Genomic DNA, 72,089 nt, shown 5'->3' with positions numbered 1-72,089 from the left:
GCTCCAGTTAACATCCCAGCCCTGACGGAGGCCCTCTACAATAAAAATGACCGCAGCTTCGTAAACTATTTAATCAATGGCCTACAATTCAGCTTTTCTACTGGACTCACCCAACTTCCATCAAAGTCCTTTGAGTGCAAGACCTGCATACTGCAACATCTGACCCACAGGTTGTCAATTCACAAATTCAAAGTGAAGTGGATAAAGGACTGTGGCAAAGTGCCCCGCCCCTGTGTGCATTTGTGTGATTTGTGTTGTATGTTGGATGCGTGCGTGTGTTAATGTTGGTGTATAGTCATTGGTACACGGGATATAAACGGGTCTGTGTTTCACGTGTATTTAGAAAGTGTAGATTTGTATTTAGGCACGAGGAGAGCACAAATCACTTCACGTGCTGGTTAAATGTAATATGTGAGCACGGGGTTGCACAGAATTAATTCACGTGCTGGGATTCAAGTGAATAATTAATTAGTAATTGAATCCCAGCACAATAGTATATATAGACACACATTTCTTGCACTCAGGGTTGGTGTTCGGTGAGTGGAGAACGGGTTAGGAGACGGAGGGTATTAAAGTAAAAGTAAAGTAAAATCGTAAAGATAAGTGTTTTCACTCACCGTGTTTGTTCGTCTGTCCTGCACCGTCTGTTTAGTGGTTAGTCGTTTTGTATGTCTGTTTATTTTGGCGCAAGTGCCGTGTCCTGTGTTTTTGTGTTTCAAACCTTTTATTTTCTGTTTATTAAATGCTGAGCGCGATCACGCGCCCAGCTTATACCAAACCACATCTCTCTGTTTATTGTGTTCCTGTTTCTGGTCTGACGCCACCCACTCCGGCCGTCTTTGTGACACGTGGTGTCCTGCGTGGGATCGACAGCGCCTCCAGGACTCAGGCCAGAGCAGGAACCGCAGTTTGGATTTAAAAAAAAAAAAAAAAAAAAAAAAAAAAAATGGCGGAAGACGCCATCAAAGTGCGGGACTGGATGCTGGAGAATGCTGGGCTGGAGGCCCAGTCTCTGCCCATAGTCGTCCAGGCCCTGTGGATGATGGACAGTGAGAGATGGGAGGCCTATCAGGAGGAACACACCCCAAACACCTTGGAGGAAGGTGTGGAGTTTGTCCTCAGCTACCTGGAGGCAACCATAAATGGAACAGCAGCCCAGGTAGCAGGACCACCAGCAGAGGAGTACCTGCTGTCCCCATCTCCACCAGCAGAGGGTGAGTACCTGCTGTCCCCATCTCCACCAGCAGAGGGTGAGTACCTGCTGTCCCCATCTCCACCAGCAGAGGGTGAATGCCTGCTGGTTTTGCCTCCACAGCCCAAATGGGAGGAGCCTGAGCATCCACAGACCAAATGGGAGGAGCCCAAGCGGAAGGAGCCCGAATGTCCTACGCCTGAGTGGGAGGAGCCCGAATGTCCTACGCCTGAGTGGGAGGAGCCCGAATGTCCTACGCCTGAGTGGGAGGAGCCCGAATGTCCTACGCCTGAGTGGGAGGAGCCCGAACGTCCTACGCCTGAGTGGGAGGAGCCCGAACGTCCACAGCCCAACAGGGAGGAGTCGGGGCGTCCACAGCCCAACAGGGAGGAGTCGGGGCGTCCACAGCCCAACAGGGAGGAGTCGGGGCGTCCACAGCCCAACAGGGAGGAGTCGGGGCGTCCACAGCCCAACAGGGAGGAGTCGGGGCGTCCACAGCCCAAAAGGGAGGAGTCGGTGCGTCCACAGCCCAAAGGGAGGCAAGTCGGGGCTTCCACAGCCCTGGGACCCAAGCCACCAGCAGAGGGAAAATGCCTGCTGGTTCAGCCCCAAGAGCCAGAAGGGGAGGAGTTACAGGCTCAACCCCCTGAAAATTTTTGGGGGGGAGAAGGGCAGGATGCTGGTGTCCCCCAGCAGCCTCTCGCTATGCTGCTGAAGGCAGCACGGCGTGCACATGCCCAGCCGCCACAGCAGAGGGAGCTAGCACCGCCAGGAGCAGAGGAGCAGGAGCTGCCTCTGCCTCCACCACCTCCAAGAGCAGAGGAGCAGGAGCTGCCTCTGCCTCCACCACCTCCAGGAGCAGAGGAGCAGGAGCTGCCTCTGCCTCCGCCACCACCACCGCAAGGAGCAGAGGAGCAGGAGCTGCCTCTGCCTCCGCCACCACCACCGCAAGGAGCAGAGGAGCAGGAGCTGCCTCTGCCTCCACCACCTCCAGGAGCAGAGGAGCAGGAGCTGCCTCTGCCTCCGCCACCACCACCGCAAGGAGCAGAGGAGCAGGAGCTGCCTCTGCCTCCGCCACCACCACCGCAAGGAGCAGAGGAGCTGGAGCTGCCTCTGCCTCCACCACCGCCAGGAGCAGAGGAGCTGGAGCTGCCTCTGCCTCCACCACCGCCAGGAGCAGAGGAGCTGGAGCTGCCTCTGCCTCCACCACCGCCCGGAGCAGAGGAGCAGGAGCTGCCTCTGCTGCCCGTACCTCCGCAGGGAGTACGGTGGCCGGAGCCCCAGAAAGGGGAGCTGCCGGCCACGAAGAAGGGGGAGGAGGTCTGGAGACCACTTTCCCCAGCAGCAGTTTCGCTGCAGGAGTTCTTGTGGCCGGAGCCCCACAGGAGGGAGCTGCCGGCTACGAAGAAGGGGGAGGTTGGGGGACCACCTGCCCCCGCAGCTTTTTCGCTGCAGGACGGGACCAACAGGCTGTCAGCCGTGCCACTACCGGCAGGGGTGCTGACAGCATTGCCAGCCAAGGGCCCACTGAAGCCTCCCTTCCCAGCCCAAGACTTTGTTCTGGACTGCTGGGTTTTTAAGGGGGGAGGTGGCCGTTGAGGCCATGTGTGCTGCGCACAAGGGGGGGTATATGTGGCAAAGTGCCCCGCCCCTGTGTGCATTTGTGTGATTTGTGTTGTATGTTGGATGCGTGCGTGTGTTAATGTTGGTGTATAGTCATTGGTACACGGGATATAAACGGGTCTGTGTTTCACGTGTATTTAGAAAGTGTAGATTTGTATTTAGGCACGAGGAGAGCACAAATCACTTCACGTGCTGGTTAAATGTAATATGTGAGCACGGGGTTGCACAGAATTAATTCACGTGCTGGGATTCAAGTGAATAATTAATTAGTAATTGAATCCCAGCACAATAGTATATATAGACACACATTTCTTGCACTCAGGGTTGGTGTTCGGTGAGTGGAGAACGGGTTAGGAGACGGAGGGTATTAAAGTAAAAGTAAAGTAAAATCGTAAAGATAAGTGTTTTCACTCACCGTGTTTGTTCGTCTGTCCTGCACCGTCTGTTTAGTGGTTAGTCGTTTTGTATGTCTGTTTATTTTGGCGCAAGTGCCGTGTCCTGTGTTTTTGTGTTTCAAACCTTTTATTTTCTGTTTATTAAATGCTGAGCACGATCACGCGCCCAGCTTATACCAAACCACATCTCTCTGTTTATTGTGTTCCTGTTTCTGGTCTGACGCCACCCACTCCGGCCGTCTTTGTGACAAGGACTCATGGTCGGCCCGTTCTCTATGCCGTTCTCTTTCTCAAACTACAGGATTAATTCAATAGGGGTAGCTACACATAGCTATTCAAGGAAGAAAATACTAATCATTGATTTATCCACCCCTTGGGGTAGCCCTATCAGTAGTATAAATTCCACACGATCAATTTTCCCTGCATTACATTACCCTAACTGACAGCATCAAAGCTATGAAGACGGCAGGACGTGGGGCATGGCTAGCAAAGGCGGATATTTCAGATGCTTTTAAAGTCATGTCCATTCACCCATCCCTCCGTCACCTGTATGGCATGCAATGGAACGGAGTATACTATTTTGCCACGCAATTGACATTTGGCTGCCGCAGCAGCCCCAAAATATTTGACAGCCTAAGTTTATGCTGGATACTCCTCAACACCAACAGAGCACCGTTTCTGCTTCACTTGTTGGACGGCTTCCTCATCTCCCCTCCCTCTCACCCTCTGGGTCAAGCTATATCAGCCCTCTGTTTTCTCTTCAAAACAGTAGGGGTTCCGCTATCAGAAGAGAAAACTATTGGGCCAGTCACTACTATTGAATTCTTAGGAATAACTCTGGATTCAGTGAAGTTCGAGGCCCGTCTTCCACAAGTCAAATTGGAAAGAATACGCCACCTCATAAGCAACTTTCAACTATCGCAGTTCATAACAAAAAGAAAACTTCTGTGTCTTCTGGGTCATATTTCAATTACGCTTTAAGAATCAGGGCAGGACCTTCACTTCTCGTCTGCTGGCCCTGGCATCCACCACCAGCAGCTTCAATGTGAACATATCCATTTCTATGGAAGCAAGGAAGGACATGAAAATGTGGACAACTCTACTGCAGCACTGGAATGGGCTATCTATGGTCCACGAGGATTGCATAGCGGCTGCAGATCTCGTTCTGTTCACGGACACTTCTCACCTAGGATACGGGGCAATCCTGGCCAATCAATGGTTTTTCAGCCAAAGGCCCCCAGAAATAGCAACTCTACCACCGGAACAGAAATCCACTGCATTGTTGGAATTGTAACCAATAGTTGCTGCTGCTTTCATCTGGGGCAAATCATGGTCTAGAAAATCAATTCTGTTCTATAGCTACACTGTCAGTTGTGGCTATAGTCAAAAGCCTTTCCCTGATTTCATCATTTGCAGTTACAAAACACACTACAATCGAGATGTTTTCACAACCAGTTTTTACTATATACCACGACTCCCCGATTTCTCGTACTATCTCTTCCTTCACAGTTTCACACATTATTTCGATTATTTCATTTAGTATTTAACATTGCCTGGTATAGTTTGGTAAACTTTGCCAGTTCTGGATCTTTTCTTAAAGTGTATTTGAATAAACCCAGGAAAACTCTACTAGATCTATCCGCAGTGTCAACAGATTCATCACTGCCCCTGAACGGCAGTTCATGTACTGCAAGGAATTCAATCTTTCAATAACTGCAGCCATAGAGTACCGATTCCTCTCAAGCTGACCGGTATTCACAAGGGTGGATACAGCCTTTCCCAGAGCGCCTCGTACTTTTCTTTCATTCCAAGCCACCATACAGTGTAGAAGTCCCTTACTTAATGCATGTTTATTTAAACTTTTATTGGATTCAATTGCATGCTTCCAATCACAATATCCACTAACAGTAAAGGCAAGGTCGGCATTTCCTGTTAAAGATCCACATTTTCTACATGGAAAACAAAAAACTGAATCTGACTTAATGGAGTACTCCCTATTGTTCCCTATTGTTATACCAAGCCAGGTTAAATTATATTTTTTTGTCTCCAAAACTGCGCAATGAAAACTTCTTAAGGTCTGATTCAGCTGGGTTTTCCATACCTAAATCATCCGGGGCTGTTGCTGCTGCCGGGGCCTGCAAGTTGTTTGAGCTGGGTGAAGGATTTTCATCGGGGCTGTTAACTTCCTCACTGCTTGTCTCTGATACAGATTTATGACGAGCATCAGACTTGTTTTTATTTATCCACTTTCTAACATCCGTAACTCTAGATGGTAGAGGTTAAATTTACACTCACAGAATATTTACTTTGTTTTCTGTGAAACGTTCACTTCGCGCCACATAACATCCGCCCCCCTGCTCTACTTTTTCAGTGTGCGTGTTGTACAGCGATTACATAAATGCATAGGGATCTGGAAGGGGGTAACTCAGGGGTGGGCACTGTGGGCTTTGTTGTAGATAACATACAATAAATACAAACTTGACTAAAAAACACTAAATGTTCTACAAATTATATAGTACAGTGCCGTGATTTGCCCCCTGTCTGATTTTCTGCATTTTTGCATATTTTTGACACTGAATGTTATCAGATCTTCAACCAAAACCTAATAATAGATAAAAGGGACCCTGTGGCAATGTGCCCCGCCCCTGTGTGCATATTATGTGTTGTATGTTGCGTGTGTTAATGTTGGTGTATAGTCATTGGTACACAGGATTTAAACGGGTCTGTGTTTCACGTGTATTTAAAAATGTAGATTTGTATTTAGGCACAAGGAGGGCACAAATCACTTCACGTGCTGGTTAAATGTAATATGTGAGCACGGGGTTGCACAGAATTAATTCACGTGCTGGGATTCAAGTGAATAATTAATTAGTAATTGAATCCCAGCACAACAGTATATATAGATGCACGTTTCTTTCAGTCGGGGTTAGGTGTTCGGTGAGTGGAGAACGGGATTGGAGCGGAGGTAAATGTTAGGAAAAAGAATAATAAGAAGTAGTATTAAAATCTGCTCACCGTGTTGTGTTCGTCTGTCTGTGCACTGTTTAGTTCGTTTTGTTTGTCTATTTATTTTGGCCTCAAGTGCCGTGTCCTGTGTTTTTGTTGTTTCAAACCTTTTATTTTCTGTTCTGTTTATTAAATGCTGAGCGAAAGCATTCGCTCAGCTTCACCAAACCACACCTCTCTATCTGTTTATTTCCTGCTTCTGGTCTGACGCCACCCACTCCGGCTGTCTTTGTGACAGACCCTGAGTGAACAAATAACACAAAAATTTGATACATATTTCATTTATTTATTGAAGAAAGTTATGCAACCCCCAATGCCCCCGTGTGAAAAAGTAATCGCCCCCTTAGACTCAATATTATTATTATGTGTTTATTTAGCAGACACCTTTATCCAAGGCGATTTACAGAGACAAGGGTGTGTGAACTATGCATCAGCTGCAGAGTCACTTACAATTACGTCTCACCCGAAAGACGGAGCACAAGGAGGTTCGACTCAATATTATTATTATGTGTTTATTTAGCAGACACCTTTATCCAAGGCGACTTAGAGAGACTAGGGTGTGTGAACTATGCATCAGCTGCAGAGTCACTTACAATTACGTCTCACCCGTTACGCCACCTTTAGCAGCAATAACTACAACCAAACGCTTCCTGTAGTTATTGATTAGTCTCTCACAGCGCCGTGGAGGAATTTTGGCCCACTCCTCCATGCAGAACTGCTTCAACTCAGTGACATTTGTGGGTTTTCGAGCATGAACTGCTTGTTTCATGTCCTGCCACAACATCTCAATTGGGTTTAGGTCTGGACTTTGACTAGGCCATTCCAAAACTTTAAATTTCTTGTTCTTCAACCATTCTCATGTAGACTTGCTTGTGTGTTTCGGATCATTCTCTTGCTGCATGACCCAGCTGCGCTTCAGCTTCAGCTCACCGACGGATGGCCTGACATTCTCCTGTAGCATTCTCTGATAAAGACCAGAATTCATGGTTCCTTCAATGATGGTAAGGCGTCCAGGTCCTGATGCAGCACAGCATCCCCAAACCATGACACTACCACCACCATGACTGTTGGTATGAGGTTCTTACTGTGGAATGCAGTGTTTGGTTTTCGCCAGACATAACGGGGCCCATGTCGGCCAAAAAGTTCCACTTTTGACTCATCTGTCCATAGAACATTGTTCCAGAACTCTTGAGGATCATCCAGGTGTTTTTTGGCAAACTTGAGATGAGCATTCATGTTCTTCTTAGTGAGCAATGGTTTCCGACTTGCTACTCTGCCATGAATCCCATTTTTGCCCAGTGTCTTTCTGATAGAGGAGTCATGAACACTGACCTTAGCCGAGGCGAGAGAGGCCTGCAGATCCCTGGATGTTGTTCTAAGGTTCTTCGAGCCCCAGAGCCTTAGAAATGGCTTTGTAACCCTGTCCAGACTGATAGGAATCAGCAACTTTTTTCCGGAGGTCTTCAGGAATTTCTTTTGTTCGTGGCATGATGTGCCTCTAGAATCTGTGTGCTGACAAATTCACTCTGATGGTAAGGGCCAAAGTTAGTCAGATTTATATTGGGCAGGGCTGGCCCAAATCAGGCCTGGTTGTTAACCAAAGTACTCAAACAGCTGACCCTAATTATCCCTTTAATTGGGTTGAGTTAACTAGGGGGAGGGGCAATAACTTTTTCACACCTGAAGATTGCATGTTTGATTACCTAGCACACCAAACAAATGAAAGAAGCACCAAACTTTGGTGTCATTTTTTCTCTCAGACTCTCTCTATATACTACTACAACCCACAAAAAAATCTGATCAAATACAATGTGAAAAATGTGCAAAAATGCAGAAAATCAGACAGGGGGCAAATACTTTTTCACGGCACTGTGTGTATGTGTATATATATATATATATATATATATATATATATATATATATATATATATATATATATATATATATATATATAAGAACATAACAACGTTTACAAACGAGAGGAGGCCATTCAGCCCATCTTGCTCGTTTGGTTGTTAGTAGCTTATTGATCCCAGAATCTCATCAAGCAGCTTCCTGAAGGATCCCATGGTGTCAGCTTCAACAACATTACTGGGGAGTTGGTTCCAGACCCTCACAATTCTCTGTGTAAAAAAGTGCCTCCTATTTTCTGTTCTGAATGCCCCTTTATCTAATCTCCATCTGTGACCCCTGGTCCTTGTTTCTTTTTTCAGGTCAAAAAAGTCCCCTGGGTCGACACTTTCAATGCCTTTTAGAATTTTGAATGCTTGAATCAGATCACCGTGTAGTCTTCTTTGTTCAAGACTGAATAGATTCAATTCTTTGAGCCTGTCTGCATACGACATGCCTTTTAAACCCGGGATAATTCTGGTCGCTCTTCTTTGCACTCTTTCTAGAGCAGCAATATCCTTTTTGTAACAAGGTGACCACAACTGAACACAATATTCTAGATGTGGTCTTACTAATGCATTGTAAAGTTTCAACATTACTTCCCTTGATTTAAATTCAACACTTCTCACACTATAACCGAGCATCTTGTTGGCCTTTTTTATAGCTTCCCCACGTTGTCTAGATGAAGACATTTCTGAGTCAACATAAACTCCTAGGTCTTTTTCATAGTTCCCTTCTTCAATTTCACTATCTCCCATATGATATTTATAATGCACATTTTTATTGCCCGCATGCAATACTTTACACTTTTCTCTATTAAATTTAATTTGCCATGTGTCTGCCCAATTTTGAATGCTGTCTAGATCATTTTGAATGACCTTTGCTGCTTCAACAGTGTTTGCCACTCCTCCTATTTTTGTGTCGTCTGCAAATTTAACGAGTTTGCTTACTATACCAGAGTCTAAATCATTAATGTAGATTAGGAATAGCAGAGGACCTAATACTGATCCCTGTGGTACACCACTGGTTACCTCACTCCATTTCGAGGTTTCTCCTCTAATCAGTACTTTCTGTTTTCTACATGTTAACCACTCGCTAATCCATGTGCATGCATTTCCTTGAATCCCTACTGTGTTCAGTTTGAGAATTAATCTTTTGTGCGGGACTTTGTCAAATGCTTTGAGATCTAAATAAACCATGTAACTAAAAGGAAAAAAGCTGTGTCAAGGAAATAAAGAATATTGAAGAAAGAGAAATCTCGTTTGGACCTTGTTTATAGACTTCATGAACCCGGCTGGATCCTCTGAGAGCACATAAACTTTACCGGCCTAAATTATTATTATTATTATTATTTTATTATTATTATTATTATTATTATTATCATCCAGATGGTCCTGTTCAGGGGCCAGACCTACAGTTGGAGTCTGCCCGATTCTGGGTGCCAGAGGGTGCCTTTCGCCTGGCTGAGGAGATCCATGCGCAGCGAGATCTCCGAGGGCTGACCCTGCAGCAGCTGGCAGAGGTTTGAAAACCAGGTTCTCCTGGGCCATCTGGGGGCCACCAGGAAAACTGTCGCTTCCTCTCTCCTGACCTTCTCAAGGAAGGTAGGGAGCAGCAGTATAGGTGAGAAAGTGCATAAAGGTGCTTTGGGCCATTCGTGCACTAGGGCGTCGACGCCTAGTGGACCTCCGCAGCTGCGGAGGGAGAACCATAGGGGGCAATGGGTCGTCTCTGCCATGGCAAAGAGGTTGACCTGGGCTTCCCCAAATGCACTGCACCACCTGAAGGTGCAGTTGCCATTCTGACGTGTGAGAGCTCTCCCTGGAGAGGGGGTCTGTCGTCCAGTTCACCACTCCCCGGAGATGTACAGCCCGGAGGGACAGGCGGTGCCTCTGTGCCACGATCAGCAGCCAAAAGGCTATGCGGTGTAACCCCGGGGACTGAAGCCCTCCCTGGTGGTTCACGTACGCAACCACTGACATGTTGTCAGTGCGGACAAGGACATGTTTGTTGCGGAGCACAGGGAGAAAATGTTCAGCACGAGGTGGATTGCTCTCAGCTCTAGCGCATTTATGTGCAGGGACGTCCAGCGGCCTGACCAGGATCCGCAGACTCCTCTGCCTGCCCAGACCGCCCCCCAACTGGAGATGGATGTGTCTGTCGTCACCACGTGACGGTTGTAAATGACTCCCATCCTTACGCCTTAGCTCAGGTGAGGGGCTTCCCTCCACCAGCATAGCACTTTCCAGCACAGATGAGACACTGTCAGCCGACGGTGTCTGTTGTGCTTAGTGTGTAGCCGAAAGGCTTTGAGCCACGCATGAAGGTGCATGTGAAGTAACCCCAGTTGAATGGCTGAGGATGCTGTGGCCATCAGACCCAGTAGTTTCTGGCACAATACTAATTGAACTGTGGACCCTGGTTGAACAGGGCCAGGCAGTTGCGAATAGCAGCTACCCTGTCATCGGACAGGCAGGCTCGCATTGTAAGGGAATCCAGCCGGAGACCCAAATAGACCATACTCTGCACCGGTGTTAATTGGCTTTTAGCATTGTTGAGGGTGAGACCCAGCCTCGACAGATGCTGTGTCACAATCACTGTGTGGGCCTGTGACAAAGAGAGAATGAATTCTTGTTTTAGATCTCTCTTCCGACCGGTGAGGGCTGTGGAGAGGAGGAACAGGCAGAGCCACGGTGCGCAACGTCATCAACCCAGACGGGGAGCGCTGTGGCAATCGCGCATTGGTCAACGGCGATTGCCCACGCTGCCCAATGGGAGCGGGACGGAGCGTACAAAAGGGGGCGTGGCCCGGGGCTCTGTTCCTTCTGGCAAGGTACAGTGCGTGAGAGAGAGAGAGAGAGAGAGAGAGAGAGAGAGAGAGAGAGAGAGAGAGAGAAACCGAGCAGAGAAACAAAGGAAGGGATTTGGATAGCAGGTTCTTTGCTATTTTGGATTTGTGTGCTAACCCTTCTGCACTTTGTATTTTTAGAGCACTAACGGGACGCTCCGGGAGTACGCCGCAGGAGCGACAACCCGGAAGTGCTGGGTTATTACCCCCCCCCCCCCCCCCCCCCGTGTTTTGGATCACAAGAGGAAGACGGATTGGTTTTTGTTGTTTGTTTATTTTTGGGACTGCAACCCCTTTTTCCCTTTGTTTAGTCGGGTTACACATCGCTGTGTATCCCGGCATATTATAATTATTAGTTTAGCAGGTTACACATTGCTGTGTATCCTGGCGTCATTATTGTTGGTTTTCTTTGTGTGGCAAAATAAAACCAAGGCACTTAACGGCATAACGGACTGGAGTCTCTTGATTTACACCACATTACGCCTGTCCTAACATACCCACTCAGCTACCTGTCACAGGGCCACTGCTCCTTCCTGGGACTGGGAACAAATCAGTCCAGGTAATTCATCCCCCCGATTCCTTGCAGCCACAAGGGAGCTAGGATAGCATCCATGCACTTTGAAAATGTGTGGGGGACTAAAGAGAGGCCAAATGGCAGCACGAAGAACCCGAGAGGTGTGTTCTACGAGACGGATGGCTTGTTTTTGTTTTTGAAGTAGTGTTTCTACCTCTTGTTGAGGGCCAAGACCTGGAGAGGGTCGTTCATGGATGTTACCGTGATCCCTTGAAAGGGAGGAGGTCCTGAGTGGAATTGCAGTGCGTAGCCAGTGTGTACGGTGGCGTGCACCCAGGAGTCTGAGGTGCAATTACGCCAGTAGAGCAGATGGTGTTGTGCGAACGGGTGGGTCTGAGGCTGCAGCCTTCAGGGCCCCTGCTGGGGCTGCTGAGGGTGGGGCGGAGGCTGCCTGGGGCGGGTCTGCTGGAACTGTCTCCCTGGACGCTGGTGCGCTGGGGCCCCACATCCGGCGTTCCCCCGTATTTGTTGCTGGCTCCTTGCCACGGAGGCCTGGAGGCGGTGTCTCAGGTCGCCCCGTGGTGCCATAGGGACCAGGATAGTCTGGGTTACCTTGGTAACTGCTGGACGCCATCACCTCCCCCTTCCCCATGCCGAGGCATGGGAGGGGAGCATCACAGCCACCTGCCGGGATCCCTCTCGCTCTCTGTGAGAGTGTCGCAAGGCCAGGGGAGGTGGTGCATCTAGTAATGCGACTTGTCTGCATCCAGGACCCTTGCTTCAGACAGCCAGAGCTGTCTGCATGCCACCACCAAGCCCACCAGGCTTGTGCCTAGGGCATGCCCTTGGAACCCCGAGATCTGTAACAGAGTGCCAGACACCGTGTGCAGCTCTGAAGCTAGCGGCTCGGGGAGGGTTACGGAGCGCAGCATTCCATCTGTGTTCACCAGACACGTTACCTGCGCTTCGGACGGGCTTACCGCCTCTGCTCCCTCCGGTAAGTGCAGTTGTGCTCTTAGACATGCTGGGCGCTGAGGCCGGGTGTTGCCAAGAGGATTTGACCTCCTCCAGGAAGTCCGGGAACATCGGAAAAGGCTGGGGGGTCGAAGTCTGCCTTCGGAACTTGCCTTCCAGGATACCTGGAGGAAGTTGGTGACCCTCTCCATCAGTGCCCAAACCGAGTTTGAGGGCGCTGGAATCTCAGGCGAGCTTGGAGCTGGGGATCGTTACCTGAGTAAGGTCTGGGTCCTGAGTCTCCGTCTGCAAGAAGGACTCCTCATCCCAGGAAGCCGCTAGGGAGAGCGCATCCTGTTCCTCCTCGATCATCACCATGTCCTTCTGATCAACATCTGTAGCAACCACTGGCGAAGCCGGGGTATGCTCTGGGTAAGGCGCTGGTGGAAAATTAATTAGACCTGGCGTGCCTGACGCGCAATTAATAAATTAATAAAGGGTTAAAAACCTTGAAGCGTCGAAGTGCTGAGGCGTATAGTTCTCGAGACACCGAGGGTGTCGAGAACGTTGATGTGTAGAGCTCACCAGCCTTGAAGGTGTCGAAGCGGCGAGGCGTTAAGGTCTTGAGGTACTGAGGGACTCAAGGTACCAAGGCTATGATGCGCAGGGGCACCGGGGCCACCGAGTGCACAATGCACATAGCTCAAAGCCTCGAGGGCGTCAAAGCGCCGAGGCGTGGAGACCTCAAAGCACAGAGGGCGTTGAAGCACCGGGGTACCAAGGCTCTAGGACAGCGTGGCACCAAAGGCGCCGCTGCACAGGCTCCGAAACACCTTGAGGCGTCGAAGCACTGAGGCGTGTAGCTCTCGAAGCACAGAGGATGCTGAAGCACCAAGGCACCGAGGCTATAGAGCACGGAGGCATGAAGCCACCAATGTCGGGATGAGGTATGCGATGTAGGCTGTTGAAGAAAGTTTTATTTTCTTTTAACAAAACGCAGTTGTATAGCGTTAGCTCAGCCTTTAGTGGCAAGCCTTTCCAGGCAAGTGGCAAGCCTACTTCCACCAATTAATTGCAAGGGAACTCTAGAAAAAAAAACTTGGGGCTCTAAAAGAGTCAATCACAGCTGGAAAAAAGGTTAGAGTTATACTCACCTTACCTACCTGTCTGTGAAAGGCAAAAGAGACTGACGTCTCCGTGTAGTGACTATTTATTACTTCTGTGAGGCGGGACTGAGGACGTCACTCTGCGGAGGGGCATATCGGCAGCTTAGATATAAAATGCTCAACGAATACCTGACAAGCAGGCATATCCCAAAAGTATCATTGGCGGTCATCTTCAAATTGCAAGGGAACTACTAGAGCGTATTTTGAGAAGTGAAAGCATGTTAAGCTCACAGGTGGTACAGCAGACTAGATGCACTTTTGTGACACTAGAACTCAGTTTGACAGTAGATACAAGTAAACCTCTTATCCAATGAACCAACAGAAAGTTTTTAAAAAATAAACGTCCCATTCACAAGTCTTTCAGTTTGAGTGCTTTGCTACATAATGCGGTTCCGTGACTAATTTTATATTCAAACGATGACTCATTCAGTCCTGGCATGCACTAAAATGGTGCAGCAGGAAATGAATTACGGTATGCTAAGAGGGACAAAACAAGAGATGAATGCGTTAATCGCAGAAGTTAAGAGCCATTAATTGACAGCCCTAGTTGAGTTTAGGAAAACACCCCCGGCCAGTAATTGTAAACATCCTAAAACATGAAGGGAACAGTAAGAAAATAAACACATAAGGAAACAAATATATGTATTTATAATTATGTAAATATAATTAGTTTTTAACATTCATCCCTTAGACAGTGCAGCTTTAAAAGGTGTAGCAAACAAGTCTCTAAAAACATTGATGTCCCTTTTATGCATACCGGTAACAAGATTTTCACAAGTCCCTAATATCATTTGAAATGTTCCACTTAAAATAGTTTTACTGAGGTTTAAACCGGAAAACTAATCTAAAAAGACTGCATTATAGGCTCTATTAGAAACACCAATTAATACCACAAGGTCAAAAGCATATTTAAACTTTAACCAGTGCTTAAAGTGAGACGGTATGTGTGTTGGAAATAGTACCAGTCAAATCCTACTAATATGTTTTGTGTTGAATTTCATCTGTTTTAGTTTTGTGTAATAGTTTTATGACTTTAGAATGAATAGAGCAGTCTAGGGCAGCCAGAGCAATCTAAAGCGCCGTTCACACTGGACGCGGCTCGGCAGTGACGCGCGGAAAAGCCATTGTTTTCAATGAAGGCGGTCACGCGGTCACGCGTAGCGGGACTCAAAGCACTCAAAGCGTGCGTAGGAGATAAAGTATTTTCAACTTTCGACAAGCCGTGACGTAAACTAACCGCAGCCAATCAGGGGAAAGTAGGAGGCTCCTTTGAGAGGAAGAAATCAAAAGAAATTTAAAAAATAAAACGGAGGAAAAGCTTGTGGTTCTGGTTTCAGATTTTCTAGAGCTGTATAATACAACTTTAAGTAGGTTTGAAATCTGCCTTCATCAAACCGGAGTTCCTGTATCAGCCGATGATATTCACAGTACCCTTTTCTTTTCTTGAGTCTGTCATGGACCCACAGCGATCTTACATTTTTTTCTTTCTCCGGTAGAGCAGACTGATCGCAAAATTATCTTTTCTTGTTTGCTGTTCATTGTTCCAGGTATTGTGTTGTCAGATGCACAGTACCACTGATTGTTGCCACTTTTACAGTTTCCCCCCCAAAAGTTTGATATGATGGGATGGCAGTAGTTGCATTTTTTAATCATGTGTATACGATAATACTCAATAATATTAATGTATAATGATGCCTTTAACACGCGCTCTCTTTGCCTATACCAAGCAAACCAGACAAAACTCACAAAGAAAGAAAGAAAATATTTCAATTTTTAAAAGTAACATGTTTTTATTTGATTTGAAACAACACAGCCTGATATTTTGGGTAATTGTGGGGGATTATGTCATTATGATGGTGTGGGGGGATTATGATGGTGTGTGTGGGGGAGGGGTGTAAAATTAGGTTTTATAAAAAAAAATGATGTTTCACTCCTCATTACTTTAAATATTTTTTTGTACTAAGCTTTGTGTGTCCTGTCTAAAAAGAGTTTTCCCTTCCCGCTGGCATTTACTGTTTGTTGTACGTGCAGGGCCGCCTAGAGCCGTCACGGGCCCCGGGGAAGGATTGGTATGTCCCGCTGCCTGGTGGGAACGCAAAGGGTCTTGTGCAGGGCTAGTTGTTTTGAAATATTTTATATATATTTAAAAAAAAAAAAGTTTGCCCTTCATCAGGGCCCCCCCTTTGGGGCGTTGGGACCCGGGGAAATTCCGACACTTTGGACAACACAAAAACATCAGACCTAAAAAGAAGTCGGCACCAATCCCAGCCAGGACCTTCAATCTGGACAAGAGCAAAGAAACGTCCCGTGTAAGTATTAATTCTGTTGATTAGCCTGATTGATGAAGTAAACAACAATATCTGGAACACAAAGAGAAATATAATTGCATTCGAGTGAATTATTCTGTTGTTACATTGCTGTATTAAGCTGTTTAGACTACCTGATCTATTAAACTGTCGATTGTCTTTTAAAATATTTTATTATTTTAAACTCATTCATTGCTATTTTAATTGCCCTGAATTTTTAGCTAGCATAATAAAGTTTTGAATAGATTTTAATAAGTCCCCTTGATATTACGGTCTTAAATTATTATATTTACTGACAGTTCTGTTTTTATCATCCTTAATTCATATAGTTGTTTTTTTTAACCAATATTAAAGTTAGGTTTTTAGTGTGAGCCTCTATAGTGTTATATATTGATGTGTTTTTTTTTTTTTTTTTAAGAAACTAATTGCTTTTTGATTAAGCTCATTAACTGCCATATTGTACCTAGTCTCAATTGAGGCTAAATATTGGTCATACAGTGTCGGATATATTATACTGTATGTTTTTCTTGTGTTTTGTATTTGTTGTAGTTATTCCTATGCCCTAAAGGACCTATACAATGACTGAGCCAATATTCCTCTGTCATACACACCTTCCCCCATTTTGGAATAAAATTACGACCAAGGACTGGTTCGAACTGGACTATCGGTTGAAATCCTATGGGGATGTTGTGATGTTATTGCGATCATAACGACCTTGAAGTTCTAGATAAATATTGGAACTGTTGCTGACATTCATTGTTTTGTTAAATGTTGGGTGTATTGTTGTATTTCTAGAAGAGCTGAGAGGCTTTTGTTGAATTGCAGCTCCTGTGTGTGGGTCGTAATTGGCTGTGTTACAACCATCGAGCTTGTTGTGGGATGTCTAGTGGTTTGGCTGCCTCTGCCTCACAGATGGTAAGGTAATATAACTTTATGGTAAACCAAATATATACATGCTATGATTTCTAGTCCTGTTAGTCTGTAAAACAAACATATCTGTAAATATCATTGTTGTTGAAAGAGGAATGTGATAATAAAAATGTGATATATATATATATATATATATTACTTGTGGTCTGTGGTCCGTCTTGGCGGGTGTTGGGTCATAAGAGGTATGGCTCCCTTACAGAAGTCAAAAGAAGGAAATTATTGGAATCTCTTTTTTTTAAATCTGTGCTGGCGTAGTCGTTCTACAACTGATATACTGCAGCACAGAACATGATCAGGCTCACACACTATTGGCAACGACAAAGGGCCTGTGTGTGGGTTGTGACACATGCACATTAACAGAATGGTGAAGCAACTCACCAGAACGGGAAACACCAAATTGCTCTGCAACTTGTGTCTGATTCAGGTTTTTTTTTTTACTAGAGCTCGTACAATTTCCAGCTTTGTAGCAAGAGAAACAGCAGCACATTTTGCAGTTTGTTTACATGCCATTTTGTACCGATGAGGTGCACTCGTGGAAATCAGAATACAAAACAATTCAATGATATGATGGCGGTTCTAGAAAGATTTAATAAACCAATCGGTGTGCCTCAAGACACTCTCATGATGACAAGTCGCTTTTAAACAAAACAGTACTGTATCCATGTGACAGAGAGCGAATGAATCCTTGTCAACAATCTCCCTCCTGACCTGTGAGGGCGCTGTATAACAGGAACAGTGTGCCCCGGACTGGATGGTTTGGCAGTTCATTCCAGGGTCAGTCGGAAGTCGGCCATCAGGAATGGGGCGGAGTCCTTTTCTTGTGTGTTTATAGGGTTTTTTTTCAGTACAGGCCTATTTTGTATGTCCAAACACCAAGCTTTTCAAATTAACCTGAACAATGTAATCTGTTATTAAATTTTATTTGGAATAAAATAAAAAAAATAAATAAAAAAAAAACATTTTAATTTTTAGGTATCAAATTTAAAATTGTACAATTTGCATTCAATGAACATTGTATATGTTAATGATGAAATTCAACATAATGCACATTTACAAGCATGTTTTTTTTATTATTATTTTGGTGGTTTGTATTTTTTATTGAACTTACATTGATTTGAATAAAAAAAAAAAAAATAGCAAACAAAATAAAGTTAGATGCCAATGCATGATAGGATGTTGACACATACAGAGTATATGTTTTACAGAAGGAACAATAGACAGACTACAGGAGTACCAGGGTGTGTAGGAGTTTGTTCCTGGTATCTACGGCTCCTTCAATAGTCTCATGCAAGTTTACTGATGAACACATTTGCTTAGAATACAGTGCAACATAACTCTAAGCCATTTAAGCCAAGTTTATTTATATACATTGTTAAAGGCTGAAACAGATTATTTTTTGTATTTCTTTAAAAGGAAGTCACAAGTATCAGGACAATCCTTAATTTGCAATAATATATGTTCTGTGACGGGCTGACGACCAGTAAAATTGGCATTGAACCAGCAAGTTCTTTCACAGCAGTTTGACAATCACTTATAAATATATATCAAATATAAAACATTACAAGGAAAAACATATTTTATTGACATTTCAGGAAAACACTTACACCAATGGCAATGTATGTCTTCATATAGAGCTGGTTTAAAAACAGTTCTAAAATAAAGTAGTAAGTGGGTCTCATTTTATCAGGTTTTTAGCCTGTTGAGCCATCCTCAATTATTACGAAGATAATGGTCTAAGTTTTGGGTATGACTGAAGTGCTGGGTTACCATCCACATTCACTTCCTGTGTTACATGCTATAGGGTACTGCACACTGTACTACTATTCAATGTGCAGCACAGAATACAAGTGTAGGTAAGGTCCTATTAACTGTAACCCAGAAAAATAATAGTTGCATGAGTCAAAGAAATACAAGTCTAGAGAAAAAAATATATAACAGCAAAACAATAAGGGAATTGTTAGACTTGGGGACCTAATGCTAATTTAACATCTCCACTCAAAACAGGAGACAGGTAAACCAGTCTTAGTTTTGGCCATATATAACATTAGACGTATACTACTTTTTTTGCAGCATTGTGGGATGAAATAATGATAAATATGAGTAACAGCCCCAATATGTGCAACATACAGACTTATGTATTGGGGTTAACAATAATAAATCAGCAACACTTTCAGTCTTGTGCATCACATCTGCTATTTACAATTCCCTCCAACTATATTGGATTTGGCCAAACACAAGGCATACAGGTGTCTATCAGAGATAAGGGGAAGGATTTATTAAACTGGCATTTAAGTGAATAAAAAAAACAAAAAAAACCCACACAACAACAACAACAACAACAACATGATGATCCAAATCAGCATGACATGTACGGAGCCTGTTGTACCAATTTGAAAGATTGTATATAACATGCCACTAAATATAAAAATTGAGAACACATTTAATATATTTCTGGAGTTTTTTTAGAAAAAAAAAAACAACAGAACACCTCTGTGATTAAAATCCATCCTTCTTATAAAATACAACTGTTCCTATAAACACTATTTGATATGATCTTCATATACATTTTAAAACAAGGCACATATAAAATTACTTGCCTTGCTTACCAAAAGAAAAAAAAAAAATTGTCTGGTTTGCTCTGCATGTTACTTGTTGCGCAAGTGTCTCTGGCTGTTCTGTAAGATAGCTTGCTTTTCCATGAGTTTTTTGAACAGTCCTTGTGGGTTTTCTAACAACTGCTTGTGTTTTCCGCATTCCACCACTCGGCCCTGGTCCAAGACGGCTACAGCATCAGCATTCTGAATGGTGGAGAAGCGGTGGGCAATGATCAGAACAGTGCGTCCATCCATTAACCGATCCAGGGCCTCCTGCACCACGTGTTCATTCTCTGCATCCAGAGCGCTGCACAGCAACAACAGAATAGGACATTTAAATGGAAGAAAACACAACAAATACAGTATATATCAGCATTTAACAATAAGGGTATGCTAAATCTTGACGGTGATGTCTACAGTTATTTTTGGTTGTTCAATAAATCCATTAAGTCTTTATAAAAAGTCTTGCTACTTTTATTTTTCTAGTACGATTGTAATGTGTCACAACTGAACATCTATTGAAGCATTCTTAAACTGGAAAAGTTGATCCAGTTCTGTTAATGCAGAAAAACCCAGCTGTTTGAAAGCTCTTTTCAAAATGACCGCTCTAGTGCACTGGGGTTTGAGATCACGGCTGCGTTCAATATGCAGAGTGCTCTGCCGTGGCGCTACGTAACATAGAGCTCTTATTGAACTTGTGTTACGAAGACAGAACTTTCAAGATGGTGTAAAACGCAGCACTAGCGTTGTTTTTGGATGAATTTATGGAAGGATTGTGCAGGAAATCTGCAGTTTAATGCCTCTATTGCACTTGCATCGAGAGTCAACACCATGGCTTTAGCGGCAGTGAATTCAAACACATGCACGAGTCCTGTACGGATTGAAAACTACATTGAGAGCATTGTTCCTCAGTACTGTGATTTGTTGCATATTGCATGTTTTATTTACAGGTGGCTACAGTGCAGTTTACGCTTGCAATTAAGATGTTTCTATTGTATGCAAGTACTGTTATACAGCAATTAAGATATGTTGGTCAAAAAGTCCAATACGTGGGGAAATTACACCACAGTCGCCACACTGCCATTTTGAAATGCCCACCAGGTAAGCTCCTCTGAATGTTAGCTAACGTTACGAAGCGCTCTTGGCGTGCAGGCCATTCATTAGAAAGCGCCACGTAATGCTCTGTCATTGAACGCACCCCTGTCCTCTGATTAAAAAAAAAAACACCAACCCCCCCCCCCCCCCCCCAAAAAAAAATGTAACATCATAGCAAGTGCTCAGGCTTTTCTGTTCCGTACTACATTATGGATAATTATTGCTGTGTTACCTGTTTGACAATGTGGGCAATAATCCTTATACTATCAGTGCACAAGAGCGGACATTTTGAAAAGAGCTTTGAAACCGACTTAAACGTTATAAAAGTGTAAAAAGTTATCAGGATGTTAATTAAAAGAAATGACAGGTACGTAATTTAAACAGTTGTAGCAACACGCGGGGATGTGTAACACTGTATTTTTTGGAACCCAGCTGCTTACTCTTAATGCCTTTTTTCTCAGTGTCAAATATATTGGAAGTTGGCAGCAAAGGATTAAGATGAGAAATGTCTCCATCTATACTCAGAATGTAATACTATCACAAGTTATGATACAGAATGTCTCTACCAAGTTTTACCAAAATCAGATAAGCAGATTTATGTAAAAATGTACAGAAATTAACACAGTGTAACGAATGTAAGTATATTCAAACATACAGTACAATCACAATATATCCCCATTGCCGGGGGTTTTGCATTCCACATGGGGATTATATATTTCTATAAAATTACTTTTGGTAAAACATTTGCACAGCTAAATTTGACCCAACATGTTAAGTTGAAATAGTTAACATTTTCAATTAAAATACTCTTATAGAGAATTAAAGATGTTACGGAGGGAAACATTTGGAAAGTAAAATAGAATCTGTAAAAAGCATGAATCAGTAACAATAAATCTTGTAGAAATGTACCTGGTGGCTTCATCTAGCAAGAGAATTTTGGGATTCTGAAAAAAAAAAATGAAACTGTAAGTTTGTCTTGTTTAAGTATATTTATATTGTCAACCAAATAAAGTCAAAGGTTATTTTTGCAAAATCATTTCATACAAAATAAACTCATTATAATCTGTATTGCGATGGACGGTATAAACGCCCACACAATAAACTGACATTCAAAATGTCCCCCATTAACCAGTACAATAAACAAAACACACACGCGTCATGCATTACACTAAAAATGTATTAAAACCTATGAATGTAAAAAAAGTAAGTGCAAAAAAGTAATGCAAGTGCAGAAATGTACAGTACAGGTAGGCTATACTACTGCAAATTGTTTCCAGTGAAGAACTGTGATACACATCTGGACGGCCCTTTTTTGCAAGTATCACAATTTGGCTCTACATCCAGATGCTGCTCCATAGTACACCACAGTGTTAAAAGCGCAGCACGCACATACGTAGCTATTCAGAAAACATTCCCCCGGTTCTGTTTGCACGGTAAACCACAAGCAGGTGAACTCTTGTAACACAACATGGGGGTTTCGATTTGCCAATCACTAGCGGGTCACATTTTTCACTGCCATCCATGGGATTAAATAGCCAAGGTACAGTACAGGGGTAAATCGCTCAGTAACAAGGTGCAAACAGCTGACTGATCGATCTCTCAAGCTTTTTTTTTTTTTTTTTAGCTCAGCTCACCGCTGCCACCCCTGCGCTGACTTGGGAGTGGCAAAGACAAACACATGCTGTCCTCCGAAGTGTATGCCGTTAGCCACTCACTTTTTTACACACTGCACTCACCATGCAGCCACCCAGAGCTACAGCATCAGAGGACAACGCAGCCCTGGGCAGCTTACAGGCAAGCCCGCAGCCGCCCGGCCAGACCACAGGGGTCGCTGGTACACGGTGAGCTGAAGACACCCTGGCCGACCTAGCCCTCCCTTCCTGCGGGCAGCGCTCGGCCAATTGTGCGCCGCCCCCTGGGAGCTCCCGTCCTGGGTTGGCAAAGGATTAAAAAAAAAAAATTTTAACGTCATATTTAAAATTAATATAGGTCTAGGAGTTGGAGGACGACTGAAATTACATTTTTATAAAGCTTTTTCAGATGTACATGCTGCTGAAGTAAGTAACCATTATACAATATTACATTTTTTACACCTTCGTCTATGCTATAGAGAGAACACTAATAACAGGTATCTAGATACAACTGCGTATAGTTATATGGCCTACTTAGTTGAAATTTATAAGGGAATGCACAGGTTTTTTTTTTTCCCCCTCACTATCGACTACAAGTTTCCCGTCCCAGACTTGTCCACGCCCAGAATAGCCTACCCAATTTACATAGACACAGTATCATGTATTACAGTACAGTAAATAAACTTTACAGCTATAAATGTTAACGTAAAAGTTTTTATCCTTCAAAGTCATTAATGCTTTTACAGCCAGTGCAGAAACAGCTAGTTAGCTAGGACAAGGGTGTGGTTTCAACTGGGGACTGCAATGATTGAATACATTTTCTCATATTTTCAAATTTTCACAGCAGTCCCTTGGTTGAAACCACACCCTGGTCACTGCCCTGGGTCATTTCCTCTTATGGGAACTAGACTTAACCATGCAGAAAACGGCAATGTCACGTCAGTCTTTTACAATGTTACCTAATTGCGTATGTCTGTCCATCCATCTCTGGCTGTCTATCATACTCAACATGATGAACACTTTTATTATACATGCCTAGCCTTGTATAGACATTTTAAATTGGATTTGGCTTTCATGTTCTTACCCTCTGAATAGTTACAAACAGCACTGGTCACAAGTTGCTTTAATCGTTAAGGACAGCAGCAACTTACAGGATAACTTAGGCCTGTCCACACTATGCCTTTGAGCCATATTAGTTGCCTTAACACTACGCAGCACTTAATACCATACTCGAGAACCGTACTCGAGACTACTTCAGGGGGTATGGTTCTAAATTAGATTGCATCAAATAGTGCTGTTTATCAGAAGTGTGGACGCTGTAATACCAAATTACATTTTTTGTGTATTCTCCAATATCCCCAAATGCTCTTCGATATATTTTGCGAAATAACAGGCGCCTGAAGGACTTGCTATCAGTGTAGACTCCGTACTGGGTATTCATTTTAAGCTTAAAAAAATATATCTGTCAGGACATCTCTGTTAAACTAGTTGGGGAAAATAACAAAAAGCATAGTATTATAGTAGGCCAGCAACAATGAAATGCAAGTTAAAAGTAGGATCAGGGATGAACAATTTATGTAATTTATCAGCTCTGTTTGAAATAAAATGAAGTAGACCAGAATTAGGCTCAGGCAAGATATGAAGGTACAAAACAAAGATTGTTTTGTAATTAACCGCTTTTTTAAATAGAGTTTAATTATGAAACAGAATCAGCACAATTTGTTTAAAGGTCACCCGATTAAAAAAAAAAAAAAAAAACTGAAAACTTCAAGCCCTACTCGTCTGTGTGTGTGCTGTGTGTGTTCGCATTTACTTTTTCCAAAATAATTTTTTTTATTTCTTTTTAGCAATATGGACCTCTATTAATATGAGGCATAACACATTATTTTAAAATAAAATACAGTGCGTAGTGGGATACCATTGTATTAATTTCCACTGTTCATTACACTGCTAGGAACTGTAACTGAGCTCCTTTAATAATGCTTGTATGCCTTAAGCCTGACTAAACATGAAATGGTACTTCAGTGTGGACGCTTTGAGCTGGACTAATTAGAACGGTTTCGAGTACGGTTCTCCAGATTGGTTATGTAGTGTAGATAGGGCCTTAATCATCATACCACTAATAAGGTTGATTAAGTTAGTCTGGTAGTTGACAAAGATGCCTGCTGGGTGTCTGAAATGCAATACAGGTGTGTCATTTTATTGTAACCTTAAGCAAAAATAATAACAATAAATTAAAAAAAAAAAAAAAAAAAAAACTAGATTCTTCAATTTTTTTTCCAGTTGCCAATATACAGAAAAATATCAGTACCTTACTACAGATAGTTAATAACAAAATGTGCTAGGGAGTTACAGAATTATTTTAATGTTAGAATGGCCAAAAAAGGGACTTAATATAGCCAAAAAAAATTGAAACAAAAAAAGGCAACATTTCAACTTTTACTTCAAGCATTTTTGAAAGCTTCACCGACACTGATGAGAATCCAAAGGAAAACTAAATACCTTGAGTAAAGCTCGGGCAATTGCAATCCTCTGTTTCTGACCACCTATTGAAAGACATTTTTAAACATATTTCAGTTACATCAAATAAAAGTGAAGTTTTACACTTTAATGACTTTGGCATGGATATGCAGCATAAAATGTCACATTAATTAAATTAAATGATACAATTTATAAAATAAATTGAAAAAATCATGCATTGTTTCTATCAAGCAAAGCTTCAGTGGAGTATAACACCTTTCAATCTGCTATTTTTTAAAAATGTTTGAGCCTCATTTGGCATTAGAATGAAATACAGTTCACCGGTAGAAACAAAACATAATTTGAAATTTGATCCTCATTTACCCAGATAACTAAGAGAAATTCTTCTGACATCTTGAATAAACAGTTCATTTAGTGGCTGGTTAATTATCATTTTTGTTATTCTGGTAGGTTTATTATTAGTTTATGATATTTTCTAATGAAATAAAAATTGAAAACTAGTTGTCTGACATGCATTTCATAAAGTGTTCCTTTCCTTTTTCGCCAAGCAGACTTCTTTGCTATGCTAATAAAACCATCATTTAGAATCCAACCTACCTTAATGGTAATGTGCCTAATAAAATAGAAATGCACCCATTACCTCATGGGTATTTAACCTAATGACCCTGTAACATGAATAAGATATATCAAAGCTGCATGTCAGAGCCTGTGATGCAGTCGTACCCGCCCCTCCGAGGACATAACTGGATGGCAGACACGGACATCGTCATAATTATTCCTTCAAGACTGCTGCAATTATGGACAGTGACCCTGAAGGTTAATGGTTACATTTCTATTTCAGGGAACCAGGGTTAACGTTCCCTATCAAGTACGAAATGTGACCATTACCTCATGGGTAGAAATACCAAAGCTGTCGCAAGGCAAACCCCTGCATCTTGCTCACCCGCTTTGCAAAGGTGATAGAAAGCACACAGTCACTGGAGCGCTAACATTTGAGCCAGGCTGAATGGATGGGCTCAAAAGGAGGCTTCGAGAGTGCATTGAGCACCATGTTTAACCTCCAGCGAGGCACAATGTCCTTCATAGGTGGCTGAAGTTTTACATGGCAAGCTAAATGGCTGCCAGATAGACCTTTAATGTTGAGGGAATTCCTCTCATCAACAGATCCTGCGAAACTGCAGTATTACTGCCATGGGACTGTAAGCGTTTGTGGTGATGGAATCCCTTTTTGTGACAATGCCCAACGCTGTGCCGAGGCGCAGATGGACAGGCTGTTTGCACCAAGAGAGCGCCTTTAGACAGTGATGAAACACCGTCAATAGGCAGTCGCGTGTCAATGCTGACTGAAAAAGTCCTGCTGTTGAACCAGGCTTGCACAGGGCGCATGCCTGGTTCAACAGCAGGACTGAATAGCTCTAAACAGGTAGCTAATCTTTGCACTCTGCCGTCCGACAGAGTGAACTGTATGGACCCGGAGTCCAATCACACTCCTACATAGGAGGCTGTCTGAGAAGGTGTGAGCTGGCTCTTTACATTATTCACCATAAGCCCCAACTGTAGAAGGTGGACAACAAACAGTTACATGTGAGCGTATGCCTGAGCTGGAGACTGGGCACAATGTCATCCAAATAACAGAGTACTCTCATACTTTTGAGTCTCAAATGGGGCCAGTATAGCTTCCCTGCGCTTCGAAAAGGCATGGGGAGCTAGAGAGAGGCCAAACGGCAAAACTTGAACTTGTACTCTGTTCCCTGAAAAGCAAACCGCAGATACTTAAGTGTGCCGGTTTTTATGGGGATATGGAAATAGGCATCTTTGAAGTCCACCATGGTGAACCAGTCGCCTGGCCTGACTGACTGCAACAGCTGTTACATTGTCAACATTTTTAACCTTCTTTGACTCAGAAACAGGTACACCTGCCTGAGGTCGAGGATTGGTCTGAGGCCACCATCCCGCTTGGGCATGGAGTAGAACCCGTCCTCCAATTGGAGGGGGTGTACCGCATGAATAGCCCATTTTGGTAGCAGAGCTGCTACCTCCTGAGACGCCACAGCGGTGTCCTGTGGGTCCGTGACTGATGATGTAGTGACATCCTGAAAGGGAGGGGGACCGTGCTTGAACTACAGTGAGTAGCCGGTCTGAACGGCAGTACGCACCCGGATGTCTGTGGTGCACCAACGTCAATATAAGCAATATATAGGGGTGCCCACCAATGTTCCCTCTAAGCTGCGCAGCAATCTGGCGGGTGCCGCGCAGCAGAAACATCAGACCACGCAGCACCACACACGGAGGTATCAATCACCTACTTTGTGTATATCAGTTTGGACATTGAGGAAATCCTACTGGCTAAGAGAAACAAAGAGCTACCTAGCAATAACCAATCGAGTGTGTTTTATGCAGTGCCCACCCACTGACCTCTCGACATAGTGTAAAACTTAACACTAATGAGAAGACGGCGCTTGCAAATCATGTTTTTATTATTATTATTATTATTATTATTATTATTATTATTATTATTATTAAAAAATGGGAATTGTATATTTTTTTTTTAGTACGCAGAAACATAAATCCCTACAATACAAGTGACCTTACTATCTTAAAACTCGAAGAGATGACAACATCTTTACAACACCATTTAAAATAAAAATAATACAAATGCAGAAAAGTTACGTTATAGTAGTACGTGGACTTTTTGATAACTGCATTGGTGTGTGCTTCCTGCATTGCTCTTTGATTGTAGATAATACTGAGTGTGAGTGTGATATGTTATTTCTTTGGTTTGGTAATTAATAGGAAGGCGCTGAAAGGATGGAAAGTGTGGTCAGATGATGTTAAAACCTTAGTTTACTTAAAATCTTGAACATTTATAGTGCCTTGTTCTTGCTGATATTTTTTAGTTTATTTGTTGAGTGTGTTGCATTTACTGACAATCACGTTTGCTGGTGATAATTGTTTCGTAGGGCAGTTTATATTAACTAGGACGTCATTTATTTAGTACTCAACTAAGCTGCCCATTGACAGAAAAGTAGTGCTCAGAGAAGTTTGTAGTCTGCTCAGTAGAAAAAAAAAAAAAATAGAGGGAACATTGGTGCCCACCTATATAGCTTCAAGCAAACCAACACAGCTCTAAGACTCGGGGAAGCCTACTGTCAGAGCCCTGACAGCCTTCGCAATGGTACTGCAAGCAGGGACCAAAGCGGCAACGAAACACTGCGGGATAGACTGCAAGCAATCAGACCCGAAGCAGAACTGAGCCCAGCGACTGCTAGTGAATCGGAAAGGTAACCTTGTTCGTTGTACAGTACTTGTACTGATGGGAACGATGTAGGCCTGGACCAACAGTTACCACATAAGCAGACTATAGGGGTGCCCACCTATATCACTTCTGGCAAACCGACAAAGTCCTAAGACTGGGGAAAGCGTGCTCTCAGAGCCCTAACAGCATTCACAATAATTCTGTAAGCAGTAATGTAAAGGAAACGAGACACTGCAAGCAGTGTAGACCGAAGCCCAGCAGCTGCGTTCGTATTTCTGTGAAAAAAAACAGAAAAATACACAGAAAAACAAATCAGTAACATTTGATTACTGTTAACTTTTAAATACCCATGCAGTAATGGGTACATGTTGTATTTGTTAGGGAACAAACCCTTTATTTATTTGTTTTCATTTTTTTGCTTCCCCAAACTTCAGCTGGTCTGCAGTAGGAAGTACCAGGGGCATTCATGTTTACTGTACCTCACAGAGTACATGAAATCTGTGTGACTGCAGTGAAACTACCTTTAGGTAATGTAAAGGAACAGGAGAAGTCTGGTTTCTGATTAAGAGAGACACAGAAGGCTAAACTGTTAAATAATTGTATTAAACAGTCACTCAGGAAAAACAAGATTTCAGCATTACAGCAGTAACATTAGCTTTCTAGTTATGGTATATCAACCAAAAAATAAAAAAGTATACAAACAGATCTTACCTGACAGCAGAATGCCTTTCTCTCCAACAACAGTGTCAAATCCCTTTGGAAAGTTCTGGATAAAACTGTTGGCATTGGCAAACTCAGCAGCCCTGTAGATCTCCTCTGCAGTGACCTGAGAAGGATCCAGTGCTCCGTAGGCAATGTTTTCAGCAATAGAGCATGAGAACAGAACTGGCTCCTGATGGGACAATATATACAATACAACAGCCCATTAGTGTTTCATGCCTCAAAAAGGAACATTCTATTATGTGAGATGGGGGACAAATGGGATAATTGTAAACATATATTGATATTTTTAACCACTGGCTTTTTCAATATGGAACACAAAATGTTGAATAATGTGTACATTTTTTTTTTGTTGTTGATTGTGACGAGGTACTCTGCCCCTGTGTGTATTTTGTTTATTTTGAGTGGTCTATTGTTGTTCTATGATTTAAATGTATGTATGTATGTATGTATTGGTGCACGGGGTGTGGTTTTATTAGTGTTTAAAATGTATGTATTTGTGCACGGGTGTTTAAGGTTGGTAGGGAAGGTTTAATCACCTTCCCTGCCAAAGCAGTTCATGAGCAGACTGTGCCTGGGCTCGGCTGAATGATTAACAAGCAGTTGAGCCCAGGCATAGCTGCATAAAAGAGGTAGAAATCTCACACTCGTGGTTGTTGGGTGTACAGAGTATAATGCACAAATATAATCTAAAGTAACATTTAAACTTGTCAGTAGTCAAAAGCAATGATCTTTGTATTACTGTTTTTGGTGTACTTGCCTAACCATCGTCAGGACGGGTAAGCCGCTTCCCTGACACAGGAGAATCTTCCGCACAGGTTAACACACAGTTTACTGATCTTTAAAACCTCTACTTCTCTCCTTCACAATTCTCTTACACACCCACCCGTTATAACAAAGAAGCCTATTTATACATATTGTTAATTGTTTAATAATCATACAATCAACCAATTATCCCATTACCTTACACTGATACTGGTTACACTATGTAACACAATTTTTGTTCCTGGGTAGTAAGTGTTATTTCCCAATTGCTTATGCCTCAAAAGTACAGAAAATGGCTATTATTCCCCACAAACTTTGCTTTAGTGACCAGGACAGTGATATTTTGAAATGTACCTATTTCCAATGGGAAAATGGGCGAATTTGTGTCTTTTCATTCACATAAAGTCAGATAAAAAGGAGGCTGTGTGGTCCAGTGGTTAAAGAAAAGGGCTTGTAACCAGGAGGTCCCCGGTTCAAATCCCACCTCAGCCACTGACTCATTGTGTGACCCTGAGCAAGTCACTTAACCTCCTTGTGCTCCGTCTTTCGGGTGAGACGTAATTGTAAGTGACTCTGCAGCGGATGCATAGTTCACACACCCTAGTCTCTGTAAGTCGCCTTGGATAAAGGCGTCTGCTAAATAAACAAATAATAATAATAATAATTTATAGTTCTCTACTGCTGTACACCACGATACACAATGTTCTTATGTACTGTACACTGTTTAGTATTACTGGTTTCCTGACGCGTCACTGGCACTGAAGGGACTGTGGCCCAGTATTTATACCAAAATAAATAAAAAAGAAAGAAAATAGGAAATATTTTAGTAACCAGTTCTTTATGGTCCTAACAGAATATACCCAATCCTGATGTCCAGAAATGGGAATGGGCTTTGGATTCAGATGAAATGACGTAACAAAGGAGGTCTGAGAAGTGATCTTACCTGACTCACAGTCCCAATGTTGGTCCGCAGCCAGTATGGGTTCAGTTCACGCACATCTCGACCATCAATCGTAATAACACCTAGAAAATACAAAACGGAAGTTATTATCTCAGGAGAACTGCACTGGGAGGCTGGACATCACTTGCAAAACATGCACTTGTAATACTTAATAGTATACAATAGCTTTACTTTTTTGATAAACAGGAAGTAAATAGAGTTTTATCAACCTTGAACAAGCTTTTGTGAATGTAAATAAACAAAAAATAACAAATGAGAGCAAAATATCACAGTTCTCTCAAATATATATGTTTTTTCTATTTTAGAATATAATTTTTTGCTTCAATAATCACATCCTGGTGACTTTAAAACTTTAAAGCATTCCTGTGGCCACAAAAGTTCAGCTGGTAAGTAATAACTGTCCAAAAAGAAATACACCAGGAAGCAATAATACAAAGAACAAATATGGTATGTCTTACATGCACTGTGTGTTGCAGGTGTACCAGCTGAAAACCAAGTTGCTAGTCTCCTAGAGTGGCTTCTTCCTCAAAAGTTATTTTTAACACTAATGAAGTCTCCTACTTACCAGAGTCCGGGTCATACAATCTTAACAGCAGAGATACCAGTGTTGATTTTCCTGAGCCACTGGGACCAACTACAGCCATCACAGAGCCCGCTGGAACAGACAAGCTGAGACCTTGAAAAATCGATGCATCCTTACGGGTTGGGTAAGAGAAAGTCACATCTTGGAACTCCAGAGCACCTTTCAGTTGATCTGGTCTCAAAGTAAAGCCTTCTGAAATGAGTGAAAAAACAGGACAGATAAATTGCAAGATTACAACATTACTGAGATTCTGTAGTCACCATGGAAACCAGTAGGACCAATGACCACTTTCTGCGGTCTCCAGTTACATTGTCAAATGGTTCTTTTATGCGTAACGGCTTTTTAATTTTGTATTTCATTTGTTATGTACAGTCGCAGACAAAAGTATTGGCACCCTACACTTAATATCAGAGAATTGAAGAAAACATGTTAAATACAAGCATTTAGTGAACATTAGCCACTAATTCATATGACAAAGACCAAAACACACACTTTCTGGTAGTTTAACAAACAATCTTTATAAAAAAAAACAAAAGCACTGAAGCAATTTCAAATATTTGTTAATCACAAAAGTATTGGCACCTTTACATTAAAAGTCTGTCAAAATAACAGAACTAAATTAAAACTATAATCATTGATTGAAAACCATTACACAGTAGCTTAGCTGCACAGCCAATAGCCACAAAAGGCGTAATCTGTTGAAGAAGTATGTTTTTGCAACAGAGCAATGATGGTCAAGACAAAGGAGTTGGATTCATGTTTGAGAAAAGCTCTCATAGCAAACTAGAACAACGGAAATGGCTACGAACAGTATCGAAGAAATATGGAATAGCAAAATCCACAATCAGAGCAATAAATCAAGAAGTACCACAGAACAAATTCAACTGCAACGCTTGAAAGAAGTGGACGTCCAAACTAAATTATGGGTAAAGCAGGTAGGACAATTGTCCGAGCAGCTATAAAAAAATCCAAGATTAACAGCCTAGGATTTAAAGAGAGATTTAGAAGCATCAGGAATAATAGTGCATAAAAGAACTGTACAAAGGCACCTGAACAGAGAAGAGTTGTATTCACGTAGATCTCACTGCAAACCACTTGAAGAAAATTAATAAAACAAACCGGCAAAAATTTGCCAAAAATCCAGTTAAAGTCATACAGCTTGGATGGCGCCAGTTCACATCCGGGCTGTGCAAAGAAGCTGAACTTTGCTGGGGACTCCAAAGGGGACATCACATTGGCTCTGACGCTCCCGGGATGGGGGATGGAAAACCGGCAGGGATTCTTTCTCCTCATCGCGCAACAGCAAACCCTACTGGCCAGACACCGAGCACATTCAGAGTGGATAAAAAGCAGGGCTGATCTCTTTTCTCCGGGATTGGTAGCCCGCCCACCTCTGCTCTGGATTGCTTGACATAAAAGCGATTCTGGCTTTAGGCTTGTGAGATCAGAGGATGCTCACACGCCCTCAGAATGTCTGTACTGTGTGGGGACTCGCTGCGGTGAGGAGAAAAAAAAACATAATTGGATATTCCAAATTGGGGGAAAATAAATAAATAAAATAATAATTTGTCATTCTAAATTTATATATATAAAAAAAATATATGATCAGGAATCTGAAGCACTCTTCAACAAAATTCTCTGGTCCAATGAGACTAAAATATAACTTTTCCCCAGAAATGGACCACAGTATATTTGGAGAAAAAAAGGGAAAGCCATCAATGAAGAAAACCTTGTACCTACAGTTAAACATGGAGGTGGTTCAATCATGATATGGGGGTGTTTTAGCAGTTCAGGGACTGGAGATATTCATGTGATTGAAAATCGAATGAGTGCAGCCATGTATCAAAACATTCTCCAGAGGACATTGATACCATCTGCTCATAGGCTGATTGGCAGACAGTTTATCTTCCAACACGACTACAACCCAAAGTATACGGCTAAGTCAACTCTAGCATTCTTGAAAAAAACAAAGATGAAAGTTTTGTAATGGCCATCAGATCTAAATCCAATAGAAATGCTTTGGACTAATCTGAAAAAAGCTGCAGCTAAGCATTGTGGAACTAATCTGTCTGAACTGAAGGAAATATGCAAGACAGAATGGGCCCAGATTTCACTAACAAGATGTAACATACTGGTTAAGAACTATCATAAACGTCTGAAAGCCATAATAAAATAAATTGTGTATTTTGCCTTTTGTTTTGTTAAAAAGTGGTTAAAGTTTACTAAATGCTTGTCCTTAATCAGTTACCTTGAATTATGGTATAATAAGTGTAAGTGCCAATACTTTTGTCTGTGACTATCATAAAAAAAAAAAAAAATTATAATAATAATCTTTCTGGAGTTCACATGCGATTTCTACTTCTCGCTGAGAAAGAGCTTTTAGCTGATGCTGGTTATATTGTATGGTACAGCGTCACAAATGAACTGCGCTTTTAAAAAATCCAAGTCAAATGAACAGTTCTCAATGGATGTGTACATTAAAAAATGAAGAGTCACGTCAAAGACTTCACATTTTTTCTGAGATTTGTACATTTATTAACAGATTGACGACATACAGGATAAATACGGTAAGCGCTCAGTGCAAATGTTTGTTTGTTTTGCACCTTATGCACTTTATCCTGTACATCATGAGTCTGTTAATAAATGTGCACATTTCTTCATTTCATGTATTATTGTACGTTGTATTGTAGCAATGTTTTTTTTGTTTACTGTATTTAATGTATTATGCATTGTTCATCAATATCTTGTAAAGCGCTTTGTGATGGTGGTCCACTATGAAAGGCGCTATATAAAATAGACTGATTGATTGATTGACTGATTGATTAATCTCTGCATAAACAAATCAAATTAATCAATCTCTTTTAGTCTAGAAAACCAAGTTTCAGAAACAAATAAATAAAATGAATAAAAAGGGGAAGCACTCTGCATTTAGACTTACAATATGACACCGCTATAACTTACCATTCAGTGGAAATTCAGGTTGTCTGTCTAGCAGCTCCCATAATCGTGTCCCTGCTCCAAAGCCTTTCATTAACTCAGAATAAAAAGAGCTCATACCTGCAACAGAGCACAAAGGACATGTTTGCCAATAACATACAGTCCCAGCCATGGCTGCATATTCAAAATTAGAGCCAACAGTATGATAATAAAGTTGATGACTATGACATATATCAACAGTATGTACAGAATAGTATAGAATTAGCATTAGCACTTTGAATGACAATTACCCATACATATGCAAAAAAAGTAAATATGACATACAGACAGATGGATTTTAAGTGGTTTGTGGCAGGACAGAGCCCTGCACGTAAATAGGGGTCAGGGCAAAGCCCTGCTAAAAATGTCTTGTTTTGGTTTTAGAACAGGTGAATTTATGGGTGTATTTATATGTATTGTGGGTATATTTAATGCATGGTTTGTGGATATCTATTGTACAACTTAAAAAGTATTGTTTGGGGTTAAAAACACAAGTGAATGTATTGTAGTTTAAATGTATTATTGTACAATTAAATGTGGTCTGGCAGAGGCGATTGTTAGCAGCTCGTTTCTGCCAGACATTGTGAAAATGCGGTCGACAGCTGTTGATTAGTGATAAATTGGCAGAGTAAAAACTCTCGTGTAGAATATGACCATCTCTGGATTAGCAATAAATTAATCAATCCAGAGATGTATAAAAACCTGCAGCTTTTGCTGGTCGCGGTGGGTGTTTGAGAGGAGGAACGAGAGCAAGAGAGAGCGAGAGCGAGAGCAAGGTAAAATGAAAGTAAAACGAAAAAGAATATATTACAAATGCTACGCGTGCTGGAAAGACCAGCACGATACTTGCTGGTGTCAGTTATTTGTATTTCGAGACTGTTTTGTTTAAGCCTTTTATTTTGGCTCCGTAAGCTTTGTGTTTTTGTACAACCTTTTGATTTATTGTTTGAATAAAATACGTGCACCAGCGCTTTTCACCCGTAGTACCTGTGTGTGTCAGCTTCCTGGTCTGGGGAGGTCACTACCACATGGTTCTTATTACAATGACTATAATATTGTGTAAAGTTGCCTTCACCTGAGTTCAGGATTTGTCAGTGTGAGAGCCAGCGCAATCCTTTTGTTTTGTTATTAATACAGCAGTGTATGGCTCTTATTAATTTAAACATACTAGATGATCTAGACTATCTTGCATATGTATGTGACAGGCAACTAAAATGTCGGTGGACAGTAAAAAATAAATAAATACATCAAATGTAAGATAACATCAAAAGGAGATACATCTACATATCCTAATATTTCACTTCCTTAAAGAGGAAGTAGCTTCAACTATCATTATTTTTTATATTTCCCTTCCAATTTATTTATTTATTTATTTATTTTTTTAAATATTTCCCTTCCTATTCAATAGTTTTTTTTTAGATTTCCCTTCCTATTTTATGTTTGCAATCATCCCGAGGGGTTCTGTTGCTCCAATTTCGTTATTACCGTTTCTCTAAGTCTGCTTGACCTTGTGTTGAGTCCCTGTACATGGAGATAATGTGTGGTTGAATTTTGTTTGTTTTATCTGACACATCTCCAAGCTGATGAGCCAGGGAATAACAATCCATGTGACCAAGAGCCTTTATTGTGAGTAGATCAGAAGACGGGCCTCCATGTGTATAACCTGGGTTGCTCTTTCAAACAAACCTTTGACCACTGTGTGGGGAACTGGGGCAGGGTTTCAGAATCCCACTGTGTGTGGAACTGGGGCAGGGTTTCAGAATCCCACTGTGTGTGGAACTGGGGCAGGGTTTCAGAATCCCACTGTGTGTGGAACTGGGGCAGGGTTTCAGAATCCCACTGTGTGTGGAACTGGGGCAGGGTTTCAGGATCCCACTGTGTGTGGAACGTGCAGGGTTTCAGAATCCCACTGTGTGTGGAACTGGGGCAGGGTTTCAGAATCCCACTGTGTGGAACTGGGGCAGGGTTTCAGGATCCCACTGTGTGTGGAACGTGCAGGGTTTCAGAATCCCACTGTGTGTGGAACTGGGGTAGGGTTTCAGAATCCCACTGTGTGTGGAACTGGGGCAGGGTTTCAGAATCCTACTAAAAATAATTGTGCTTAGTTTGATGGGATTGTTAAATCTCGCAAAAGTATATGGAGGGTGTGTGAGCGTAGGTTCCTTCAGCCGGACATCCCTTTTTAGTGGGAGCAGCACTTAGTCGATCACAGGCAACTATTATTTTCTAGCTGTGTGTAACAGGTGGGACCGCGGGAACCAGGAAGTGTTAATTGTTGGCATTATAAATATCGGCACCATAAGGGTGCAAGAGAACCAGGTAGTCGATGTGCAGCTGTGTTTTGGTGTTCCTGTGTTCCCGTGGTTCCCCCTGTGACGAGGTAAGCCGGTTGCACTATTGTTTTGCTCCCTCTTAATTTTTACGTGCAGTACTCTTTTGGTGTCCTGGTTTTATAGTATTCTTTATTGGTATATTGTAGGGTGAGTCGGCGGATATTCTTTTGGACGTCAGTATTCCGGACTCTCCCGAGGTAATGTAAACTGTGTTTTCAATGTAATTGCTGCGTTAGATTTGTTGTGGTGGTGCGGCGTAACAAGGTTTCTTTTGTTGTTGTAGGAAGTGGAACGCCACCAGCCACTGTTTCTGCTAGTTGTCTTTCCCTGTGTTTATCTTGCACATTGTTTTTGCTTATTATTGTCCCTTGTTTGTTTTAGTTTGTGTACGCACGTTTTTATTTGTCTTTACAGTTTTAATAGTATCGTGCAGCGTTTAGCTAGCTTTTAGTGTGTGTCTATAGGAGCTGCGAGGGAGAGCGTCGCTATTGTAGCTGCTCTGCTCTACAGAGCATTGAACGCTTAGTCAAGTAAGGTGCTGGGTTGTGTTTTCTTTTTGAATTGTGCACTATTATGTTTGGTGTGGTGATTTTGTTTATAGTTACACTTTTAATATATTTACTTTAATAATTCACGTGTGGTTTCTTTTTGTTTATTTTATCACAGGTGGTGGTTGACTGCCCTTCTGGGCTTTGGTGGGTGGAGCAGCCAAATATTTATTAATTGGATGGACGTTTCTCTATCTCTCCTCTAGGTGTCGCTGGGGACAATAAATAAGCAATTATTCTATTGTGCAAGATATATGGTTAGGATTGTGTGTAATTGCACTGCAGCAATTGTGGGTTTTAGTGTTGTTGTTGATAATAAAGATTTTGTTGGCACAACCAATTTCCATTCTTTGGTCTTTTCATTTATTTGAGAGGGGCTCTGTGTGGGGTACCCAAATATAGCTGCTAGATTAATAAGGTTATGTGAGGTTCTATTTCTCGTTAAACTATAGATGGCGTAGTCTGCATCGATACCTGGACAGTTAAATAGAGAATAGGTCGTGGACGCCACATGTGTTTTCCCCACTGTGTTTTATTTAGCATTTTCGTAGTTATTTTGCGTACACTAGTATTCACGTATTCTCATCCATGCACTGTACTATTGCTAGTACAGCCACGTGGTTAAACCTGCTCTACTCCGCATTAAGCAGTGGTGCGCAAACTTTTTAATGCCGTACCCTATTCTTAACATACATTTTGTTAGGTGTTTGTTTTCTTTTTTCAGTATTTAATGTAAATCACGTATTTTTTTTACTAGATTTAACCACAAAAGTCCAGATTTAGCTAAATACATACGCGTATCACAAATTCAACATTTGAAATCAGTGTATAAATCTTTTTTTTTTTTCTTAAACTTAGCAAGTGAACATTTAGCTGACATGTTAAATCTGGGTTTCTAATAAATAAATCAGTGAATTTAAATATGTTTTTAAACTTGGCAAGTCAACATTTATCTAACATTTCTAACAAACTAATTTGTGAAAAAAATATTTAACATTATTATTATTATTATTATTTTATTTTTTTTTAAAGCCTGGCGATTCAACATTTACCTAACAGAACATCTGAAAAACATTACCGTTCAGCAATTAAATCTAAGAAAATAAACCTGAAAAAATAAATCTGGGTGTTCCCGAAAAAACATATTTATTTTGCCAGCTACAGTATATCTGAAGCTAACATGCAAGTCCACGCCCATTGACGCGTTTGATTTGGCATTGCTGCAGAGCAGGGATGGGAATTTTAAATGTTTAAACGTATAAACTCTAAATAAGTGGCTAAACATTGAATAATATGCTAGATGTAAAAAATCGGTCATGTGACAAATTTCACCAAACGCTTTTTTTTTTTTTTCATTTTAGTAATTTATCATCATCTACAGTAGTCCATCGTTTATCCGCCTTCTATGGTGCCACAGTAAGGGCGGATATAAAGGAAGGGGTTTGGCAATTGCCTCCAAGTAGCTTTTCTAATTGGTGCAACAGAAAGATTGACACTGGGGCGGGTTTTATTCTCGGTCGATCTGGCGCTTTATTGGTGCAATCTGTTTTTCATTCCTATAGTGGGCGCGGTATGGTATTAACGCCACGGAGTAATAAAGTTAATGACAAGTGTTTTTTTTTTCTGAAGTTTGTTATATATTTTTAATAAAATGCCATTTCTAAACAAAGGAACGAAGTGAAGCCACGTTTGGAAGTATTTTGAGGAACCAGACAAGAAAACTGTAGTATGTAAATAATTACAAACAAAATTGCCGTACCACAAAAACACGTTCAATCCTTCTTTTATTTAGCCCTTACATCCCTGTGAATGTATAACACAAGTTTTTTTTTTTTTCAATATTAATTCAAATAATGCATACATGTAAATAAATTGTGTATAGGCTTTAATTTACCAGTACTCTTTTATGCAAATTGTTTGTTTAAAAAAATTAGTAAGTAACAAATGTCCTCGATATCTATGTAATTTGTCAACACAAGGGGATATAGATATGGATTTCCTATTTGTGGCACGAATCCATGAACAGTAGCGTTATTATAACAATGTTATGAATCTGTGCATTTGATAGATTCTGTAACATGTGCAGCTGTGTTTTTATTATTATTGGTTTTGTTTTATTCTTTGATACGAATATAAAGTGAATTTTATTCACTTTGTGCCCACAGGGCCAGCACAGGTACATCTCAATAGTGCAGCACTAATACAAAGAGAGACAATTACTGAGATAAAAATAATAATACAAATGTTTTTAAAAAGACCAAATTCCCATTGAGATTTTTTAGCATTTAAATGTTCATAAAAATGTACCAAAAGCACATCCCTATTGCAGAGCTGCTTACACTCCGACTTTTAATAATGTGTTTGTCAACATGTATGTATTTAGCTAAATCTGGACGTTTTTTGGTTAAATCTAGGAAAAAATATGCGATTTACATTCAATCTGGGGGGAAAAAAAACATCTGTTAAAACATTGGGCTTTTTCTTTTTTTTTTTTTTTTTTTACACGTCGTCCCATACATGGAAGCCGCCATTTCTTCGGTCCTTCGGTTCAGCTCTTACAATTGCAATTCAAGTACTTATCAAATGTTATAGCTAACTTGAAATACGAACTTGGACTAATTATCTGTCATTTATATATTTATTTAAAATGTTCTATCTTTAAAAAAGACAGACCTGCCCCTTTAGTCATAGCCACGGCCCCTTTACTGACTTCTTACCTCCCACTTTGCGCACCACTGCACTAAAAAGAGGATTGTTGATACCCTAGTGGCAGGTATATACAACAAGCAACATAGCTTTTAAACTCATGTGAATATTGTAAATAAACCTGGACAACTGTGCGCCATTTCAACTATAGCGTTTCTGTGTTTGTCAGCGGACACCCACACCCCTATTACACCCTGCTTTAAAACTTCTCTGGAGAAAGCATCTGGACTGAACAGACTATATATAGATTTTGAGAGCGAGAGAGTAGGTGAAGCTGATACAGCTTAAGGTCACATTGTCATATGATTTGAATGGATTCAGTGGCAACACTAAGGAATTTCCAGCTTAAACCAACCAGAAATTGCAAACATCATAAAATAGAAAGGTTACTATAAAATATATTTAAATTATATTTAAAGCTATTTATTCTAACTGTTTAATAATCTATTAGGTGCATGCTGTGTGACTCTCTATTCTCTTTTTTGCTTTGATCATTATTTGCCATTGCTTAACGATTAGCATTGTGCTGAAAGTGTACTGTGCAACTTATATGAAAGTGTACTGTGCAACTTATATGAAAGTGTACTGTGCAACTTATATGAAAGTGTACTGTGCAACTTATATGAAAGTGTACTGTGCAACTTATATGAAAGTGTACTGTGCAACTTATATGCTTACCAACCTCACCTTCAGAAAATCAACCTTGTGGTCGTTTCAGAAACAATGTTTGCAATCATGTGTACTTCAATGCTTTAATATTCAGGTTAAAAGAGCTACAGAGCACTGAGGGATTAAAAAAAAAAAAAAAAATCACATACCTCCAATGCTCACTCCCACCCAGAAGGCATAAAGTAAAAAGGAGGAGAGTTCCCCAACTGTCATGTGATCACTGCCCATGAGCAGCCCCCCTTTGTACAGCACAGTGAGCACAATCAGGTTCCCACACAGTCCCGTCTAAGAAAAACAGAATAGCCTTATTACTGTAGGTCTATATTAAAATGGGCTCGATAAAACCATGTTTCAGTTTCACACCAGTGAATATGAGATATGTTAAATATATGATATTTATATGATTTAATATGAAGAGTGTCCCTCTCTCTTATGGTGTACAGTTTTAAAAATATATAACAAATATATAACAAAGATTTTTATCACGTGTTCTTATTTGGGAGACATGCAAGAAATGACTTTTTTATTATTATTAATTTGTGTGTCTGTCTAGTAGCTCCCATAATATGGCTGCAATGTCTTACAAAGTCTTACAAAGTGCATGCCAAATCAAATCTATTGTCAAGGGAATGGTACCATGTTTGATGCAGAAGAAAACTGACACTGTGGACGACACTGAAATTCTCTGCATTTGACACTGTCAATCACTCTATTCTACTATCCTCTCTCGCTGACCTGGGAATCTCTGGCACTGCTCTGGCCTGGTTCTCCTCCTACCTCTCCACTCGCACTTACCAGGTAACCTGGCGTGAAGCAACCTCCACACCTCGCCCTCTCTCAACAGGAGTCCCCCAAGGGTCAGTCTTGGGTCCTCATCGCATCCTATGGTTTTTCATACCATTTCTATGCTGATGATGCTCAGATTTCCTCTCCTTCCCCACCTCTGACTCAACCATTCCCTCCCGTATCTCTACCTGTCTGTCTGCTATCTCCTCCTGGATGCACTTGCATCACCTCAAACTCAACCTCTCTAAATCTGACCTCCTTTTCTTTCCCTCCTCCTCCTCCTCCTCCCCCTCCTCTGATCTCTCTATCTCCATTCCTCTGGAATCTACCACACTCTCTCCCTCCTCCTCAGCTAAGAACCTTGGAGTCACCCTGGACCCCTGCCTCTCTTATTCCCAGCACATCTCCACTCTGGCACGCACTTGTCGATTCTTCCTGAGCAACATACGAAGAATCCGACCCTTCCTCACCAACTACGCCACCCAGCTCCTTGTCCAGGCCCTGGTACTCTCCCGCCTAGACTACTGCAACTCCCTCCTGGCTGGCCTCCCTGTGTCCGCCCCCCGTCCGTTCCAGCTCATCCAGAACTCTGCTGCTCGCCTGGTGTTCTCTCTGCCTCGCTTCTCCCACGCAACTCCACTGCTCCGCTCACTCCACTGGCTCCCGATCACTGCTCGCATCCAGTTCAAGACTCTCGTACTCGCCTACAGATGCCTTGACCAGACTGCACCCAGCTACCTCCAGACCCTCACCTTTCCCTACACTCCCACTCGACCTCTCCGCTCCTCCTGCACTAGAAGACTGGCTCTACCTCCTCTACGCTCCCCTACCTCCCTATTTTACTGCATTTAATCCTGTACTTTAGAGTACTGTAATCTGTCAAGTGTCATTTAATCTGTAGAATTTTGTATTTAATTATATCCTGATGTAACTATCACTGACACTGTTATCTGCTCTGTTATTGAATCGTATTTTGTCATATACTTGTACTTGCTAGAACCAAAGTCATTGTAGTTTATCTTGCTCTTAATTATATTAATACTTGTACTGTCATTCTTGAAATGTATTTTTGTTTACGACTGTAAATCACACTGGATAAGGGTGTCTGCTAAGAAATAAATAATAATAATAATAATAATAATAATACTCACGGCTCCAAAGAAGCCTGCCCGAACTACTGCTTCTTTTTTTGCAAGCTGAAAGACATAGTTGACCTTGCTGATGTATTTCTCCACTTCAGTGAATTCTTTCCCAAAAGCCCGGACTGTTCTTACATTTCCAATCCGTTCCTCGGCCAGCTGAATGAAGAGAGGCAGATTTTTACTACTGTCCTTTTCTATTTATATATTCACTTTTTTCTGTTATTGATTACTTTTCAATTTGGCAGCCAGGAGGATATTTGTCATGGGGTTAGGTTTATTTTCTCATTTCTGTTTTACTATTGTTTATTTTTCTGGGTTCTTAAGCCCAATTATGTTAAACAATAAAAGTGTGCATGACTGCACTAAAACCCCAGTTTCTGGGTCTGAATGTGCTTTTGAAAGACGACTAAAGAACTGATCCTTGTGGGTAGGGTACCATTCCATCCTGACCTACATACACACATACATACTACATACAAATATGTTTCAGTTTAAGGCAGGAGTGCCCAAAGTTTACAGAGCAGAGGGCTGCATAGCAAGGCTACTGTGGGACCATGGGCCACATTGCATAGATTGCAGATTTCAAGTACCTTTTTCAAGTGCATTTATTTGTGTTTCTAATCATTTCAGTATTTCAGCTTAATAAATTTAAACCATTTCTTAGTAGTTACTCCCTCTGTTAATAACTTGTAAAAACATGAAGCCATGGCATTAGCATGCATTCCTGTTGCCAGTGACAATAACTCAATTTAATACAAGTATGACATCATTTACTGTATTACTATTGTTGATAGAAGTAAATGTTATACATTTAAAAAACCACACACACACACACACACACACATTTCTTGGCATTTATTAACAATGCCAATAACAGTAACAGCCAATTCAATAAACTGTAAAATTAAATCATTAGCATGTATCCAAGTTGTCAGTGACTACAACAAGCTATTCAATAAATTACTATTGAGGCGATAGGTATTCTACATTTCCAGTCAAGTAGGTTGTCTCTGGCTAACCAACCACCTCAACAATAATCAATTGCTTCTTAAAAGCAGAGTAAATTATGTCATTATAGCGCAAAAAAAAATCTCTTGGAGATCTTCAGACAGGTCTTTGCAGGCAGGGAAGTGTGTGAAGTTTCCCTCGCTCAAGTGCTTTTGCAGTAGTTTAATTTTCCGCTCAAAGGCTTTTATGTGATCAAACACAGCAGATGCACAATGTCTTTGAGATTGTGGTCAGTGAAATGCCCAATGACATCCACAAGGAAGCTAAGATTGCATAGCCATGTTAATTGTGGTAAGTGGCGACCTTTCCTCTACATAAACTCATCAATTTATTTTTGCAATTGAAAGAAGCACTTCAATGTCATCCCTCTACTAAGCCACTGTACTGCCAAAAGCTAAAGGGCATCTCCCTGCTGTGCATCCGTTCCCTCCAGAAAGGGTCTAAACTGAAACTGAACTCCTCCGTCACTCCAAGCACAAAGATAAGATGCTGAGCTGTGTGTTCAATACTTGCGCTGTCATCTAGTGCTAAAGAAAAGGTAATAAATCAGGCAGCACGGTCTTGCAACTGAGACTGGATATCAATGGCAATGTCCTCAACTCGCCGCCCTATTGTCACGTGAGACAAACTTACATTAACAAATGCCGACTTCTTTTCAGGACACACAATATCTGCAATGCATAGCATGCCATTTTTCAAAAACACACCATCACTGACTAGTTGCCATGTTTAGCGATTTCGTATGATGTTACCAGGCTTGCAAAAGTGGCTACTTCATTTATCTCGCACGATTTTTGAAATAATTATTGCTGCATTGTTAATTCCTTACAAAGACTCTCCACCCACCTTTTGCTCTGCTCACCCACGTATTGATCATATGCTGCGTGTTTTGTTTCATAGTGGCATTTAACATTATAGTCTTTATGACTCCATGTGGTGGGTTGCCCCACCCCTGTATTTTGTGTTTTATGTTGTATGTGGGATGTTTATATGTATGGATGTAGTGGTGCCCAAAGTGTGGGTTATGTGGCACAGGTGATTTAAAATGTATATTTGTATTTAGGCACTGGGATTGCACAATCACTTCACGTGCAGATTACAGTGGGTATTTGTACAGAGGCATGGGGAGTGCACAATTGGTTCACGTGCAAACTATGCCGAGATTCAATTGAAACTCTTCTTGCACTTTTACCCAAGCCACAGATAGAAAGTGAAGTGAGATCATGGCTATTGAGCTATTGAGAATTACAGGTTGTGAGAGCTAATAACAGCTCACATGACAACTGTGTTGCAAATCAGTTTCAGTCACAATGGGCAAGACAGCAGACCTGACAGGCTGACAGCAGGTGCTAAATTTCTTGGTGCTTCCGTAGACATTACTGATGTAATAAACTATTATGTTAAAGGATTATTTTACCTGTGTGGCTTCTGCCAATGAATCTTGGGTCATTCGGGACAATTTGCGCAGGTACCTTCCACAGACCACAGCCAGGACTGCAAAAGGGGGGACGATGCCAAGGACCAACGTAGCAAGAGAAGGCGATACATAAAACTTCACAAAGGAAAGAAAAACGGTTATTAAAGAGAGAATATTAAGTGAAAAGAAATCCACATTCAGGATGTATATCCATGGTGAAGAACAATCACACCACATACTCGTACTAAATTGGTAGTAGATGGATAACATTATTATTATTATTATTATTATTATTTGTTTATTTAGCAGATGCCTTTATCCAAGGCGACTTACAGAGACTAGGGTGTGTGAACTATGCATCAGCTGTAGAGTCACTTACAATTACGTCTCACCCGAAAGACGGAGCACAAGGAGGTTAAGTGACTTGCTCAGGGTCACACAATGAGTCAGTGGCTGAGGTGGGATTTGAACCGGGGACCTACTGGTTACAAGCCCTTTTCTTTACCATAGCTCCTGTGAGACAAGTGTGTAAACCATGTAGAGGAGCTACAGTATATTAAACCAGCAGCTACTTACCATCATGCCAACCCCGGCTGTTGCCTGAGCCAGAGCACGGAGTCCATCTGAGAGGTTCTCGGTAATTGAACGCCCTATAAGGGCCGTGTCTGAGGACAGGCGATTAATGAGCTCTCCAGTACGGGTCTTGTCAAAGAATCCCACCTCCTGCCTCAAAATTGAGGAAAAAAGGGATTCTCGTAAATTTCTCACAATCTGTTGTCCTGCAAGAATTATCACAGACAAAATATTTTAAGTTTTTTTCAGTTATTAGTTGACAAAATAATCATTATGCAAGAAGATTTTTTTTTAAATTAAAAAAGTAGTATTAAAAAGGAAATTAATACACAGGACACTCGTTTACAACATTTGGGTGTGCATTTTTAAAACCTTTATCTTTTAAAATGATCAACAAACAATTTGAGAGCCCTTAACTGTCTTCAAATAAATGTACTAAGAGGTTCTAGTTTTTGTTAAATGCCAGTAGATTTTCACTAATTTAAACCACAATCGTCTGAACTGACCTATAATCCAAACCATGCTATCATAAAAAAAGTTTCAGCTGCCTGTGTTTTTGCTTAGTTTTAAAAGAGAGGAGTTAAAAAAAAAAAAAAAAAAAAAAAAAATAGGACAGGACTTTATAAAAAATAAATAAATAAAATATCAAGTGAATCTATGAAGATGCCTTGAGTACTAGATTTTTTACAGGGTGTTCGTTTATAGCAAAAATCTATGAACAATTTTAATTGTATTTCCATTCAGTACACAAAAAAGCATGTACATTTTATTTATCTGAACTCTGGATGTTTACAGCATATTATAAGTGTACAGTGATTTTTCTTAAAAAACACAACTATCATACATTAAACATGGATCCTCACTTAGAAAGGATGTGGTATAACATGGGACAGCATTGGTTTGTCCTATTAACATGGCACAAATGTGTAAAATTATTTAGTATAATGTTTTGATAGAACATACTGGCATCATTTTTAATTGATCTAAACAGTGGCTTACCTGGATAATGTCCCTTTACCTTTATAAGTCACATTGGTATTGTATCTTGGTTGTTTTAATAACCATATTATTGCTATAATTTAATACAAAATACATTGTCATTATACAGTTGAAATAGATACCCAGTTGTGGTACAGAGTTGCTAAGGTGAATCTGTTGCATTCTTAAACTAGAACATCTACACATTAATAATACTGGCTAGACATGCCCCTATTTCACCTGAGATTTGCATGAGGTAGACCCTGGCAGCGTTAGCAGTAGCACCACAGAGGAAAACTCCGGACAGCATTGCACACAGGGAGGTCAGGGTGGCGCTCGCGTCCCCTACGGGATTGGCACAGATGACATCAATGACTCTTCCCAAGTAGAAAGGTGCGGCCATCGTGACCATACTCGAAACACCCAGGAAACCCACAGCAGCTGTTGAGAAACAAAACTGTGAGCTGTACACTTCAAACCACACCTGAGTAGGAGATATTAAAAGGTAGTGCCTTCACAGGTCCATGTTGAAAATATTAGCTTTATAGGATAACTGTTTAATTCACATAGGCTACATTAACAACAAAAATTGATGTACCAAGCTAGGATTGTCATGTTATTATTCCTGAAAAAAAATCTCTTGACCCTGTCCTTTTTTATTTTGACAAAGGTTTACAACAAAGTGATGCACCAGTGGGTGCTATTTTATGGTAATTAATATATACACACATACATACAAGACTCATGGTACTGTCACCACGCTTCCTCGGTCTGGAAGAAAGAAGGTTCTTTCAAATAGTACTCAAAGTACTCAAAGAAATGAAAGAAGTTATTTACACAGGGGTTGTACCGACAGACTGGAAAATAGCAAACGTAATACCGATCCACAAAAAGGGAGACAAAACCGAACCAGGTAACTACAGACCAATAAGCCTGACTTCTATTATATGTAAACTTATGGAAACTATAATAAGATCTAAAATGGAAAATTACCTATATGGTAACAATACCCTGGGAGACAGTCAGCATGGTTTTAGGAAAGGGAGATCGTGTCTAACTAAACTGCTTGACTTTTTTGAGGATGCAACATTGACAATGGATAATTGCAAAGCATACAACATGGTTTATTTAGATTTCCAGAAAGCTTTTGACAAAGTCCTGCATAAAAGATTAATTCTCAAACTGAACGCAGTAGGGATTCATGAAAATGCATGTACATGGATTAGGGAGTGGTTAACATGTAGAAAACAGAAAGTACTGGATTAGAGGAGAAACCTCAAAATGGAGCGAGGTAACCAGTGGTGTACCACAGGGATCCGTATTAGGTCCTCTGCTATTCCTAATCTACATTAATAATTTAGATTCTGGTACAGTAAGCAAACTTGTTAAATTTGCAGATGACACAAAAATAGGAGGAGTGGCAAACACTGTTGCAGCAGCAAAGGTCATTCAAAATGATCTAGACACCATTCAGAACTCAGCAGACACATGGCAAATGACATTTAATAGAGAAAAGTGTAAAGTATTGCATGCAGGCAATAAAAATGTTGTGCACAAGGTAAGTCCTCAGAATTTGAATGAACTGGAACAATTTTGTGTTGAAGAATGGTCAAAAATCAATAAAGAATCATGCCAAAAGCTCACTGACAAATATCCTAATTGTTTAAAAGAGGTTATTATTGCTAAAAGTGCCTCAATTAGCTATTATATATTATATATATATATATATATATATATATATATATATATATATATATATATATATATATATATATATATACACACACACACAGTGCCTTGCAAAAGTATTCAGACCCTGACCAATTCCCTCATATTACTGAATTACAAATGGTACATTGAAATTTCATTCTGTTTGATATTTTATTTTAAAACACTGAAACTCAAAATCAATTATTGTAAGGTGACATTGGTTTTATGTTGGGAAATATTTAAGAAAAATAAAAAACTGAAATATCTTCTAAAAAAAAGACACAAATACAATGTCTTTTGTGTGTGATTATGTCACCTACCAGCCCTACTGCTGCCTACCCCCGTGCACGCTACAATATATATATAAAGATGTGTAAATAAAATGTCAGCATTGTCTATTAAGAAATATCTGTTTTGCACTGTATTTGTGTTGTTTTTGTTTCTTAATGTTAAATAATTGGAAGAAGTTACACTGTGATTATTAATTTAGTAAACTCGCAACGCTTTAAACATGTTATACTTACTTCAATCAATATCATTGGTTAATAACCATTATACAATCCTTTCGAATTTGTGAACTTTTTTCTCATGTAACATTGTTCTACGCACCTAGGTGTAGAAATTGAAACACTTCCTATTGAGATCAGAGATTATGAGTTGCTGTCTGTTTTTGAATCTCGCCTAAAAAGCCACTTATTTAATTGTCTTTTTTTCTGCTGTTATATTCTTTATTTCTAATTGTGATAGTATTTTGTAGATCACTTTGTATATGTCATGATTGTTTTAGTGTTATTTTATCTGTTTTTCCCTTATTTGTGAAGCGCTTTGAGATATTTGGTTATGAAAGGCGCTATATAAAATCAAGACTATTATAATTAGTAGTATATATTATTATTGTTTATTTCCATAGTGCATCATTCCCCTTTATTGTGCTGAAATGAAAAGTTCTTCAAAAGTAAACAGAAGCCACTGGCATTGTCAAAAATGCAAAAGTACTATTCAACGTCAACATAACTTTAAACAACACATAGAAAAACATCGTAAGACATTTAAAAACAATATATCTACAACAACTAAATCTCTATGAAACTCATCAGAAAACCTGCTACACCATGTTTGTTTTATTATTGTCATTGTGTATTTTGTAGTTAAGGCTATCATAATGCATATGTAGGCTATATATTATACCAGCAAGTTTTAAAACAAGAAAATATTTACCTTATATAAAAGATAACGTTTCTGGAAGTGTAAAATCAATTTTCTAAATACACATGATAATGGTAACGGGTCCCAAGCACATTATTATAAACTTAAACACTGGTATGAATTACTGAAAGATACGTGTTTGGAAAATAACATAACTGCCAATAAAAAAAATGAAAAGGAAACTGTGAAATCATAACATAACAGCGACAGCTGGAGTGGTCCAGATCACTGTGACTGAGTGGTCCGAGTGGTCCGGACCACTGTGACGTCACAGTGCTGAGTGGTCTGGACCACGGGCCACAGAATACTACAACCCCTTCTCCTTTTAAATCCAGTATGTATTGTAGCAGTATGTAAAATTCCCCATTAACGACCTAACAGCAAAATGAAATCAAAATGTTACCCAAGCACAGAACTGCGTAAAACCTGAAAGGCAATGCAATTTAGTAAAAGATTAAAAAAAAATAATAATAATAAAAACACAAGTTTCCAGACTTAAAACAGTTCCAAAGTCAGTATTCAAAATTCAAAATACAGTGCTTGATAAGGCCCTAATGTCACAGTTCACTTGCAAATGAAAATGCACAAAAGCAACTAAAGATCACAGATTTTTTTAAAAAAGAAATGTATCACAGTATCTAAATCTGTTTAATGATTAACTTTTACATTACCGTAGATGGTCTTGTTGATTTTGTTTTGGCTGCATTTTCGTCAGGTGATAACTGGAGGAATCGCTGTGTAAATGCACAATAAAGACAGACTGATGTGGGCATGCAAGAAAAAAAACCGTGGGCTGTGACGGATAATTAAATTAATTGTAAAATTGAAGAAATGAGCTTTGTATCGGAAAATTGGTGAGTCGGAAATCGCGTGTGATGTTAAGTGCAATCATTTGTTACATATATATAGCCTATATAATGGGGATTTATTTTATTCTTAATACAAGGGCGGTAAAACACGACTGACGTGTATCTGGGTAACGAATATCCGAGTGCTGACTGTATATATATTTTGCCCATCGCCATGTCCAGTCCACCACTGTGAAGCAATATTTTTTGCCTAATGCGACATCATATTAAAGTACAGGTATGCACTGCTTACTGTTGATAGCATGGTTTGGATTTTTAAAAATAAATACATATTTTAAAAAATGATAAGCACGTCAAAAGTAATATTTATTCAATAAATAATTGTTTGAACAATAATATAAACCAGCTTTCTGTGATGTTTTTTGCTTTAAATAATAAGTTAACTGTGTTATGTATATGGGATGCATTTACACATCTTTCCACATTGCTGATGACAAAGGGTTAACATAAAAGAGCTGCCATTTGTATCTGAATAATTAGATTTATTTATTAGTTTGATCTGAAATCCTCATTTTATGTACTGTTTGCATATACATTGCTTATACCAGTCAGGGTTACTGACTGTGTTATTGAATGAGCTCTACCATATACTTCCAACAAAGTTTGGAGATTTGTTTTTTAACAAGCAATTGTTCGGCTTTTAAGTGTCATTTTGTGCGTCAGTGCATATGTCAAATCAGGCCTGATACTGGTATTGTAGCATTTTGGTATGGTGATATATCGTGGACTGGTACTAGTATATCCACCAACACTACTTCAAATGTTACAGTAGTAGCCCTTCTATCTAGAAAGTTAACTTTATGTTTTTAACTTAGTGTGAAGCATTTGTCACTTTAACATTTTTATTTTGGTATTAAAATTTAGCAAAATTATCAGTAGCAGTTTGACTTAGGCTAACTCTTCTCTCTAAGTCTTAATTTTTGTAAATTGCTTCAGTGCAAAATTGTACTAGGGGTTATCGTAGAATATGCAAGGCCACTGGATTACCAAAGCATGAAGCCTGTATTTACCACAAAACTATTACAAAAAATGTAATATTGTGGTGAATCGCTCACGTTTACCTTTTCATAATTTGAATAACGTTTGCTAGGAGGATCTAAAAAGAATAAATAAATAAATACTGCAATGACTCGCATTCTAAATCTAATTGTTTAATTTAACCCTGTAAGGTCTGACCGTGGATTTTACATGTAGAACGTAACCCTTAATTGTTACTGAGGTAGGGTCTCTCGGTATATATCAATCTCCCACAGAATGGGAGGGGAGAGCTCCGAGGTGTAAGAACCAAGCAGCTAAATGGCAACAATCAGTCTGACCTGGTGAAGCACAATAACGGGGGCTATGAGGATGAGATGGAGTGAGGCTGCAGAGACGCTGTGAAGCAGGGGTTAATTGCTGGACAGACTGATGCTTCTTTTGCTATTTCCACAGCTACTTGGACTATGGTCAGTAATTGTTTTGATTTGGATTCTTAAACTGGCAAAACAGGACCATTTTAAACCTCTCCTCCATGATTTTACATTCTGTGCAGTGTTCCTCTTTTATACTCTTATAGTCTGGGTTTTTTCTTTCTACACTGAAAGCTAAGGGCAGCTGTCCCGGGCAGTTCCTCCAAAATAGTGGAAACCTACTGGAGACGGCAACCTGTTCAAAGAACACACAAGGTGCTGGGGTTCTATCTATTTATTTATTTACATTAGTGTTCCTTTATTGATTTTTTGTTTTATATTGATTTGCATTTAAAAATCACTTTCATTTGATTGTGTCTGTATGTCACTGTTTTGGTGTGTGTAGTTTTAATTATTTATGGTTCTTTTTGGAACTGTGGTGGTTACAAATAGCTGCCTCTAGGGGTCACTTGGTGTTTCCCCAAATTTTAGGTTTGCTGCTTTAAATTTGAGTATACTTTTTATAACCATAATTGTTTAATAAAAGCTAATACTGATTTTGTCTCCTGCTCCCCCTAAAAAATAGCCAAGAGTGGCATGCCTCCTCTCCCCTTTGGCTTGTTTTAGCCAATCACTGGACATGCGCCCTCCCACATTGATAACCTGGGATGCTAATACTGATGAAAATGAAAGGAATGTAGCGAATGCTTATAGAGTAATTAATTTAAAATATATTTAAAATATACCAAGAAAAAAAAATCCAACACAATTCTTCGAATGTGCCTTGGTCCAGAATTAAAGTTTGGCTGAATTGCTTCTTTATTAAATTGATACGTTTCATACGTACAGAACGGAATATAATTATGTTGTGTGTAATTTATTTAAGTTTAGCAAATGAAGTCGATAGGATGTCCTGTCTTTCTCCTGCCTTACACACAACCTAAGGAGGTGTCACTTGAATACTGAATATCTAGTACTATGCTACTAATGAAAACAAGCTTCTACGTATGTTTATTGTTTTCATTTTCAAGGTTAAATTATACACTGCTGGCTAAAAATTGCATTGTTTGTATTGCCGGAAGAAAAGAATAATAACATTTACTTCATTTTGCGTTACTACATTTTGGGTTAACTTTTTTTTTGTGTGTGTGTAGTTGCATAAATTTATTGTATTTTGCCTTTATGCACAAACCAAGTTTAATCTTTTTTTTTTTTTAATAATTCTGAAAATATGGAGGAAAATATAAGTGTGATGATACACACTGGTGCCTCCAAATATTGCAAGGGATAATAAAATAGCATACTCGCAGCTCTATATAATTTCTGCAAAATTTCTGTCCCTCAATTGTCTTTCCTCACTTCTTACTAGGATAAATATTTGAATATTCGAAAAAACACTGCTTGGAAATGTATTTAGAGGCAAACATGATTATTGTTTGTATTCGTTTCATAATTTATAAATTACGATATCAAACAGATACAATTCAATGGAAGCCAATGCATGAATGACGTTCTGATAGATATAACACATCCTACTGTACCGAAGCCTGTTTCTCTCCTGGTTTACTTAATTTAGAACTGACTTATCCTATTGTAGATCAGGCATAGATCAAGTACTGTAGTATAATGCTTCCAGTTTACACTTTTGTTTACAATACCTTTTGGCCCAGAACTCCTCAAATGTGAGGGAGGGTCATACTTTAATGAATTGACTGTGGTATTTAAATCCATTCAAATATCCCATTCCTTTATTAGGTTCTAGAACGGTTACAAAAAGCAATAGTGAGGATGAGACGTCACACTAGATCAGTGTTCATAATCGGTTTAGTTAATAACACAATGTATTAACCAGATTCGTAAGACACGACATTTCCAAATGTTTAATATACCTTTATGTGCACTGTGTTGAGAATTTAACTCTGTTGACTTTCCAGTTAATTAGCATTCCTGGAGTTCTCTTCATAATACAATAAGGAAGTTCCCCCTGTTAAATTAATAATTTCCTGTAAAACACTTAGAACAGCATAGACCCGTTTTAATGTATGTGTCATTTCCAGATATATTATCATGCTGAAGAAACTATGTCTAATTGACTCTGAGTTTTTCAATGTAAGCTTGTGCCCCGCCAGTTAATTCTGGAGAATGTAAATCAATGGGACTAAGGTGAGGCTGACCCGAACAGTTTAACTACCTAGAGAGCCCCCTGATAACACACTGAGCACATGATATTATTAAACAGCATTACCTGCCAGTCGCCACCGTTCTGGGTGAGCCAGTTGTAGAAGCTTTCTGCTGTCTTCAGAAAATAGACGACTGAGTCTCTTCTCATTTTCCCTGTTTGGTTCTTTGTCTTTTTTGTTCTCACTTTCTATATCCGCTACTTGTTGTCTTTCTGCAGACGTCGTACACTTAGTTTTTGTTGGACCTAACCTTTTCCAGGGTCTATTAGCCACACTGAATGAGTTACTCTCATAGCACCTTGATAAAGCAAATGGTGAACTTGTCCTAATTGACAGCGGACAGACTGTGTTTCCAAGGATTCCCAATCGAATTCTGACTCCCTTTAAATGACCCCGGTGTAATTCTTCACGCGACTCAAGCAATCCATTTTTACCAGTACACAAACTGAACCGGTTTGTTCGAATGCACCTCATCCATATCCCGAATTCTTTTTTAGGAAGGCAAACTGTGATGATACGTGAACTCATTTTCACTGAGTTGGGTTATTCGTTTTAAATGTCAAATCTTCATAGCCCCGGAGCTTCTGGTAACCTTTCTTCTTAGCTTCATTTGAATGAAGGCAGCAAACAATTGTTGTTCATTGTAACTTTTTTTTTTTTTTATCAGTTATACAAGTATGTATCTGTCAGTGTCGGGTCCCAAGCACGTCTGCAGTCTGAGATCAGGAAATGTCTTTTTGATATTGGCGTTTACACCATTCCAAAATCTAATCAAAGCAAACAGAATCTAGTTGGACTGCATAGAACACATTTTATCAGATCTGAACAAAAAACGAAACGCCCAAAACACACCCTTCGAAACCGCCTTTTACTGTAGTGTAAGGTCACTTACAGTTCCCATCTGACTTTCACCCGTAGTGCTAGTCAGTCAGTCAGTAGACCCTTCATCAATGGCCGAAAAAACATAGGCATAACCAAATGATCTCCAAACATCGATCGCACACAACAGACGACTTCCCAAGTACTGTAGCACCACCATGTGACACCGCTGAAAGCTGTCTTGTCATCATGATTTTGTCTTAAGTTTTTGTTTTGTTTTTTTAGCTGTTTGCCTTTATTTAAAAGACTGCAACCCAGAAAGGATTCATTGTTATTGCACGTATACTTGCTTACACGGCAAAAAAAAAAAATGAAATACTTTATATGGAACGTTGTTTCACCTTTAATGAAGCGACCACAAGGTACTGCAGAAACGCATTCGTCTATTGCCACATGTTTTCCCCCACGTGCATAGAATTCTGTTCCACATGAGCATTTTCCTACTTTGACTCCATTTTTTAATGTGAGCCGGGGCCCTATCTTTAAACAAATTCAGTCTTCAGTGTGTTGTTTAGGGTTATGAGACGTGGTACATATTTAAATATACAGTATTATTGTTTAAATATAGCGCTCCCATTAAAAATAAATAAATAAATAAAATTAGTAGAAATGTACTTACACAAGTGGGATTCTATATGATTCGATATGCGTGGCAATAGGCAAGTTTATTGCCTATTGCAGTGGGGGAGGGGGGCTAGTAGTCATTTTATTAATGCTTATAAGAAAATAGATTATAATCAATAGGGTATCACTCTTCTAAATTATCGATATTTTGCAATATGTCTACAACAAAGTTACTGCATCTAAAGGTATTTATGTACTTTGACTATCAAAAAGTTACATTTAATGTTAAACAAAAAAAGAAATGTGCAGCGCCGATAAAGAAAAAAAAAAACCTTGCAGAACACACGCGAAAGTAACATTGCAGTTAAAATGGAAGGCTGTTTTTTTAATGCCTACCCCCATTACCATGAAAGATTGTACAGTATTTTCTAAGAATACAGAATGACAAGGGTTGGGACATGTGCCCATTACCCCAATTAAACCACAATTTATTGTCCATATGAAAAAAAAAAATGGGTGATATATTTGTTCTTCATTTTCTCCAAAGACTTTCGTTTCTGCCAATACTGTTGCAACACTTAGTGTTTTATCTGTCTTAGCAGTCACCATTGCAGAAACTCTTTCTGGGGTTAAAAGAAATACAAACACCCCACCCAGTTATTCTGCATTGGTAGTAAATAGATAACATTCTGGTGCCACTGTATTGGAAGTCTTGTTTAGTTGTGTTGCTTATTTTTGAAAAGTAGACAATTATCTATTAAAGGATACCCGATATTTAGTGTGTGGGGTTAATAGGCAATAAATGTCCCAACCCTTGTCCTTCTGTATTCCTAGAAAATGAAAACTTCTATTTTGGGGCATGGCTGCAATTGTGAGATTACCTTATTAAAATCTTCTGTTTATATTTAAGACAATTATCTATTGAGTGATATTTAGTATGTAAAAAGCAAGGGCGTTGTCTTGCTTGCCCCAAAAACTCATAGCGTCCTGCGAGACAGTCAAAGCAGAGAAAGTAATTGTCAATGGAACATTTATGTTTAACTCTGCAAATCAAATAAATATTTGTTTGTTCAACTTGATCTCCCTCTGATTTATTTTATAATATTAATCAAAAGTTAGCGAAGTACTCGCTGAGTCAATTAAAAGTTCACTATTTACATTTCGAGGGTTTAGAACCAGAGGGGTGTAAGTGACATTTTCATAAATTTACAGAAGAGCAAAAATAAGATTTTGATTGTTTGTGTTCAATTGCCATTTATCAGTACATGCACAGTATCAATATCATTTTGAAGAAAATTAAAGTTTAAAATATTTTTGAATTTGAAACTTCAAAAAGTAAGAATAGCACCAGAGATTTTGCTTAAAAGTTAGATTTTCCATAATAACACACTGAAATGAATACCCATTCTAGATAAGTGTGGTTTTCTAGTTCTATCCCAGACTTGTTTTTCTTCAATTTAATAACAATTAATAAATCAATATGCATCTTTAAAATATAAATGTTCACATATACAGTCATATTTCATAAATTATACTTAAGAAATACTACTGTAAAATATAATTTACAAGATGTTCTACAATTGACATGGTCTGGTTCTTATTCTGTAGTGAATTCATTGCTTGAATCCTCAATTTAACTGAGTAAAATATCCTCAAAAGTTCGATATTGTTTTACACAAAGCTTTATTTTACAGCTTTTTTCAGCCATTTTGACTCATCTGCTTACGTCCTCCTGGCACTAAGTTTTTTTGCAGTTGTGTCTTTATTACTTTCTCACTTTATTCAATGCAGTTTGTGATTTCAGTTAGATCCTTTTCGCACTAGATATATCTCATCAATTTGATATTTAATATGCCATTTTGACAAAAATGTCACTTACGCCCCTCTGGTTCTGAGCCCTCGATTTCAAAAAGTGTTTGCACCTCAACTCTCACTCTGTGTACATTCATTTATTGGACCTTTACAGTTTCCATAATTTTATTTTGTATATTTTAAAGCTATTTTAAGCATAGCCTACTTAAATATCACAAGTACATGGTGACTATATACTGTAAATATATTAACATAGCCGAAAGAGTTGCATATGACAAGAAGCCAGCCAGCTCCATATACACCTGCCTCATAATCTTCATATATCCCGGACTGCCTGAGGATGTACGAGTCGTGTGTATGCACCAGGATAGCTGGCAACCACATCAAGAATCCTCAATTTCGCATCACACACCATTTGTACATTAATGGAGTGGTAATGCTTCCTATTACGAAAGATATGTTCTATATCCTGGGGTGGTGACAGTGCTACGTGGGTGCAATCAATAACCCCCAATACATTTGGAAAGCCAGACGCTTCGTAAAAGGCCACTTTTATATAATGGAGCGCATCTGCCTCTCTGGGATAATAGTTATAATTCCTGGTGCGTTTCAACAGGGCATTCAGTACCTGCTGTAAACACTGTGAAAACGTGGGTTGCGATATTCCACCAATTGCTGACACAGGTGTATGAAATGACCCAGATGCTAAATAATCTAGTGTGCACAGCAATTTCACTAGACCTGGCACTGCATGACTCCTATCTGTAGTGGCTCTAGATCAGATTGTAGTATGATCTCTGTGCTCAGTCTGTATCTAGTTATTCATTTCTTCTCACACCCTAGTGACATCTGCCTGTTTTTTTTTTACGCACTAGGTTGCCTGTCACTAGTTAGTGAATATAGCAGGTGTACAAAGCATGCAGTAAAGGGGCTTGCTGCTGCAAAACAGGTTACCGCTGTTTAGTGAATGAGGCCATTTGATGCAATAGTATTCAGACACCCTCTAGTGGGCACTTTAAGGATTGTTTTTTCTCTAAGACATTTGTAATTATTTTAAAATATTTTGATTAGTCTTAAATCTCCCTGTGTTTTATTTACATGACCACAGAATCAGAATCAGAATGATGGATGATGATATATGCTGTTATGCTGTTGGTCCAATCGGGGTCTGGGAGGGACGCTGGGTGGTGTTGCTAATCCCAGGCTTCCCATTGCAGGTCAATCACCCTCGGGAGGTCCTTTCTCATGCTCCCCTGGGTCTACCAGCCAGTCGTACATCTTCCTCAACCCCCAGCTGCTCTCCTGTTGTATTGTTGGCAGAGGTGCAGGGTATTGCAGCCGTGTCACTGGTGGTGGCGGGGCTTCTCCCTGTGGCACTGGAGTTTGTCCCGGCTTCTTCCCCTTCTTCCTCTTAGGGCCTGGTGCCTCACTCCTCCTTGTGTGGGGGGTGGCAAAGCACCACTCCTCCCCTTTGAGGCAGATGTCCTGGTCTGTCTGAGGTGATGGTACGGCCTTCTGATGGATCCACTCCTCCGTTTTCTCCACCTCACCCGATTGAAGGCCTTCATGAAGAGGGGGTCTTCCCAGGGGCACACGTCCAGGAGGTGCCCATGCTCCAGGCATGCAAGGCACCACGGAGTCCCTTCGGCTTTCAGCTGCCGCTGGTGGTCATTCCACCACTCCATGTACTCTCCCCTCTTCATTTCTGCCATTCTTCACTTCCAAAAACACACACAAAAAAATCATTTAAAAAAAAAAACTGTGTACCCACAGTACTGTTCCGCTGTTTCCCACTTTCTGACACCATATGTGACAAGATGGCTTGCGGGTGATGTCGGACCAGAGAGGAGACAGACACAGTACTGGGGTATTGAAGCGCTGAAGCGCACGTTTAACAATAAATGAACAAAATAAAAGATTTAAACAAACCAAACAAAACATACAAAACAGAAAGGCACAGTGGCCAAAACAAACAGACAGAGACACGGAACAAAACAAGTATTGTGCTAGTCTAAAACTAGCACGAGTAGCAATTGTTGTATTTTCTGGTTTCTTTTGTTTACCTCCCAACTCTCGTTCCACCTCTGAACACACTCAGCTTTGTTCAGCCAAAGCTGCAGGTTTTTATATTGATGTGGCTGCCCTCAAATTGGCAATCAATTAGCCAGTGTGAAGACAGCCACATTCTACATGAGTATTTCTGGTAGGGAAGGTGTGAACAGGATGGCTTTGCAGGGGTAATGTCAGACCAGAAACACAGATTTAACACAAAGAATGGCATGGCAAAACTGAAGCGCAACGGCGCTCAACGCGTTTATTAAATAATAAAACAAACTAAAGATTTAAACAAACACAAAAGACACAAAACAAACACAAAAGGAAGACCTGCTGAAGTCTGCAAGAGACCTGGGACTTGGGAGAAGATTCATCTTCCAGCAGGACAATGACTCCAAACATGCAGCCAAAGCCACACTGGAGTGGCTTAAAAACAAAAAAGGTCAATGTCCTGGAGTGGCCCAGTCAAAGCCTGGACCTCAATCCAATTGAGAATATGAGTTGAAAATTGCTGTTCACCAAAGGTCCCCATCCAACTTGACGGAGCTTGAGCAATTTTACAAAGAAGAATGGGCAAAAATTGCAGTGTCCAGATGTGCAAAGCTGATAGATACTTATCCAAATAGACTCATGGCTGTAATTGCTGCCAAAGGTGCCTCTACCAAATATTGACTCAAGGGGGTGAATACTTATGCAATCAATTCTTTTCTGTTTTGTATTTGTAATTAATTTAGAACAATTTGTATATTTTATTTTTCACTTTAACGTTATGAACTTTTTTTGTGTTGATCAGTGGCAAAAACTCCTAATTAAATCAATTTTGATTCCATGCTGTAACAAAAAGTTTAAAAGATAAATAGATTTTTTTAATCTTTTAAATTTTTTTAGTACATTTTTTTAAAAAAACCTTTTCTTTTCTTTCATATATATATATATACACTGTTGTTTGAATATGTTATTTAAATGGTATGACTGTGGTAGATGTGAAATGTTTTACAAATGTATTGTGGTTTGATTTTTTTTTTTACTATATACTCTACAGTGCTTTGAAATATAAAAAAGGGCTATAAAAATGCAAATAAATAAATAATTACCAAGCGAGACAGGCAATTAAAACAGCTGTGTATTTGAAATATGCTATGCCTAACATAATTGGCTTTATAGACTGTACCCATGTGTCTATACTAGCACCCAAAGATAATGAAATCGACTTTCACAACCGGAAACATCATCATAGCCTGAATATACAGGCCATATGTGATCATGAGATGCTGTTTACCAATGTGGATGGGAGTTTTGGGGTGCTGCCCATGACTCCTATACTCTTCAGCAGAGTACCTTAATGGCATACATGGAGTCCTTACCAGCAAATACAGGATATCTACTAGGTAACTAATTATAATATTATGTATTATTTGCACTGAACAGGGTAGTGTAAAAAAATGCCGCTACGTAAAGGAATATCCTCTAGAAAGTGTCCTGATGGCATCAGATGATTCTAGGGCATTTGCCATTTACTCCCACCTTTCACTTCCAGAGCTCGGCAACTCTACGAAATCAACCCACTCTGGCCCTAACCCAACCCCAGCCCTAAAACCTAACCGTAACCACTAAATATCATCTGATACCCTCAGGACACTTTCTAGTGGTTATTCCTTTTGCTACCTGCAAGCTGCAGTAATAGTACCCTTCTCGTTGTGGGAACAATCTGTGGGTGCGTTCTTGTAACACATATTTCCGGTTCCGGTTCAATTCCGTTTCTAGTAGCGCCATATTACCGTGAGACAGCAGACTTCTGGAGATAAACTGAAAGCACTTATCATTTCTGCAGTAATTTTGGTAAACAAAAGTTAATAAATAGTAATAATAAAAAATGCTGTCTGCAGCAACTTATGGAGAGAATGGGAAGATGAAAGACTATCATTATAGTGGACCTGTGGAGCACAGATTCTCACCTTACACGTTTAACGGAGGGTATGTTTTTATCAAATACATCAAGAACCTTTGTCGACAGATGTTACTGTCTGTATTGCATGGATTTGATCATCGTTTATTACTCGTCATACACATAATTGGTTGAATTTAAGTAGTATATTACTACAATATTTGCATTTTAAATGTTTCTTATATGAAATAGTCGTAGTTCCGTTGACAGTTTATAAAGTACTGTACAAATGTACAGTATCTTTTTTATCTACAGTTATTAATTTTATTTGTATGTCTGAATCATATTGATTTAGAGGTGGAGTAAGAAGATCATTTATAGAAACACGGAAGTGACTACATAAGTTCTGGTCGAAATTCATCACTAGTGATGGTCCCGCATTCGTTTTGCTCCTTGACACTTGTTTTTCCAATAACATGTATAAAGTACTCAGAATGAATACTTTAAATAACAGTGGAAGATTACTCCCATGTCTTTATTTTACTGTTCAATAATATGGTGACTGTTGAGGTGTTTATAAAAAGACAGAATCATCACACTGACTCATACAAGACCTTTTTTGTGGATATCCTTCCTGCTTTAACTGAAAAAGTTTTAATAAATCTCTTGTGTAAGTTATTTAAAACAAAACGAACCAATCCTTTGAGAGACTGACTCATTTTACAATTGTAGATAGGGCCATCTTCAATGTAGCATCATGCCCCTTGTGAAGGTAATTTTTCTGCTTTCCCATGGTTGTTGCTAAATTGTTGCATACAACTCATGCAGCTTATAAGGTTTAGTGGATCCCACTTACATTTTCGTATATTGAAAATTAGGATTTATTTTTTTATTCCAGTCACTTTATTGTACTATTGTAGGTTGCAATGCAAAAGGTGCCTCAGAGCTACAAACAATTAATTTAAACTATTATTGATGAAAGCAGAGGGAAAAAATGAAACGGAATATTGGTAAAGACTAGGACTGAAAGCATGCCTGTTTGTTAAAAGCCCTGGGATTAAATGTATTTGTTATCTGTCTGAAACCGATTTGTTGCTGGTATTTAAGCAAAGAGTAAACTGAAATTGTGATATTTTTCCTCAATCTCCAAGGACTGTACTGGCTGTTGCTGGTGAAGACTTTGCTATCGTTGCCTCTGACACTCGACTGAGCGAAGGTTACTCTATTCACAGCAGAGACTCCCCTAAATGCTACAAACTGTAAGTTGTGTAATGAAATCTACATCGTCATTAACAAAAAGCACCCCACATGAAAATCTGTGCATTATGATGTTGGTATCCCAAGTTTAATTTCTTTCATAGGGGAATAAAAAATGATTGTACAAATATGGTAAACACACTTATTTATAGCATTTAAGCTTTAAACTATTAACATCCCTACCCAATACCTCATGAGAAATTATACAATGTACTGCAGTGGTAATATTATAGCATTCTTTGAAGAAATTAATTAAGCAGCCAATAAAATAATGCATGTCACTTGGCTTTATTACACATTTTTTTTAAGCAGTATGTTAAGTAACAAGTCAGTCTTTGATCTTACCAGTTATTTTTTTTTAATTATTTTACAGAACGGACAGAACTGTAATTGGATGCAGTGGATTTCATGGAGACTGTCTGACATTGACCAAAATAATTGATGCTCGGTTGAAGGTATTTTTAAGCATGTTATAGTGCTTTTGAAGTTCAGGGTGTATTAATAGCGGTACAAAAGTAATTTGGTGTCTTTTAAAGCATTCACCTTGGTTTTCTGTAGAGCACAGAAACTGACTACTTCATAAGAGAACATTTTACATAGAATAATGTATGGGTTCGAATGCACAGTTGTAGTCAAAGGTTTACATACCCCAATAGAAATTTTATCAGGGTTGGGGTCAATTCTGAATGGAATTGGATTTTTTTGGAAAATTCAAATTCAGTTCAAGAATTTTAATTTTAATTTGAATTGAAAAAATCTTTAGGATACAGAGTTGGAATTTGAATTGGAATGAAAGAAAATATAATTTAATTCCATGAAATTCCACTCATTTTAAAAAAGGTTAAATGCCACATTTATTTTATACCATGTAACAACATAGGAGTGAAAAACTACTACTACTGTGACTACTGTGACTACTACTGGACTACTGGACATCTCATTGCAAAAAACTAAGTTTTGAAAGCTTTGAGCCATGCCTAAGATACAGTATTTGAAAGTATATATTAATGATGTTGCAATCAGTATTGTTTATAGTGATGTATAAAATAAATGTGGCATTCAACCTTTTTAAAATTAGTGGAATTTCATGGAATTAAATTCTATTTCCTTTCTTTCCAATTCAAATTCCAATTCTGTATCCTGAAGATTTTTTCAATTCAAATTCAAATTCTTGAATTGAATTGGAATTTACCAACACATTCGGAATTGACTTCAACCCTGAAATTTATAATTTCTAGTTACTAGAAGGGTTGTGGGTTCAATCCCAGGTGGGGGACACTGCTGCTGTACCCTTGAGCAAGGTACTTTACCTAGATTGCTCCAGTAAACACCCAACTGTATAAATGGGTAATTGTATGTGAAATAATGTATAATGTGATATCTTGTAACAATTGTAAGTCGCCCTGGATAAGGGTGTCTGCTAAGAAATAAATAATAATAATATATATTCATTTATTTCTTGTAACTTTTTTTTTTCCTTATCCACAAAAGCAAAACTTTTGCTACAAAAGATTTTTCCTATAATTATTTGTTTGAGAAATTTCTAGGAATTATGAATTTCCATTGGGGTATGTGAACTTTTGACTACAACTGTATATATTACACAATAATGTATGTCTCGAGTTGGTTTTGGGCAGTAATGCACAAGCAAAACCCCCACTATCTGAACCCATTATATACACATGGGGGTTATATTAAAACTCATGTAAAGATGTATTGTTGATATTTTGCTTTGTATTTTGTTTCTCCCACAAATACAACTTTAGCCCGATTCGCACAGGACTAAAAATCACATAAAGGTGGTTTTGGAATTTACAGATATCTGTGAAGTTTAGTCCCGTGTGAACTGTCCATTTCTTTTTATCCTAGATAATTGTCAGAGGTCCTCCTGATTTTTTTTTTTACAGGACATCGGGACCTTCTGTTAAATTTCAAGCTCAAGCACCTGTGTCTTTTTACTCCCGTGTGAATTGACCATGTCAGTGTTATGTTAGAATTGAGGCAGCATTTCCAGAGTATTCGTCTCAAAGCAATACCAGCTCACAATAAACCATAATAGAATATTACAATTGGTACGATTTGTCCTGAGATTCTCCTGTTCAGTAAAACGCTACAATTGTGCATAACCAAAGTGGACATCAGGTGAAAATACAAAACCTAATTGGACACTTAAATGGATGCTTTGAACGGTGCATTTGAAGATACTGTATGTATGCAAACACATACCACTCAAAGGACGAAATGGTTATTCTAGCCTTTGGAAAAGAAAGTACAACAAAATTAGTTATTTACACCAGGTTCACGGTTTACAAATCGTGGACAAAAGCGCCTTCTCTAGCCACAACATCGCATTTCATTTTGAATGTACCGACTTTTCTTGATGAAAACTAAGCAATGTCTGGGAGGTGTCTGAGGACACCTGCTTTTTAGGCCTGTGTGAATCATGCTTTTGTGAAGTTTATATCAGCAAGTGTTTTTTTCCTTGTATTTAAAATTTCTTAAATTCTACAGTTATTGGTCTGAACTCCATTGTTCCTGAGTTTGTCATTGTTTGGTTGAATGACCACGTTTTTTTATTTTGAATTTATTATTTATTCACAGTTGTATGCTTATTCTAGTGAGAGTGATAATGGCAGTGGTTTGTTTTTAAATGAAGCTGCTAACCAAGGAGGGTCAAGGAGCATGTTATAGGAATATATTTTACACGTACCTACATATGTGCATGAAGATTACAATTATATATATTTTTCAATATAGCATTGTTTTCTTGGCAGCATAAAATACAAAGAGGTAGTGTCTAGGTGTGTGCTGATTCAATGATTCGCATGGTGAACCGTGATATCGATGCATGTTTCACATTATCGATACAGTGACTTACTATATTGGTACTTTTAGTGTTAAATGTGATCTGCAAACAGTAATGTTCATGCATAGATTTAGTTTGTGTCTGTACTGTAAATAAGAACAACATTTATTATTAAGTACTCTATTAGCCGTGCCCCAACTTTTAAATCACTGTGTAAAGAATGTTTTTGTTAAGCCCAACGGAAGGGAACCGGAGAGCTAAGCGGAGGTGGGTTAATGTTGGTCTTTGCAGTTCATTTAACCCTATACACTTCAAGCAATTTTCACCTGTTTTAGCCACATTATCTTTTCCCCTGTAAAAAACACATTTATGTCCTAGAAGCATGATCTTTATATCAACATTTAAATGCAAAATTATTTCATATATTATGAAGTTAAACTAGAATAATAATGCTTCAGATACCCTCATGGATGAGAAAATGTAATTTGGACTGAAAGTGCAATATGTTGGGAACTTGCATACAACATTTCAACCCAATAGCACAAAAAATGACCAAAATATGAGTGTGCGAGTGTCTTTTAGAGCAAAAGTAACAAAATAAAAAACAAAAAATAAATATCTATATACCTTAGTGCTTATAACACAAATACCTATTTTCTATGCCATCTAGAAAAACTATTCCTGTCAACAACTATGCACAGAGGCACATTGCAGGTTTTACACACAGGTTTTACACAAAGGATGCAGTTCACCTGCCAGTTCAAGCTTTCTGAACAGCTTTTGGGTATCTGACTGTGGACCTGGAGTGTGACGAGGTGTAAACCTTGGCTGAGTTGGAGCGGTATCATTTTCTACCTTATCTCTGAGCCTAAATACAGTGAGCCTGAGCCTAAATACAATTGGGCATTTCAAATTGGGAGAAAAACGGGGTAAAAATTATTTGGCGACTACGAAATTAAAATAAATAAATAAATAAATAAATAAATAAATAATGAAAAAGTATGGCCTTTATTTATCAAGGACTTGATCAAAGTTCTTGCCTAAACATTCGTTTAGGATCATTGCCATCACAGTTGAAGATGGCAGCGTCAGATTTAAGCCAATGCAGTATGATAACGTCTACTACTCTGTGTGTATAACCTACACTGGAAACAATCAATTGTGCAAAACTATCTTAAGCGCTAAAAAGATTTAATTTGAGTCCCTACAGTATTGTGGACAACTAATTTACTACCTGTTTTTGGAGCCAAGGTGCACTCTTCTTACCAGTTCTTGTTTTACTGGATCTATCCCTGAATGTTATACCGGCATGTAAAACAAGAGGTCATGCAGAGGGTAGAATTCACCAACAGCATTTGGTTTAAAATGAATTTCCATTTAGAAAACACTTTTTGTCAGATTCAGAATTTTTTGCAAAACTGATAAGAAAATCTCTTTTCTTAAAACATTTGTTTCTGAAAATTTCAATTGTATACATTTATTATTTACTGTATTAAAAAAACAAACAAACAAACAAAAAAACTTATTTACCCAAAACCTGTTTTATTCCAAACAGTAGCACTATCAAATGGGACAATAATTGTGTAATTTGAAGTTTCACTCTGTCTCCATAAAGAATGATGTTTTCAAATCTAGGACTTGTTGAACCATCTGGTGGGTGTCTTGGCCCAGGTCCAAGGTAGTTGGCATGGTGGTGCTGCACACATTTAAGTTTTAAAATTACACACCTGATAGATTCTAGACCAAAGATCAATTACTGAGAATATACTTGGGTATAACAAAAACAGTGCCAAAGTGCCCCAACACTAGAAATTTAGATTCTGTTAATTTTTGTAAACATTTGAGCTTAAGGTTAGTATATTGGATTTAGTCATAAGAAACATTTTGGAGACTTAACATTTTATGAATAGCATGAAATATCTGTATTTGTAATTTCACAATTTAAATCTGCTTTTTCATTCAAAAGAATGTGCAACAGAAATGAATCTGCCACTGAAAACACTTGGTCCTCTTTTCATACGAGGTGCAACCTCATTTTGAAATGTTTCAAGCATGGAAACTGAGTGGAGATGCCATTTAAATTATTTGTTAAGAGCAAGGCAACATAACTGTACAGAAGGATGTTTTTTACCCTTCATTGTATAAACTTTGTAAATAAAAAAACAAGGACTACAATTGGATGTCTACAGACAGTATCGAGCTGTCAGTTATATGCCGAGTTATCAGAAAACATGATCCTTAATTAACCAAATAAACAGAATCAGCATTTACACAAACATATGGCTGTGTTCAAAGGTTTGTTTGCTAGCTAGGAATTCGTGGGAATTCGGACCTTTGAAGGTCCGTCAGGTGACATTCACGCGTGGTCAGATTTTTTTCTTCTTCTCTGTTAACAGTAACCATTTGACAATGTGTGAATACTGTAAATCACACATTAATTGTCTCTTGCTTCCAAAATTCAATCTTTTCATTTGTATAATGCCTATTGCTAAACAAAAGTTGTTGTAGTAAAATCCACTACCAAATTGCTATATGTAGCACCCCTTTATCAATGCTGCCGCTGTGCATTGGATCAGGGTATTGTGCCAAAGCACTGGGGGAGTACCTATAGCAGCTGTATTGCGTCAATAAAACATGTACTGAATACCTAGTGTACAAGACGTAAGAGAAGTGTTGTGGTAGAATAAGTATGAAACTTTAAAATATATACGCTAACACTCATAGCTTTAATTTCGAAGAGCTCTGACTAGACACTGCACCTTTTAAAAAAAAATAATAATAAAAAAAATAAGTAAATAATAATAATAATAATAATAATAATAATAATAATTGAAAGGCCACAGCACAGAGGCAGGCACCAGTGTCCAAGAAACGTGTTTCAGAAAGATAGAAGACAAAAAACCTCCTGTTTATCTACAGTTTACAAAAAGATGTTCATCCAGTCTGAAGTATTTTGTTGAGCTATGTTTTGTTTGAGAAAATAAGCATTTATTTTCAACAGACTAGGTTGGGACCCTGCATTGTGCAAAAAAAGCTGCAAGTAATAAAGTGTAAGTATTAATTCATAATTATTTTATAAAGCTTGCAATCCTACTTTTTGGGTTCAAAGATAAATTAGCAAGAGCTGTATGACATCCCAACCAGAGGTTACAGTAACATCCAATCTGTGTTTGCGAAGTGAAACTTTTCAACAGCTTATATTTTTTTATCACAATTTAGAACTTGTATGAACTGGAAAGCATTTTTTTAAACGGTTCTTTTTTATTTTATAAATGGGTTCGTAATTTTCGAAGTTTTATTTATTCAGCCGTTAATCATGATTATCGTGATAATTTACAGCCGATATAATCGATAACAGAAAATTGCATTCTCATCCAACACTACTGTATATGTCCGAGTATCGCAAGCAGCATCAATTACGTGTTACTGTTCTATATAACTTATTTTTAAACTACATGTGTGTTTTATTCCATTTTGTGTGATTACCTGTAAGAAGAGTAGCTATGGGGACGGTCACCAGTAAGTTATGCAAATTATACTATCGTAGTTTCGAACCTTTGTTCGATAAGATGTTCCGAACCTTCGAAGGTCAAAATGTTTCATTACATCCCTAGTTAACAAACATGCACTAAGGCAGGAAATGGCTCATTCGATTACCTATGCCTTTTAAGGGGCGTAGTCTAGAGGCACACTGATTCGCTCTTGTTAGTAACAGTCAATGTTTCTAGCTGACCGTCTCCAGACCTTTTGCTGCTGCCAGTCTCTGACTGGTATTTACCAGTTAACGGAAACACTGTAAATACTCATAAGCGTCTATTTTTAATGAGTCCTGTAATATGAAAATTACATACTCTGCTAAATCTAGGATACTAACATATTAGGAATGTAAGTACTCTCCAACAAAAATGGGTCTAGCAGCAAGTAATGTGGTATTTTTCTACTGTTTTTTATTTGAACATGAACTGACATCAATTCGGGTCAACTTTAAAATTCTAGCTGTGGACATTACTGTGGATTTATTATTTGATATTTGTCCATTTAAGATCAGTTTTAGCATGGTGCTCAGATCTAGTATCACTTTAATATAGTAATATGATTAATATAGTAATATAGAACTGTATTATATTTAAACCCTCGTATTTAGTTAGTGCCTAGAATTAGTCAGTTGCGATTATTCTATTCAGACTCCCGAGCCTTGCATTAGCATAGCTCCCTTTTTATGACCAGTCTATAGTAATGTGCTGAGGGGGTGTATGGTTTAGCCAATCAAATCAAATATTATTAGCAGCTCTGACTGATGTGCTTTTTATTTCAAACCAGTAGGTGTGAAGAAACGATGGTCCAGTTTGTTTACTTCCCTAAGTGTTGTTTTAGTGGTAGGGTTTTTCTCGCACCCTTCAAAGATTTTTGTTCTGTGTTGTTCTGTCTCCCAAGTAGGCATATTTTTGCAACAGCTTTCAGCAGAGTAGATTGCAACTTCAAGCTCTTGCTAGAGTGCCAAAGAAAGATTTAAAAGGGACATTTTCTCCAGATTTCTGTTATACTAAAATGGAGTCTGAAGTTTCAATCGCCTGCCCTGCTGTAAAACACTAAATGCTTCCCTTGTCCTTTGTGGTTTCAGATGTATAAGCACTCGAATAACAAGACAATGACGAGCGGTGCAATAGCAGCTATGCTTTCCACCATCCTGTACTCTCGACGATTCTTCCCTTACTACGTTTACAACATCATTGGGGGTCTAGATGAAGAAGGTATGTACCATTTATTTCTACAGAATACCTTTTGGAGATTATAGTTAGTCCAATAAAACTTGCAGCATTCCAGTCAATTAGTTGTAATTCACTGTTCTGATCACAAGTGTGAATAATGAGCCAGACCTGTGATTTGCAACTTTTTTGCTTGATACTGGGACGAATATTACAAACTAACTAACAAAAAGTTAAAACGACTGTATCCAAAATACATCTTGCACAAGAACCATAAACAATGCATACATGACATTTGAAATACGTAACACACATTCTGTTTTACAGAAGAGTTCTTCTTTCTTTAATAGGTCACTTGATGGGTTACCAGGTTTATCTTGTGTCCAAGGGTTTTTTTTCTTTTTACTGTGATATGATGCAAATTATACTTTTGTTTTTCAGCTGATCTAAAATATTAGAATATTTGTTTCAATTTTAAAATAATAGAAAAAACATGTTTTTAGGTGATGCATTTAAGTTTGTTCATTTGTAAAGTTGTGTTTTTTGTTTTTTTTTCTTTAAAAACAAGAGAAACACAAAAGGCAGCACAGGTTGCTATATGACGTTGACTTGCAAAAAAAAAAAGTTTCCCTAAATAATAACTAAGCAATAGCTTTCTGTTTTTTATATTTCCTTTCAATTATTCATTTGATTGTTTTCTCTCCAGGAAAGGGAGCAGTGTACAGTTTTGATCCAGTAGGATCATACCAGAGAGATACTTACAAAGCAGGAGGCTCTGCAAGTGCCATGCTGCAGCCCCTCCTCGACAACCAGGTAGAGTGTCTACTATTGGTCAAGATTCTTATTGTAGCCCCGTACAGATGCACTAGATTTGCGCCTTGATTTTAAATACATGGTGCTAACAAAATAATTCCAATAAATCTTACCTAATATACAGTTACAGACAAAATATTGGCACCCTACACTTACTATACCATAATTCAAGGTAACCGATTTAAGGACAAGAATTTAATAAACTTTTACCACTTTTTTAACAAAGCAAAATACACAATTTCTAGTAATTTTGAAAATCTTTAAAAAAAACAAAACAACATTTAATGTATTAATTCATGACAAAAGTATTGGCACCCCTGCTTTTATTATGGCTTTCAGACGTTTATGGTAATTCTTAACCAGTAGGTTACATCTTGTTGGTGAAATCTGGGCCCATTCTGTCCTTCAGCTCAGACAAGTTGGATACACAATGCTTGGCTGCTGCCTTTTTCAGATCGGTCCAAATCATTTCTATTGGATTGAGATCTTGTAATTGCAGCCATTCCAGAACTGTCATCATTTTCAAAAATTCCAGAGCCGTATGCCTTGAGTCGTTGTAGGGTTGTAACAAAGTATACATTTTGACCTTCAAAGGTTTGGAACACATTACTGAACGAAGGTTCGAACCTTCAATAGTACTAATTTGCATAATTTACTGATGACCGTCACCATAGCTACTAGTTTATATTTGATTGAAAATCCTATTATCTTACAGGTAATCCATATAAATAGAATAAAACATTCACATGTAGTTTAAAATAAGTTTATATAGAACAGTAATCAGGTTTTTATAATTTAAGTAAAAATACACGTTTATGTACGCATAATTGATGCTTTTTCCGATACTCATACATATCAGTAGTGTTGGACGATAATGTAATTTTCTGTTTTCGATTTATATCAGCTGTAAAGGATCATGATTAGGGCTAGGAGTTTGTCACAGAAAATTTGTACGTAAATCATGGAGCAGTCACAGTCAATGCGTTTAAAATCACGGAGAAAATGACAGAGGGAGAATAAAGTCACTGTGATAAAAAAATTAACTGTCTTAATAAAAGTATTTTGTGATGCCTGGTGCGCACAGGTTCAGCAAAGAAGGACGAGACAAGCAAATGGAATTTCAATGTGTTGCTTTTTTATTTGCTCTGCAACGGTGACTACTAACTAACAGTAGCATTTATAAGAGCTGAACTAAGCAGAGAATAATAACGCAAACGGGAAAGGGTAAGCAGACGGGAAGCGTAACACACTTTGGGGTCGAGAAATACACACACGAGGCTAACACAAAGAGGGTGTGGGGCTGACAAGAGACATGTACATTAAATTAAGTGCAACCGTACAACAATTAAACAACAAGTGGAACGATAATTTAAATTAAAGAGAAAACTGTTCAATGTATGTCCCGCTGGCAGTTAGTATAGTACACAGACACACACTGAATTTATGAACTGTTAACATAACTTTCAAGAAGTATTTAATCGAAGAGCTTAGTTTGATTCAGAAAAAAAACAGGACAGCAAAAATGTTATTATAAAATGAAGACTTGCAGTCTATCTCTCTTTTGTGAAAATAAAAAGTTCAAAAACAATGTCTCTGTGCTCACTGATTTCATCTGGTGTGGTACAAGTTCATTGTTTTTTGTATTTCTTTTCACATTTTATTCTGGTACAGCATGTTGTATGTTGAGAGGTTTGTGGGCTTAATGGAACGTCTGTTTTCCCTAAGAACATTGTGGTAGAGAGAAAATGTACTCAAGGGCTGCAACGGCTCCTGTGCAAAGTACAGTGTCGGAGCTAGTTCAAAATATGTAATTGTTTATTCAAAATTTAATGTTAATAAGATAAACAATTTCCAATAAAGTCACATAGCGATGGAACACAATTTACTGACATCCCCGCAAGTTACGCACATCA

At 39.2% G+C, this 72,089-nt stretch overlaps 2 protein-coding genes across 2 annotated transcripts in view; one reads left to right on the top strand and one right to left on the bottom strand.

The window, feature by feature from the left end:
- Positions 1-18,132: 18,132 nt before the first annotated feature.
- On the bottom strand, positions 18,133-54,461 carry abcb10 (ATP-binding cassette, sub-family B (MDR/TAP), member 10). Its single transcript, XM_034018997.3, has 13 exons — positions 53,465-54,461; positions 46,287-46,487; positions 45,072-45,274; positions 44,496-44,630; positions 42,080-42,226; positions 40,292-40,427; positions 33,872-33,967; positions 30,893-31,102; positions 30,310-30,389; positions 28,593-28,773; positions 24,647-24,690; positions 21,423-21,457; positions 18,133-19,725 (listed from the first exon to the last, which is right to left on the bottom strand). The coding sequence occupies exons 1-13, from the start codon at positions 53,925-53,927 to the stop codon at positions 19,470-19,472; spliced, it is 2,187 nt and encodes a 728-aa protein (XP_033874888.1). The 5' UTR covers positions 53,928-54,461; the 3' UTR covers positions 18,133-19,469.
- Positions 54,462-60,437: 5,976 nt separating this feature from the next.
- Positions 60,438-72,089, top strand: part of LOC117410476 (proteasome subunit beta type-1) — a 22,459-nt gene continuing 10,807 nt past the window's right edge. Inside the window, exons 1-5 of the mRNA XM_034017051.2 lie at positions 60,438-60,683; positions 61,746-61,853; positions 62,225-62,306; positions 69,279-69,408; positions 70,070-70,176. Of these exons, the coding sequence (XP_033872942.1) occupies positions 60,583-60,683; positions 61,746-61,853; positions 62,225-62,306; positions 69,279-69,408; positions 70,070-70,176 (528 nt within the window). The 5' untranslated portion in view covers positions 60,438-60,582. The remainder of the gene's footprint in view (positions 60,684-61,745; positions 61,854-62,224; positions 62,307-69,278; positions 69,409-70,069; positions 70,177-72,089) is intronic.

The sequence above is a fragment of the Acipenser ruthenus genome, chromosome 6, assembly GCF_902713425.1.
Source record: "Acipenser ruthenus chromosome 6, fAciRut3.2 maternal haplotype, whole genome shotgun sequence".
Lineage (NCBI taxonomy): Eukaryota > Metazoa > Chordata > Actinopteri > Acipenseriformes > Acipenseridae > Acipenser > Acipenser ruthenus.
This window is presented reverse-complemented; position numbering and strand designations above follow the sequence as displayed.

Bases quoted from the DNA above. Each gene is read 5' to 3' on its own strand.
- abcb10 (XM_034018997.3), bottom strand. From the start codon at position 53,927: ATGAGTTCACGTATCATCACAGTTTGCCTTCCTAAAAAAGAATTCGGG. The intron at 42,227-44,495 runs GTAAAATAATCC...CTCTTCATTCAG, and splicing joins CATTGGCAGAAGCCACACAG to CTGGCCGAGGAACGGATTGG. The intron at 24,691-28,592 runs GTAAGATCTGTT...GTCTTTCAATAG, and splicing joins GAAAGGCATTCTGCTGTCAG to GTGGTCAGAAACAGAGGATT.